The 59,500-nt window shown below is 40.9% G+C and overlaps 1 protein-coding gene and 1 long non-coding RNA gene across 2 annotated transcripts; both read left to right on the top strand.

Moving 5' to 3' along the window:
• The first annotated feature begins 971 nt into the window (after window positions 1–971).
• On the top strand, window positions 972–6,246 carry LOC143136264 (uncharacterized). The gene is made up of 3 exons (XR_012989286.1): window positions 972–1,037; window positions 2,719–2,771; window positions 6,156–6,246. It is a non-coding gene; the product is annotated as an uncharacterized LOC143136264 (long non-coding RNA).
• A 3,037-nt stretch (window positions 6,247–9,283) lies between these two features.
• Window positions 9,284–22,280, top strand: LOC143136470 (scavenger receptor cysteine-rich type 1 protein M130-like). Its single transcript, XM_076297195.1, has 22 exons — window positions 9,284–9,473; window positions 9,562–9,723; window positions 10,298–10,597; window positions 10,690–10,998; window positions 11,328–11,611; window positions 11,692–12,043; window positions 12,170–12,481; window positions 12,659–12,973; window positions 13,160–13,474; window positions 13,571–13,904; window positions 14,165–14,430; window positions 14,551–14,610; window positions 14,742–15,059; window positions 15,329–15,505; window positions 15,744–15,842; window positions 16,407–16,478; window positions 16,562–16,645; window positions 19,940–20,011; window positions 20,259–20,318; window positions 20,801–20,881; window positions 21,017–21,154; window positions 21,450–22,280. The coding sequence occupies exons 1-22, from the start codon at window positions 9,284–9,286 to the stop codon at window positions 21,488–21,490; spliced, it is 4,341 nt and encodes a 1,446-aa protein (XP_076153310.1). The 3' UTR covers window positions 21,491–22,280.
• The last annotated feature ends 37,220 nt before the right edge of the window (window positions 22,281–59,500 follow it).

Raw genomic sequence — 59,500 nt, 5'->3', positions numbered from 1 at the left:
ACCTTTTTTGCTCTGTGACCCAAATTTAAACATAGCCTACCACTTGTGACCCTAAGACAAAGGCTGAAAGCTAATCAGGCCTAAGGTTCAGGTTATTGACTCTTGCAACCATTTCAGAATTTCACGCAACACAAATTTGAGTCCCGACCCAGAGCTTGAGAAACACTGGTCTAAAAAATGCTAATCAAAGAGGTCACATCACAGTTCATGGAACACGCGGCCAACATCAAGACCTCTTACCTGGACCAAGCCCACCCTGTTAAAGGCCTGTCTTCCTACCCTCTGTTCAACATCATCAACTGGAAGTCTCTGTCCTGATACCCAGCTATCATACTCTCAGCGGACCCAACTACCACCTAATCTCCAACCTCCTCTTTCTTGAGTCTAAACCTGGAAAGAGCAGTGGCTGCCTGGGCAACTCCAGCACTACATGTCCAACCATGAGCTCCTTGAACCCGTCTAATCCAGTTTCAGAGCCCACCTGCTGTCATCAATATCACCATCAATGCCCTCATTGCTGATGACAAACACCATCCTCATCCTGTAGGGTTTAACAGTTTCCTATTTCTCTGGAGACAGGGCCTTCCAAAACAACCTATGTCACAACTGCCTCTCCATACCCGCTGTGTCCCCAAAGACCACTTAAACACATAGCCTATTATTATTATTATTAGCCTAAAACTACTACAACTAGCATATCTAAAAATGTAAAGTTGACCACTGATTCCATACTACATGCAGAATGCAGAATGCACAGAGTTCTAGCACATATGCCTACATGTATAGAAAATCTAGGTTTATAGTGTAATTAGCTTTATTTTTTATTTACTTTTCATTGACAAATGTAGGCTGTTCGCCTGTGGAATATCATAGTTATTTTATTCAATCATGTTTCGGGGTGGGCTCTGCTTTGAATGTCGACGTCACCCAACGTATCAGTTGACGTTATCAACGTTATCATAGTGATATGCGCGGGAGATTGACTTGTTCTACCTGGGCTCACTCCTCCTAACGTTCATCGTCGAAAGCTTCCATAGGTAAGTACAGTTGTGATTCATTGATAAGTTGTGTAAAAAGTATTAGCTTATGTAGGCTACAACATTTTCGACTGTGTTCTGATAATTTAAATTACACAATTTAATGCTAGCCTTACTGGGTCTACTTCATGAGCTATTAAGGTAAGTCAATGGACATCACAGCTAGTGCTACTGAACACATTCTTTTTTATTTATTGGTTATTCTACAATAACCTCAAAGCCTGAAAAGTTTGAGTTTAAATGGTAGCATAAGTATTTCGGATCTTGCATGATAATTTCTAACGTGAGGTTTTACAGCTGAGTTAGGGAAGGCAGCTAGCCTAGAAATCTAGATGCACCCTAGCGGCAGCAAATTACATTTAATGTGGGTCTGGCTCGTCAGGCTAGAAGGCAGCACTTTTCATCAGATTAGATAGATGAGCTTCTAGGCTACTTGCTGCAACATTCTTCTTCTAAATACAAATTGTATGTTTGGCAGAATTCACTCAAGAGCCTTCTAAATTGCATTTCGTTTCATGAGCCAGATTTAATTGAACTATGCATGCCCGTGCATGCCTGAAAGTAGGCTAGTGGAAGGCTAGCCAGAGAAATGGAGGTAACGAATGTTGTAGTCTTATCTGGCCCCCTTACGTTTTGATAGAGAGTTGGCGGGTCTAGCAGTAACCTTTAGGCAAGGCAGGCAGAGAAGATGCATTAGTCATGTACATGGAAATATTTGTACACACTTATGCACATTCCCTCACAGCACATTCAAGACTAAACGAAAAGCAAACGAAACTACACGATTTAAGCTTTCCAATGGCGCCTCTTGCTCGTCACTCTGATGAACGGTTCGCGATAAAATTTACTTTGAATTTACATGCAATTCAACCATTCACTATATCAGCCTACATTGCAGTTCTGCATCCATCTGAACACCAACAAATTATGTTGGACTAAACAGCAGACCTTATCAAATGCACATAAAAAAAAACTTGCTCTGTAGGCTGCAATGGTGTTCTTGAATAAAGCTGTAGCCTAACAGGCTACATTCTTCATGCAATGGTCCAGTTCAATTTATGAACTACTCATAATGAATATTAAACATATTTGCTAGGTTAGTTATCCCATCATTTTATAGGCCTATATAATTATGATCCACGACTATAGCCTATTGCCAAATTCCAGATATTGACCATATCAAACTTTATCTCATACTTTAATTTTACTGCACTTGTCTCTTTCGATAATTTTAAACTGTTTTATCATTGGTCTTTGATTATGGCTTTTATTTTTGTTGTTTGACCAAATTCGGGATCAACTGTCCAAACATTTTGTATGCTATTCCTACCATGTCAAACTACTAAATTAAATCTGATCTTTGATAAAAAATGAAAACCCTAACCTAAATGTAATCATGTGAACACCTCTTGTCTGAATTTGGCCCAGACATAAAAAAAATAACTTGTATTGTAGTTGTATTTGAACTTGTATTGTAGTTAAAACTGCTATTTTTATTCAAACCAAAAATCTTAAATACTTTCCCCACTATTGCCCAGTACACAATTATTCATGAAAGTGTACTTCTTAATGAAAAAAAATAATGATTTTCTAGTTGATGATATAGCATGCAGTATTTGTTGAAATAAAATTAATGTGCTGCTGAACTTCCATCTTTTGTTTCTTCTCCCCTTTCCTATAGGCTACTGTTTAATCTCCAGATCATACTGGAAAGTGTTTTTCTGTCCCTCCCAAGTAAGTAAGTGTCAATTTCATTTAAGTAGCTATGTAGGATTGTCAGAGAATGTTCACATTCAAAACATTGGCAAGTGTTCCTTTTAATCGCTAGACAAGCCTCTCGTTGGTTGCCAGATTGAGATTTCAATGTGATAAGTCACCCTCAATACAGTATCTGATCTACATACAGTGCATACGGAAAGTATTCACAGCGCTAAACTTTTTCCACATTTCGTTATGTTTCAGACTCATCTTAAAATTGATTAAATTATTTATTTTTTCTTATCAATCTACACACAATACTCCAACACTCCACCAAAAAGCTAGTGTTTGGAGTGTTTTGCAAATGTATAAAAAAATGAAAGACTGAAATATACCATTTACATAAGTATTCACCCCTTTTGTTATGACACTTTCCATCCTACTATCCTTGCATCCTACTTCTATCAATGGTCCTTGAGATGCTTCTACAACTTGATTCGAGTCCACCTATGCCTAAATTAATTCACTGGACATTATTAGGAGAGGCACACATCTCTTTATATACTGTAAGGTCTCACAGTTGATGGTGTATGTCAGAGTGAAAACCAAGCCACGAGGTCGAGAGAATTGTCTGTAGACCTGCGAGACAGGGTTGTGTAAAGACGCAGAAATTTTCTTGTACTCTTCCCCAGATCTGTGTCTTCATACAACCCTGTCTCACAGGTCTATGGACAATTCTCTCGACCTCGTGGCTTGGTTTATACTCTGACATACACCATCAACTGTGAGACCTTATATAAAGAGATGTGTGCCTCTCCTAATAATGTCCAGTGAATTAATTTAGGCACAGGTAGACTCCAATCAAGTTGTAGAAGCATCTCAAGGACCATTGATAGAAGTAGGATGCACCAGAGCTCAATGGCAAGTGTCATAACAAAAGGTGTGAATACTTATGTAAATGGGATATTTCAGTTTTTTATTTTTTATACATTTAAGAACTGTCAAGAATTTTGCAAACACAGAAGGATTACATAGAGTGGCCAGGAGATGCGAGGGAACATGGATGTGTTTTCCATTTGAGGAACGTAGGCTAATCGATTGCGGACATGTACAGACAGCCACAGACACTGAGCATATAGTAGGCCTACTTTCACTTCTAGAGTTTTCACTTTCTAGAGCAGGGGTGGCCAACCTGCGGCTCGCGAGCCGCATGCTGCTCTTTGCCTCCTCTCGTGCGGCTCGCGGCTGCTCAACTGATGTTCTCATTTCTCCTTGGATTTATAGTTTTTTATTTTTTGAAATAGCCTATATTTCTAGTAAATGAAAATGCTTTTCATAAGTTGATAGTACTGGCAATAGTTAGGCTGCAATGTTTAAATTAAAATAATTTTATTGTCATGTTATGGATAGAAGTCTAGCCCATAAAGAAGCAGAAACGTTTGTTTCTTTAGCCAGGTGTAATGCTACTGTTGCAATCAGGAAAACCCTGATGCTAAGAGTAAAAAACTGTTCAACACGTTAGTTTGGTACTTGGTATGCCAGACTTAACTGATGCATTAAAGCTTCAAACCTGAACATTTCCCAAAGGCACTGACCTTTGCAAGTACAAGGTAAAGGTATGATACATAGACGTCAGTCAGAGAAGCAGACACTCGACGGAACATTTGACGGTTACATTGGCATCTTATCAGTTGTTACATCAGAGCATTTCTCATGCTAATAAGTCAATCAGTGATGGGGAATTTGTGATGTGTGTCAAATGTCTTTGTTGCTTACTACTCATTCCTGAAAACGATAATTTGTAGCATCTGGCAAGTGTTTCATTTTAAATGAAAAAGAAGAAGATTTAAAGTGTAGGCCTAAGTCGCTGTTGTGGTGTGGGCATCCTTTTTTGTTGTGCGGCTCTTTTGAGTTGTGTTGAAATTTTTTTTGGCTCTTCATGCTGGACTGGTTGTCCACCCCTGTTCTAGAGTGTGCATTCAGTACGTGAAAGATGCTTCATACCAAAATAGCGATCAAACATTATCAAATTTATCATGACATGTTGTCACAAACACTTATTCCTATTAGAAAATTAAAACCAAAATCATGTAAGTAAAGACTATGTTAAAGGGATATTCCACCATTTGGAGAATTACACTCATTTTCCACCTCCCCTTGAGTTAAACAATTGATTTTTACCTTTCTCAAGTTCATTCAGCCGTTCTCTGAGTATGTGGATACCACTTTTAGCTCCAGCCTAGCATAGATCATTGAATCGGATTAGACCATTAGCATCTCGCCTGCTAGCATCACGTTTAAAAGTGACTAAGATTTCCGGTAATTTTCCTATTTAAAACGTGTCTCTTCTCAAGTTAGAATGTGTAATAAGACTAATTGAAAATTAAACGTGGCAATTTTCTAGGCTGATTTGACATGGAACTATACTCTCATTCAGGCGTAATAATTCAGTCACTAACCAATTTGTCTGCTGCAGCTCAACCTTGTTGCTAGAAGTTAGCCTACGGGAACTATTTTCAGGTGCTGCATGATATCATTGTGCTGCTGCGCCCATGGTGTTCCTTGATTATTACTCAGTGTAATTCCCTAAATGGTGGAATATCCCTTTAAGTGTTGTTCTCTCATTGATGCCTGTAATAAGGAAAATACGATTTTGGTTTGTAAAATGTATGCCCCCACCCCAAAACTTTAAATAAAAAAATGTTTTTGGACGACATATTTGACCTTTTTCATGCAGAAAAAAAGACCCTGGATTAAATTTTCTGACTGTCAATAGCCCATGGAAAGCTAATTTGTCTCAGTAATACACCTCTTGAGGGGGGCAGGTTCGGCCTAAATGTTACAATGTATGAAGTTAAACATATTGTTCTTAAAACATGTTTATGGCAGACCTATTATCAAAAGAGATGCACAAAATACAAAAAACAGATTAACATTAAATTATAATTATTATATTGTAATTGGGTCAATGATGTGACATGTATATTGTCTTGTCCAAGTATTTCTTTCAATTTCTTTGAAGCTATTTCAATCCACATGTGTAATGCCTCAATTTAATCTACAAAACCTGTGTAATTTAAACATATTTTCAGTACATTAATATAACCCCCAAAATACCAGGTGGTCCAACCAAAAAGTACTGATTACAAACAGTAAAAATATTGACTTTGAAGTGCGGCAACACTACATTGGCCCAACTGGCTCATGAACTAAATCATTTTGCAATTAGTAGTCAGTAGAAAGCATCTGAATTTAATTGATCTAATTCAATTTGATGGGCTTGTTGCTTTTTGAAATGCATCCTCAAAAAAATTAAACATGGAATTATGTGAAATGTCTATTTGAGTATGTTGATTTCCTGTCTGATAATGAGAGACTCATATCCAAGCATTTAATCTTAAATATAATTTTATTTTACAGAGGCCCTCAAGAAGAACCCCCTTACCAGCACTACAAATCAGAGGAGGCTGAACGGTCATTAGGGAAATGGTTTACTGGGGCAAGGGACAGGGGAGGGCTGAGGGCAGCCAGAGTGGAAGTGATTTAATTCAATTCAATTTAGGCATTGCTGTTTGTAACCAGTTGTTGTTGTTGTTCTCTGTGTTGATGTAGATGTTCTCTGTGTTGTAATTTATTACATGATTATTATTAAATGCAGAAAAAGAAAATTAGGCTGCTTTTTCTGCTGTTTGGTGGGACCTTAGAGCCATAGCCCCCTGGAAGTGACTAATATTATTTTCTAGTGAATTACAAATGTTTACAACATACACTATAAATACCAATCCAAAACCAGACGTTTTGGATTGGTATTTATAGTGTATGTTGTAAACATTGGGATTTTAATTATATTTTATTGTAAATGTTGGAGCCATATGACATTGAAGACGGGACCAAGATCTTGTATGCATTGCCTAGCTTTGCCCTACTTAATAACTATAATCTTGCATGCAGCCCATTTGGCCAATGTTTAGAACCTAGACAGAATATTAAGGTGGGGCACGGATGGGTCTGGCATTTATTGCCCAGTTTGGAGCCACATAAAACCCATTGTAATCCTGCCTGAAGCCCATGTGGACAAATGGCATGGTGCCACTATAGAACCTGCGATTCATCCCTCTTATACCCCATTATTTAAATCATGTAGTACCCATGTAGAACCCAGGTAGAACTTAAGGCTGGGGCCCCAGATGGGTCCATTGTTTGTTGCCCATTTGGTACCCACATAAAACCCAGTGTAATCCTGCATGGAACCCATGTGGGTAAATTACATGGGGCCACTTTGAAACCCGTGGACAATCCCACCAAAAACCCATATTTCAACCCATGTGGTACCCATGTAGAACCCAGGTAGAATTTAAGGCTGGGTTCCAGAAGGGTCCAGCATATGTTGCCCAGTTGGGACCCAAATAAAACCCAGTGTAATCCTGCATGGAACCCATGTGGGTAAATTACATAGGGCCACTTTGAAACCTATGGACAATCCCACCAAAAACCCATATTTCAACCCATGTGGTACCCATGTAGAACTCAGGTAGAATTTAAGCCTGGGTTCCAGAAGGGTCCAGCATATGTTGCCCAGTTGGGACCCAAATAAAACCCAGTGTAATCCTGCATGGAGCCCATGTGGGCAAATTACATGGGGCCACTTTGGAAACCGCGGACAATCCCACAAAAAAACCCATATTTCAACCCATGACGTACCCATGTAGGACCCAGGTAGAATTTAAGGCTGGGTTTCAGAAGGGTCCAGCGTATGTTGCCCAGTTGGGACCCAAATAAAGCCCAGTATAATCCTGCATGGAGCCCATGTGGGCAAATGACATGGGGCCATTTTGGAAACCGCGGACAATCCCACAAAAAAACCCATATTTCAACCCATAAGGTACCCATGTAGGACCCAGGTAGAATTTAAGGCTGGGTTCCAGAAGGGTCCAGCGTATGTTGCCCAGTTGGGACCCAAATAAAACCCAGTGTAATCCTGCATGGAGCCCATGTGGGCAAATGACATGGGGCCACTTTGGAAACCGCGGACAATCCCACAAAAACACCCATATTTCAACCCATGAGGTACCCATGTAGGACCCAGGTAGAATTTAAGGCTGGGTTCCAGAAGGGTCCAGCGTATGTTGCCCAGTTGGGACCCAAATAAAGCCCAGTATAATCCTGCATGGAGCCCATGTGGGCAAATGACATGGGGCCACTTTGGAAACCGCGGACAATCCCACAAAAAAACGCATATTTCAACCCATAAGGTACCCATGTAGGACCCAGGTAGAATTTAAGGCTGGGTTCCAGAAGGGTCCAGCGTATGTTGCCCAGTTGGGACCCAAATAAAACCCAGTGTAATCCTGCATGGAGCCCATGTGGGCAAATGACATGGGGCCACTTTGGAAACCGCGGACAATCCCACAAAAAAACCCATATTTCAACCCATGAGGTACCCATGTAGGACCCAGGTAGAATTTAAGGCTGGGTTCCAGAAGGGTCCAGCGTATGTTGCCCAGTTGGGACCCAAATAAAACCCAGTGTAATCCTGCATGGAGCCCATGTGGGCAAATGACATGGGGCCACTATGGAACCCGCGGACAATCCCATATTGGACCCATATTGGCAACACATATGGTACCCACATGGGCCCCATATACAAATGTTGGCTGGGTCCCCAGCTTTGCTTCTATGCCAGCCCCCGCTGAAACCCTTCCCCAATAGTATCTTCCCCTTTCTGACTTGCATGAGCCCAGCCAAGCAGTTCACCGCACAGCAGCCCGCAAGTGGTTCAAAAGCAGCACAATACAGTCTTGTAACAGTCCTCCGCCAGTTGTACTCAGCTCTCCACCTCGATATAATCACTCCACTGAAACAGGACAAAAACTTGGGCAGTGTGTGGAGTATATCAGGATTCTAATGCCACGTTACGTCACCTTAGGCAACGGGGGAAGGATAGGGCTATTCACATCCGAATCTTCCACCTGGAGTAATCTTGTACGCGTTGAAATACCTGAAATCGAGGAGCGGCTGTTCTGCTGTCTAGGCTATCCGGCGTGTACCTCCGGCTCGGCTGCTCATTTTGTCGCAGTTGCTTGGCCTGGCTCGCTGCCCTCTGAGCTCGTTTGTCCTGCAAATAGTCTCAAAACACCTGTTCACATTCATGCAATCAGGCAGTCCCGTTCTGATAGGGTAGACAGTTCAGAGTCCTTCAGTTGGTTGTTGTCAGTTCTTGATTGATTTGGAACACCTGTCAAGGGATTATCAATGTTCACTCGTGAAAGTAAAACAAAATCATAACACAGCACACAAGGCAAGTAACATCACAAAAATCAAATCAGTGTATTAAGACACAACAAATATGAATAGGCTACATGATCTTTTTCACAGTGTGACACATACATGGTGATAAAGTTTGCATTGTTGTCTTTCTTTGAACTTCAGCTCGAGTACCCAGGCTAACTAATGGATCCAACCCCTGCTCCGGGAGGGTAGAGGTGTTTCACAAAAAAAAATGGGCCTCAGTGTGCGATGCTGCCTTTGACTGGCAGGATGCTGAGGTTATGTGTCGAGAACTGGACTGTGGGGCTCCTGTAGAGGTGCTGGGAGCAGCTGCATTTGGAGAGGGAGAGGGCCAGGTGTGGTCAGAGGAGATCCAGTGTGGAGGCAACGAGACTCAGATTCAACTCTGTCCCACATCCCTTATGAACAACAACTGCACACATGAGAACAATATTGGGCTGGTCTGCGGAGGTACAAATAAAATATCATATTATTGGCTTCATGGTAACAAATCTGCCATGTTTTAGCACTCATCATCATCTCTTTATTCCCACTCTAGTTCCTGTGAGGTTGGTGAATGGTAGCAGTCGCTGTTCTGGAAGAGTTGAAGTTCTACACAGAGGACAGTGGGGCACAGTGTGTGATAACGGATGGGACCTGCATGATGCTGCAGTGGTGTGTAGAGAGCTGGGCTGTGGAAAGGCTGTAGAAGCTCTCAAAGGTGCTCAGTTTGGACACGGCTCAGGAGACATTTGGATGAGTGATGTGGAGTGTGTGGGGTCTGAGTCAACAATGAAGGATTGCAAGTCACAAAGATGGGGTGCAAAAAACTGTGGTCATCATCAGGATGCAGGAGTCATCTGTTCAGGTGGGCTAACTGAAAAAAAGTACTAATTTAATTAGTCACAGGGCTTATTGCACGTGTCCATTATCAAAATATGACTACGTTTTTAAAAATATGCCAGCGTGTGAAGTAGTAGAGTCATTTACAGTAAATAAACATTATACACATGAACACATACATATTTAGATATGCATGCTGTTTTCAGCGTCATATTTGTATCATATATGTGCTCATACCAATAAATGGGATGGTGGTAGCGTAATGGCTAAAGAGCCATAGCCAGAAAAGTGTTGGATTCAACTACTGGCTGCCACTGTTGTGCCCTTGAGTAAGGCACTTTATTCCGGGTTGCTCTGAGGAGACTAGCCCCTGTAACAATTGACATGTGTAAGTTGCTTTGGATAAAAGCGTGAGCCAAATGAATAGATAAATAAATAACGGGCAATTGCAGGAGTCCAACTGGTGGGCCATTCTCACTGCTCTGGGAGAGTGGAGCTGCTTCATAAGGAGAGCAGACACACTGTATGCAGTACCACATTTGACCAGCAGGATGCAGAGGTTGTGTGTCGACAGCTGGACTGTGGGGCTCCTGTAGAGGTGCTGGGAGCAGCTGCATTTGGAGAGGGAGAGGGCCAGGTGTGGTCAGAGGAGATCCAGTGTGGAGGCGACGAGACTCAGATTCAACTCTGCCCCACATCCCCTATGAACAACAACTGCTCACATGAGAACGATATTGGACTGATCTGTGGAGGTACAAATAAAATATATTGTTATTAGATTCATGATAGCAGACTGACATATTTAAGCACATTCAATAGATTATCATCTCTATGACCCCTCTAGTTTCTGTGAGGTTGGTGAATGGCAGCAGTCGCTGTTCTGGAAGAGTTGAAGTTCTACACAGAGGACAGTGGGGCACTGTGTGTGATAACGGATGGGACCTGCGTGATGCTGCAGTGGTGTGTAGAGAGCTGGGCTGTGGAGAGGCTGTAGAAGCTCTCAAAGGTGCTCAGTTTGAACAGGGCTCAGGAGACATTTGGATGAGTGAAGTGGAGTGTGTGGGGTCTGAGTCAACAGTGAAGGACTGCAACGCACAAAGATGGGGTGCAGAAAACTGTGGTCATCATCAGGATGCAGGAGTCATCTGCTCAGGTGGGCTAACTGAAAACAATAATTTAGTCCATCACAGGCCTTATTACACTTGTCCATTATCATAATATGACAATTGATACATTTTTTAAAATATGCCAATGTGTGAAGTAATATGGTTATTTAAATACAGCTCTGGGAAAAATGAATAGACCACTGCACATTTTCCTGATGTCATCCTACGGTTGCTGAGTGACATTCGAATGAGATGACAGTCATATTCAAATTTTTTCCAGAGCTGTATATAATATATATATCATTTAAATAGGCATGCTATTCAAAGCTAGACATTATTATTATGAATGTACTCATCAATAAATGCCGAATTGCAGGAGTCCAACTGGTGGGCCGTTCTCACTGCTCTGGGAGAGTGGAGCTGCTTCATAAGGAGACCAGACACACTGTATGCAGTACCACATTTGACCAGCAGGATGCAGAGGTTGTGTGTCGACAGCTGGGCTGTGGGGCTCCTGTAGAGGTGCTGGGAGCAGCTGCATTTGGAGAGGGAGAGGGCCAGGTGTGGTCAGAGGAGATCCAGTGTGGAGGAACCGAGACTCAGATTCAACTCTGCCCAACATCTCCTACACCCTCACACAACTGCTCTCACAAGCACGATGTTGGATTAGTTTGTAGAGGTAGACTAAGATATGTTACTCTGTATTATGTACTCATTAATACAATGGATATTTTAAGAAGCCAGTAAACCATGGGGTGTGTCATTTTTTTCTCAATCCCACAGATCCTGTTAAGTTGGTAGATGGTGGCAGTCGTTGCTCTGGGAGAGTGGAGGTTTATCATGCAGGAGAGTGGGGCACCGTGTGTGGTGTTTCTTGGGACACGGTTGATACCGCAGTGGTTTGCAAGGAGCTGGACTGTGGTGAAGCTGTAGATTTCTCATCGGATGCCCACTTTGGAGAGGGAGCAGGGAGAGTCTTGATGGCTGAGGTTGGCTGTGTGGGATGGGAGACCAGACTGAAGTCCTGTTCTCGTAAGGGATTGGGTGAACATACGTGCCTGCCTAAAGACAGTGTTGGAGTCATCTGCTCAGGTAAGTTAAACACATGGCTGCAATATAATTGTCTAGCTACCCATTCCATTATATAAATGATCAACATTAGGCTTCACACCTGAGGTTTTGATTGCTTAATGCAAAGTTCTAATTATTTCCACACAGAGCACAGAGTTCCCAGGCTAGTGAACGGTTCCCACCAGTGTTCTGGAAGAGTGGAGGTGGAACATGGGATCACCTGGGGAACAGTGTGCAACGCCACATTTGACCGGCAGGATGCAGAGGTTGTGTGTCGACAGCTGGACTGTGGGGCTCCTGTAGAGGTGCTGGGAGCAGCTGCATTTGGAGAGGGAGAGGGCCAGGTGTGGTCAGAGGAGATCCAGTGTGGAGGCAACGAGACTCAGATTCAACTCTGCCCAACATCTCCTATGAACAACAAATGCTCACATGATAAGGATGTAGGGTTAGTTTGTTCTGGTAAGAGATCATGTCCTTGGACATTAGTTTCATTCTTATTACCCTTATTTTAGAATTATGTATGTATTTACCTACAAATATTTTAACTCTTGCAACAGTTTCTTATGTGGTGAGGACAACATGGCTTTTCTGTTCACAAAAATAAAATGATAGGGTTTGTCACTGTGCCCTTTCCAGGATACACTGATGCCAGACTGGCCAATGGCAGTGACTCCTGCTCAGGACGAGTGGAGCTCAAGTACCTCAGAGAGTGGGGCACAGTGTGTGATGCATCCTGGGATATGAGGGCCTCCAGCGTGCTCTGCCACCAGTTGAAGTGTGGGAGTGCTGTGGCTGTTGTCGGGGCAGAGTGGTTTGGTGAGGGGAGTGGAAGCATCTGGCCTGATGTGTTTGTGTGTGAGGGGAATGAAACTGGCCTCTTAAGATGTGGAATCTCCTCATGGCGTCGAGCTGCATGCTCCCATAGACAAGATGCTGCAGTGATCTGCACAGGTGAGCTCATGAAAAGACAATTTGTTTATTTATTATTTAATTGCATATGTATGATTAATGGTTTATTGGCTGACAAAAAAGTTTGGATAAATGTATTTGCATTTGATTACTGATTGCTTTTAAGTATCCATGTATTATGGCTGAGTATGCATATAAACTGTATATTAAACTGAAGAAGTTTTGCAGGTTCCTCCCTCTCCCAGTTCGATGGGACGGTGCGCTTGTCTGGAGAGAGGCGGTGTGAGGGAGCGGTGGAGGTTTACGTCAGTCAGAGGTGGAGGAGAGTTCTGCTGGACTCCTGGAGTCAGTCTGTAGCCTCCGTGGTGTGCAGACAGCTGGCCTGCGGTTCTGCTGTTAGGTTCATTGGTTCTACTGACACAGATGGTGATGGGTGTGTCTCAGGGATCCATTGTTCTGGACGTGAGACTCATCTGGGAAGCTGCAGCTCTCCACAGATACTAAACTGTACTTCTAGCCAGCAGGTGACCATCGTCTGTTCAGGTGATCACATTGCAAAGTCTACCAGAGTTCCTACAGCACGTCTATAGATAAAACTCTTTTTCTAGTGTTTTCATGCATCTCTTTTCCCCATATCAGGCCCTCAGCCAGTCAGGTTGACCGGATCTGGAGGAGACTGTGCTGGCAGGCTGGAGGTTCTCCACAACGGCTCATGGGGGACTGTGTGTGATGACTCCTGGGACATGCAGGATGCCCAGGTAGTGTGCAGACAGCTGCAGTGTGGCACAGCCCTCAGTGCTGAGGTCCCTGCATCCGTTCCCCCAGGAGATCTGCCCATCTGGCTGAGCGAGGTGAACTGCACAGGAGACGAGACGAGCCTGTGGGAGTGTCCCCCAGCAGAGTGGGGGCGGCACGACTGCTCACACAAAGAGGATGTGCGGGTCATGTGCTCAGGTACAAACACCTTCAGGCTGCTCACTGCGCTACACATGTTCACAGTGTACCTTTCGGGTAGCATGCCCATGTGCTGCACACACACTAGCACCCCTCACACATCCAAGAGGCTGCACTTCTCCCATCCCAGGGTGCCCACCACACACTTGCGCCTCACCTATTCTCATTTGACTCTTTCAGTGTGGTGTAAGAATTGTGGTACTGTCATAGACAGAATTACTTTCATATGAGATATCTGTTGTCCACAGGGTTTATTCAGCTGAACCAAACCACAGACAGTCGTGGGCCATGCAAAGGTGTAATAGAGGTCTTTTACAATGGCACCTGGGGAAACATATGTGTCAATGGCATGGACACAAACACAGGCTCTGTGATTTGCCGTCAGTTAGGCTGTGGAGGACTAACGATGACCATTGATGCCACCCCAACTAAAGCCAAGCAACTGAGCCCTCCACAGTGTAGGAAGCACGATACACACCTTGAGCAGTGCAGACCTTTTCAATGGGAAACAGCCTGCAGAACGGTTGCTGATCTAGAGTGTAAAGGTCAGTATTGGTACCCCCTAAAGTTATAATGTAATGATATTATTATTATATTATTATTATTCAAATGGTAAGCAGTTGTGTAGTATGTGGGCACTACTTTTATTTTATTTTTTACTTCAGACGCAGGAACTGAAACAAATGTTCGTATCATACACAAAGAGTCAGTTAAGGAATGTCCAGGTGAGATCAATGCTGTGTGTGTGTACGAGTGTGTGTGTGTGTGTGTGTGTGCGCACATGTGTGTGTACGTGCATGTTTAAGTGTGTGTGTTTGTGCATGTTTGTGTGTTCATAATCTCCCTCCTCTTCCAGTGTCTCCAGAGCTGAGGCTGGTGGGGGGTCCCACTCGCTGCTCAGGTAGGGTGGAGGTGCTCCTGCAGGGAGAGTGGGGGACGGTGTGTGACGACTCCTGGGACAAGAGGGAAGCCCAGGTGGTCTGCAGGCAGGTGGACTGTGGGGAGCCCGTGGATGAAGGGGGGGAGCAGGGCCCATTTGGAAGGGGAGGCGGCCCTATCTGGCTGGACGAGGTGGACTGCACCGGCCATGAGCACCACCTGTGGGAGTGCTGCCGCGCCCCTCTGAATCAGAGTGACTGCATCCATAAGGAGGACGCCTGGGTCACCTGCACAGGTGAGGGAGCACTCAGATGATGTAGCTACCTCAGCAAAGACTAAAGGTACTGTACATGAGGTGCAGGGGAAAACACTGAAGACATCAAAACCAAAACAAGTGAGGGAGCAACAGATGACCTCTGTGAAAACTGTTTTCAGTGATTATACTTTGACATTGTAACTGACTCCTAAAAGACATTAAAAACAGATGATATAAGAGATAACATACTTTATGATATAAATACCTTATGCATTTTAATGCAGATGAGTTCATTTTGCTCTCTCCAGGGCCTCCACCTCCCACCACCCGTCCTCCAGTCACCTCTGGGAGAACCACAGGGCCTCCATGTGAGCCTGCAGGGCTTCCTGTCTCTCCAGCGGCTGCAGCCACTCTGGGGCTCCTGCTGCTGCTGCTGCTGGGCTCACTGGCGGTGCTGGTGGGGCAGAACAGGGCACTCAGGAGAGGTGCTGCAACAACTTCATTGTTTCACCAATAAGGGTTTTTCCAATTGATTTCTGCTTTATTGTGCCGTATATGTGTCTAGAAATCAATTTCAAATTCTGTATCGGTTTAATAATGCATGCATTTGTTAAGCCTTAATGCCATCAAATGTACAACATTAATTTTAATCAATGCTTTAATTCATGACTGTATATTAAATATTATCAGGAGGGTTGGTACTTTACTCTTCTTATCCTGCAGCTCTGTCCAAAAGGCGACATGTGGAACTGAGTGAACCTGTCTATGAGGAGCTGGACCTCAGACTGACCACAGCCGGTTCCTCCAGAGGTCGTCATAGAGGTGAGAGGTCATCAGCCTGGGTGTACGTGCACCTCAGACTGAGTCAGACACACAAGCTATGATGCTCATTCCACCGAGGCTAAGTATGCAGACAAGTATGTAGCTTACTATATAAAAAAAAAAAAAAACATATCACACACTGAGGGAACAAACACACTATTGGCAGAATGCCTGAATTAGTTCTCGGGTCTGTGAAAAAAAATGTTTTGAGTTTTGAGCAGGTGCTGCTGCCCTACTGATAAGAATCATTAGTGAGAGTTGGAGTGAAACTCATTAACGCTTCGTGTCGTAAGATCAGAAGCAGTAAACCACACCGGCTAAACAGCTGCATCAAAACACAGTAAAGGAGCGTATGGGAAAGGGGAGGAGAATCATAACTGCCAAACCACAGTGTGCAGTCGTGGTGTTTGCAAGTAGGCAACATGAGGAAATGTAATCGACTGCACGACTTAATGTGTTGTTGGTCTGTGTTTTATAATGTCCCTACAAATGTGTAAACCAGTACACTGTATGGCTATGTTCGTTTAGGTCAATGAATATAACAAAGCTTTTCCTATCTGACAGCACGCGTCCTATCTGATGCTCAAAATTCCTGGTACGAAGACGTGCAGGAGGATGAAAGTCGACCCATCTCAGGTAGGGGGAGAGAGGGGGGGCTGCTCTCTTTTTGACAGGCTCCTGTCGATGTCGGATACTGATTTCTTTTTACTTCTGTATAGTTGCTTCTCTGAGAGAGCCAACGGAGTACTATGATGATGTCACTGCTGATGACAACGAGACCAACCTCGATGATATGTTGACAGGTTTGTGCTCTGATGGGCTTTAAAAATATACTGTAGTTCTGATCAGTGCTAGTAATAGGGCTATTACTTCTACTACTACTATGTTGTATTTTGATGTATTACCCATAAGTAGTCTAAAGGGGTTGGCAACAGGAGCAGCCAGCAGCCCTCAAGCAATGGCCAATAATTTCGCCCGTCGGATTATTCTGTCCGATTTTTCAAATATGTTTTATTTTATTTCATTTTTATTTACAAATATCCGATTCATACAGCGGGTGCTTAACCAGATAAGAGACAGAACACCTTAGGATTCTGTTGCTCTGTGCAGTCTGCCAGCGCTTCACTTTTGCGCTTCCGTGCGTCTATCTTGAGCGGATAGACCACCTCGAAGGTGCCGCTTCTCGTGGACGGTGCCGTCTGATATTATATTCCTTGCAAATAGCGACAACTTCGTTGCAGATCAGACTCACGGTCTTTGTATTTATGAAACCTGGTAAGATGAACGAAACATTTTCTTTCCTTTCCTCTGTATAGGCTCTATTTTCGCTGTCAACTGTCCTCTTTGAACTTTTTGACAAAGGCATTCTCTCTCAGCTAAATCCAAGCTAATTTTATAGAATTATGTAGTAGGCTAGCTTATGGACAGTTATTCAGATAAGGGACCGTTCGTTATTTATAAACGGGGTCACCGGAGGAAAATAGGGGAGGGTCATGTCTTTTTATTCTTTGTTGAGGGGAGGGTCACCTAACTTTTTTTTGTCTAGGAGGGAGGGTCACCCATGTTTTGTATTAATGAAAACAGCAAAAAATCAAAGTGGCTTGTTTGATTGTTTATTTCTGTCGCCATATAACGTTCTCTTTCGTTTCATAGCTCTGTCAACATTGAACAATGAAAATAAGGGAGATTTCCCGGGTTTCTCACGCAAAATGCGGAATATGTCAACATTCGTCCCCATTAACGTTGGAAGGGTTGGAGCAACAAAGTAGCCTACTTTATTCACGCCTAACAGCCTATATCCATTTGGTCAACTTTATCCAGCCCTAAAAAAGCTAAATTTAACTTTGGTTTACTTGTAGTTTACCGTGTAGCCTAACTTTAAACAGTGTGCATGCTTAACACAAAGCACACTTGTGCTTCATTCATCCACACATCCAGCTCCTAACGTTTTGACAAGCATTTCTACCAATTGACCTTGTTCCTGCCCATCTCTAGCTTTGCCGTCTCCATCCTTTCTGTTTTTGTTGTTTGCAAAAAATATATAGTATTTATTGGTAACCAGCAACAAGTGCAATTTGTTAATCGCTGTCATCCTCTCTCCTGCCAACAAAAATGTGTTAGGCCTACGTTCCAAGTAGCAGTGCGTAATTCTGCTTAATAAAGTTGAACAAATACATTTGGTCATATAAATAGCCAGTTTATGGTCTACAGTGTAGTTGGTAAGTTATGGTAGGCCAACTTGGAGTGAATATACAGGGGGAATTCTTTGTCTAGCTGAGTAGCCTGGCAGGTGCGCACGTAGGCATAGCCTACGGCCGAACACTGCAAGCGCTAATGAATCGTGTTCTTACGACAACCTCATCGTTAACTTAAATAGGCCTAGGTTAACATCACTCTGAGTTCGCATTCAAGCAAGCAAAACGATGATTTGAATACATCTGTTTCACTGGAAGGGCAAGGGGTAACAACAGGACAACACACAGACAGGCCAGAATGGGGGACTAATGTTATGAGTATTAAAGTAATATGGGATATTCTACGGGAAAATATTAAAACGGCAAGACAGCAGGGAAACGTTAAAATGATAAACCCGGAAAAAGTTGGCATGTTAGGTATTTTTTGGTCCCTGTGATTATTTGTGAAATTGTGCAAACGGCCTTTTCAAGTCATTTGAGAAGGAATGAGTGTAGCAAGCTCCCAAATTGACGCTCGTCTGATTAATTGAGTTTTGGATAATGTTCAGCTTCGGCAGCTTTACAATGACTGAGGAAGCCTAGAGACGAGTCCATAGCAACAAGTTCATGTGTTGAATTAGTTATTACCCAGTGTGCTTTGTTGAATGGTCTCAATGCTTTATTGTTTTATTTCATGTGAATACTTATTACTAGAGTAACTTTTCAAGTAGGCTAATGCAGTTGCAGGGAGTGTGCATTTAGTTTCCATGCTTATTGTGTTTCCACAACAATGTTAGGGAGTAAATCTACTGAAATGGCCATCATCTTGGTGAAGTGTGATGTGTAAGATCAGAAAGCAGAGGTTGATTTTAGGACGGTAGCATATGTTGATGTGTTACCATAGCGTGTAGAGCGTGGGTGGAACTCGTCGACAATTGGGCGGGGAGGGTCATGTCATTTTCGAAAATGCGGCTGGAGGGTCGTTGACAATTATTTTGCAGGTAGGGGAGGGTCATGCAACTTTTGATCGAAGCAGTCAAAATCCCTCCGGTGATCCCGTTTATAAATAACGAACGGTCCCTAACCGTATTTATTAATGAACTGTTAAGTTAGGCTACTGTACGTGAACATATGCCAGGGTATCACACTCATCAAGCTGTAGCTTGCCAGGCGTATTGATATCTTATTGAACTCATCTCGAGCCCCTAGCACCCACAATATATCAATGCGTTAAACTTGCCTATAGCGCCATTAAAACACATTCAACTCTGCACGGTAATATTATATGATTTCATTAGGCTATTGATTAAATTGACATTGTTGTTTATTATTGATATTCTCCTTAATGTATTCTGACCTACATTTTAAATTGTTCCCTGTTAAATTTAAGTATTATATTATTTTGTAGGCTATTTGTATGTCGCGTTGGACAAAAGCGTCTGCCAAATCCCATAACCATAACCAACATTTATTGTAGGCAAATAATAAACATTGTATGTCAGGAGGTGGGTCAACCAAGTATTTAAGAATACAAGTAATATATACGCTACTATATCCAAAGTAATAATTAGAATAAGTTCTTTTCCGTGTTGAGCAGTCCATCATTGCCAAAATTAGGCTAGTGTAGGCTACACATTCATAACGCTATTCACAATATTGAAAAGTAAGATAAAACATTATTAAGAGTATTTATTCTCACTCAAGTAGACCATCAATGGACCTATATGCTTTTTCCCGAGTTAGGAAACTTTTTATCCATTCGCCGTGTGCGTGTAGACCATCCACCGAAGCGCGTTTACTAAATAGAATGTGGCCCGCGGCCAAAGTTACTTGCTGACTCCTGATGAAGTTTTGTATTACATATATTGTATTTCATATTATTATATTGCCATACATATGTAAGAGATGTTTTGCTTGGTTCAGGAAAAACGAAGACAGAGGAGTACGATGATGTGGATGACGTCATGAGTGTGGAGAAGTCGTCTGAGGTGACTGGTGAGTGAGATCAAACAGAGACCGAGGCAGTAAGTTTGCTCGTCAGTAAAAGGGGAGCAAATTCACACAAAACGCACAAATATTTATAACAATTATTAACAAATGTCGTTGCATGTTGTTAACATTTTGCACAAGGTAGTTTTTTTTTTTTTTGCAAAGGTAAGCATTTTTTTAAAAATCGGGATAATGCATGTTTGGGCAGCTTTTTTATTGGAGCCTAAACGATTGTCCAACCATCCTTCCACAGACTACATAGAGAACACAGGATATGATGACGTGGGAGACAGTGATGAGGGACTCATATCAGGTAGGCATGTCATGAGAGCCTGGATCAGTGGTAGCCATTCTTATTCCATTATGCCATGTAGAACTTATGTAGAGCTCAAATGAGAGTTATGCAACAATTAGTTCCAGTCAAACTATTTAATAATTCTGATTGGATGAGAGGCATTACACAGTGGGGGTATCCCTGGACATCTCCACTTGGACTTTTCACTGTTTGTAATCACTCGGAATTATTCATTAATTCAAAAAGAGAGAGCAGTGATCTCATAATGCCATATTTGACAGTTATTGAGTTAGAAAATGGAGTAAATGGAGTAGGGTGGCTTCAATTTAGCTGGATCAGTGGGGCTGGCAGTGTTATTCTGCTAGCCTATGCCTTGTATAACATGCAGCTGAAACTAGAGAAGACATAAAGTTGGTGGAGTTGGATGATTTACATTACATTACATTACATTACATTACATTACATGACATTACATTTAATGAGAGGATTTCTGTTAACAGAGTCTTTGAGAGAGGAGGGGCTGGAGGATTATGATGACATCACCACTGATGACAATGCCATGAAAATGACTGAAGATGACCGTCTGTATTAGCATTTTATGAGTTTATTATGCCATACCATATTCACAGATTAAATACACACATGAAAAATGTAATACTTTTGTCCTAGTCTTTCTTAATCAGCATGGCTGTTGGATGTTTGACTAATTTAAGCAGTGGAGGAGACAAAGCATGCCAATGAAAAAGAACAGGAGTATGATGACATCACCAATGAAGACAACCTTCAATTTCCATCAGGTGTTGCAGGGATGATGACAGCAGACCAAGCTCAAGAGTATGATGGTGTCATCACTGGTGAGTCCATTGTCCAGTTAAATGTATTATTTTTGTTGTTGTTGTTGTTGTTGGGTTTACTTTAATACAATACTTTACATTTTAAGATTTCAACTGCTTCATATCTATTGCTTAATTGTCTATCACTCAATTTGTATCTAATGTTATTGGAAAAATATACTTATTAAATGCCTTAGATATTACTGTAAATAAATTAAAATGCCTTCGATATTACTGTAAATAAATTAACAGTATTGATCAGTATACATTTTTGTTTTGATTGGTCAGTGGTATGAGTGACTGTTTTTGTTGCTAGGGATCGATTATGATGATGTCGGGGGGAAGTCTGAGGAGTGACACATGAAGAGGTCAGCAGAGCAGCTCTCATCAGCTGTGGTGGACTGGAGTTCTGAGCTTATCCTTGAGATGCCATATATATTTGATAGCTTATGACAAAGTATGTGCAAAGCTTATTTTTACAATGGACATTTTTTTGCCATTTTTTATTCCAAAAATGTATTTTCATGTTTTTTATTGTGTGATTTTTAGGCCATGTACTTTTGTGTTTTTCTTGCAAATAGCATTTATATTTACAATAAACTTAAGCTGTGAGCAGTAATACTTTCACCATTTCTTTTAGTAACAAAGACTTGTAAGCAAGCAATAGCATGAGGAATACAATTATCAGTGGATATTTTTTTCTGCTTTGTAGATATTTTCTTTGACATTTAACATCAATGCATTTTAAGCATATCTTGTATACTAACAAATTCCTAACTACCATTACACTGTTTTTGTACTGTGAGTCAATTTGGCACCCAGACACACCCCTGAGTAAATCAAGAATATTAACAGAGCAGAAGTAAGCCAATGCCGTCTCCCTTACTAAAACACTGTTGTAACAAGCTCTTATGAGCAAGAAAATATCTAATGCTCACAGCTTCCCTCCATGCTAATATTTGATTGGATGACATTGGATGATATGTTTTCTGTGTGTATCTTTACTGGACAAATTCCTTAGTTGGTTGTATGAACCCCCTACAGGCCAAAATGCAATTGTTGTCAAAAACCTTTGAAAGCCAAAGACATTTAAAATGCTTCTGGACCTGTGATGTAAACCTGATAAATAAACAGTATTCCTCAATAATGCTGCAGTTTACTCACTTACTTATTTCTGGGCCTTTCTATAGTTTGATTACGTCTGGGATTTTTAAAAAAAAAAGTGTGCACAGGGAATGCTTGCCTAGAGTGAGCATCTAGAGATAGATCTTACACCACTAACATTTTCACAATCAAAATAACTTGCTACACATAGACTCTTTCATGCTTATGATGCAACATGTTGACTGAGTGGAATAGTGTATGGCTCAGTCCAAGCACTTTGTTCCTTACCCATCCAGGACTCCAAACACCAAATGTGGATTAGGCTCAAATGAAGGATTACCTTTTCACTATACACAGATTTGAATGTTGTAAAGAAACATCTTTTGTTAAAACTTTCTTCATAGTTAATATTATGGTAATACTACATTTAAATTTAAATCAATTTCAAAACGTTACCATTTCTTTGTTACTGGAGGAACGGACATGTATACTTTATATGTCTTAGTGCCATAATCCATAGAATGAAATATACTCAAATAAAAAGAGAGGTTTTGGACAGGTGGGTGGAGCGTCCTCCACTAATGTACAACCTAGGCCCAGAGGTCATGGTGAATGAGCGCCTGGTGGCATTTAGAGGCTGCTGTCCATTCAAACAAAACACAGAAATTCAAATGTATCACATTTTTGTCAGAATACAACCAACAGGCTCAGACAGTGCACCATGGTGACCCTGGCTACTCACTCCTGTCATGGGCCTGGTGATCTCTGCTGACAGGAGCTCCAAAGCGCCCTCCCTTGCCACATGTAAAACTGTGGTCAGATCATGAACTGCAGCTAACCCTTAAAGAGCTGTTTATATTCCTTGTGTTCGGCAGCTCAGACATCCAAAAGTCCAGAGGTCATGGTGAAAGCACCTGGTGCAATTTAGAGGCTGCTGTCCATTCAAACAAAACACACGCCGGAGTGCAGGATAAAAATAAGCGGATCTGATGGCACTTCTAAAAATTCACCACATCACATGCTGTGACAACTTTTTTGATTATTTTTTCCCCATCATATGTCCTTGGAGATGAGCTAGGAAGAAGAAGTTCATTATGGTCGGGAGGGACAGTGCACGTGTATGTGTGTGTGTGTGAAAGAGAAAATGCTACTTATTTATTTATTTATTTATTCATTTATTTACTTAATTTTACTTATTTCAGCCAATATATAATCGGCCTATGCAATAATTTCGACAACTTCCACGCACTGTCAAATACTTCACCTCCCAGCAGCCATTTGCTTTATACTAACCACAATTGTTACGTTATGTATGGTAGATCCATGAACGAATAAACTGTCAAGTAAAAAAGTAAATGGTCACTCGTGTCATGGGGCTGGTGATCTCTGCTGTCAGGAGCTCCACAGCGCCCCCCTATTGCCACATGTAAAACTGTTGCCAGATCATGAACTGCAGCCAACCCTTAAAAAGCTGTTGGGACTGAAATTTCCAGTGGCTGATAAGTTTAGGAACCACGAGGCTGGCCAAAACAAATGGAGCGCTGGCCCCAAATGAGGCTCCCCTGCTGTAGAGATAGTGGAAGAGTATCTGAGCATAATCATTGTACAACCCAGGCCCAGAGGCCATGGTATATGAGTGCCTGCTGCCATTTAGAGGCTGCTGTCCATTCAAACAAAAAAAAAAGGAATTCAAATGCATCACATTTTTTTCAGCACATCACTCCCTCAGGCAGCGCATCATGGTGACCCCTGCTACTCGCTTGTGTCGTGGGCCTGGTGATCTCTGCTGTCAGGAGCTCTAAAGCGCCCCCCTCATTGCCACATGTAAAACTGTGGTCAGATCATGAACTGCAGCTAACCCTTAAAAAAACACTTTTTATATTTATTTACTGTAATATTCCTTGTGCTAGGCAGCTGGGACTTCCAAAAGTATGGCAGAATGGCAAGAAAATATCTAATGCTCATGGCCTCCCATCTCCATGCCAACATTTGACTGGATAGGCGATATGTTTTTTGTGTGTAACTAGATTGAACACATTCCTTAGTTGGTTGTATAAATCCCCCTACAGGCCAAAATGAGTAATTGTTGTCAAAAACCTAGAAATTTTAAATTCTTCTTCACTTGTAATGTAAGCCTGAATAGACGATAAATAAACAGTGTCCATCAATTAAACTACAGTTTACACACTTACTCTATTTCTGAGTCTTTCTATATTCAATTATGTCTGGAATTTCAGAACACTGAAGAAGGAGGAGGGCTTGTCTAGAGGCAACATCTTTGGATACATTTTACGCCACTAACATTTTCACAATCAAAAATCACTTGCTGCACATGTATAGGCACTGTGTAATCCTCAAGTCTGGCAAAAGATTGAGTTTAGCGGCATTTAGGCCTAGACCCTTCCATGCTCATGATGCAACATTTTGACTGGGTGGAATAGTGTATGGCTCAGTTAAAATTAAATACAATAAGATACATTCACATAAAAAGAGAGGTTTTGGACAGGTGTGTGGAACGTCCTCCACTAATGTACAACTCAAGCCCAGAGGTCATGATTGATGAGCGGCTGGTGCCATTTAGAGGCTGCAGTCCATTCAAACAAACCACACACTGGAGGGCAAGTGACAGGTCTACAAGTTCACAATATCGATGCCCTGGGAGAGGAGCTATGAAGATGAAGTTCACTATGGTGGGGAGGGACAGTGTGTGTGTGTGTGTGTGTGTGTGTGTGTGTGTGTGTTTGTGTGTGTGTGTGTGTGTGTGTGTGTGTGTGTGTGTGTGTGTGTGAAAGAGAGAGAGAGAGAATCATTTCGTAAACATCCAGGAATTGGTTAAATACTCCACCTCCATCTGCTTTGGCTTTGGTGGATGCAAAAACAAATAAACTGTCAAGAAAAAATGTAAACGGTTTTCCATTCATAGCCATTCCATTCACTGTTTCTGAATGACCACCTTAGGACAGGCCAAGGCCAGTGGTTGCTGTCCGTGGTGCTGAAACATGGTGCCTATTGATCAGGGGCAACAAATGAATATTTGGGCCATAAATAAGCAATCATGTTATGTTACTTTACATTAAATTGAAATGCATCATATTTTTGTCAATATATCACTGCCTCAGACAACGCACCATGGTGACCCCGGCTACTCACTCGTGTCATGGGCCTTGTGATCTCTGCTGTCAGGAGCTCCACAGCGCCCCCCTAATGCTACATGTAAAACTGTGGTCAGATCATGAACTGCAGCTAAGCATTAAAAAGCTGTTGGGACAGAAATTCCCAGTGGCTGATATACGTTTATGACTAACAAGGTTAGCCAAAACAAATGGAGTGCAGGCCCCAAATGAGGCTCCCCTGCTGTAGAGATAGTGGAAGAGTATCTGGCCATAATCTTCAATAACTTCCTGAAATTCGCTTCCATTACTGAGGAAATCCTCAGGAAATATCAGCAGCGACAGAACCTCTTAGGGCCTTAGTACCCTTTGGGGTCAGTAGGAACATAGCCTACTTACATGTTTTATTATTCCTTTATTGAGAGCACCATTACATTCTCCTTTACCTGCTCTTTCCATTCTTTCAATATCAGCCTTTCATATCGAAAGTGTTTACACAATGCAGTTAAAGTCAGCTCCATGATCATTGGCCCTCTTAAACCCTTTCTTCCAGTGAGCAGCAGATGATCAGGCTAGCTGGCAGGATTCTACATGACCCCTCACATGTGCTGCTCTCTGTTTTTGAGTGGCCTCCCACTGGACGGCGGCTCTATAGCCCATGCTGCAGAACACAGAGGAGGTAGGCAACCTTTGCTACGGCTGTCCAACTTCGCACCTCTCAACTACCCCTGACCATCTGCCTGCTACTGTTATCTGCACCTTCTCTCACACACTCAGACTCTCCTTTTGGTTCCACCATCTTACCCAGCACCCAGTGACTGTTACTGGCCTCTCTACTGAACTGGTATCATATCCACCTTATCCAGCATACTGGTTTGCCATGGCATCATAATTTTGGTATATTTCACTGATATGGTTTTTGATATTCATGAGTATTCCTTCTGTGTTTTTTGTGTCTCATTTCACTTTTATCATGCTCACTGAATATGTATGTATTTAATACTGCAAGCACGGATGCACTTTACAGCATATTTATATTTTTACAGCATATTTATACATTTACATATAATTATATTTATATTTATTTTTAAATCTGTGTGCCATGTTTATACTACTCTATGGGACTTTGCAAATTGCCCCTCACGGACACATAAAGTGTTATGAATTCAATTGAATGTCCTCCAGCCAAAGTGTCTAATGGCTTCCATCATGCTGACTGGATATGTATGTATTTATTTACATTTACATTATTAGAATAAACAAAATGTGCTTCTGACTTTTATCAACATAGCCTAATCAAGTCCCTCTCCTTCTTCCTTGCTGATTTCATAAGACATCACATTCCAACATGACGTCTTGCCGGGGTTTCAAACACTGGAGGGTGAGAGCCCCTAGTGGTTTGATACGGTACTGATGGGAGAGCACCAAGAGCTGAGAAACCTGAACACGTGACCAAAAATATGAGCACTTGGTATGTTTTATAATATGTTATATAAAATATGATCCCACAATGTATATGTCCACTGAAGAAGAGCTTTCAGCATTCTGACTTTTGGAGCTCAAGACTGCACAAGACACCTGCTTCAAACTTTTTAATGCTCAGTAATGCCAACATTGCATTTATATTATTAGAATGAACAAAATGTGCTTCTGACTGAATATATTAAATCACACAAGCTGTCTGCACAGGGTCAAATGCCTTCTCCTTTATAATGGTGGTTCTAATAGGATTTCACAGCATGATGTCTTGCCGGGCTTTCCAACACGGGAAGGTAAGAGCTCATAGTGGTGAGAGACGGTACTGATGAGAGAGCAGTATCAACACCTAGATTTGGGTCTGGCCTAGTGAGACATGTTATATTCATGATCCTAGTTCATCACCAATCTAGGCTATCAACAAACATTCCATTGCACCTTTGTTTACCCGTAAGGTGACAAGCATCAGAATTGACTGGGCACCATCTGCAGCCAATGAGATTAATTATTTTGCCCCAGTTATTAACAACCCCGATTGTACCATTCACATCTGAATTGACCCTGGTCTGAATCTGACCCTCTTCCGACCCAACCGTTGACCAAAGACAGACAACCCGGGTTAACACCTTCAAATCAAGCATCAACCCAGGCTCCACGCTGTTCAGAGCCCTGATTTGAAACAGATATTAGGCCAGGATATCTGTCACACACATCCAGTTAGTTGTGCTACTTATTGTATTTATTTGGGTATCCAAATCACATTGGGATTAATTTTGTATTCAGTGAAAGATAACAAAGTGCTGGTATATTGAAAAACCAAATCAGTAAGCTTCTATGTCATGAAGTTGCCCAAGCTTTAGCTCAGTCTTAAATTGCAGAACAGATAGTAATTTGCATTTAATTGAATTATAGCAGTAAGCTATTTATTTCATTATTAAGAGATACAGGTTTGGACTGTTTATGTCTGAGGAATGTATACAAACTAGATGGACCACAAAGTGGTACAAAATATGACTGCCGCCCAGTCCTACATAGTCTCTCTGCAAAAAATAAATCAACCTTGTCAATTTGTCAAAGTCAAGTCAAAGTCTGCTTTATTGTCAATTTCTTCACATATCAAGACATACAAAGCGATCGAAATTGCGTTTCCTACTATCCCACGGTGGAGACAAGACATATTTTACCAATTAGGTCCACAGACAAACATAACATTCAAGTAAACAATATAAAAAGTAAAAATAAGAAGGCACATACAATGAAGAAATAAGAGCAGCAAAATTTGGTAGAAATTGTGCAATTGTGCATACAGTAGACAGTCAATATAATAGTGCAAAAGTCAGGCCAATAAATGGCTGAGGTAGTTTTGTTTGACCTAAGTATGCAAGTGGCATAGTGGTGCAAGTTATGCAAGAGCAGCAGAAGTGTGTTCAGAAGTGTTCAGGACAACAGGACAACAACAACAAGTTGCAAGTGTGCAAGTGTACAAGTGGAGTAGTGCAAGTGGAGTAGTGCAAAGCAGCCATTGTGGGTCTAAAAGTCCAGGATGTTATGTAGCTGAGGGTGGAGGGGGGAGAGGGGGAGAGAGTTCAGGATCCTAACAGCTTGGTGTATGAAGCTGTTGGTGAGTCTGGTGGTGCGGGAGCGCAGGCTTCTAAACCTCTTCCCAGAGGGCAGTAGATCAAACAAATTGTGAGCGGGGTGACTTGCATCACTCACAATTGTGGTCACCTTGCGGGTACTGGGATAATGGGAGGTGTAAATGTCCTTCAGGGAGGGGAGTGAAGCACCAATAATAATCCTTCCAGCTGTGTTCACTATGCGCTGCAGGGCTTTCCTGTTGTATTCAGTGCAGCTTCCGCCCCACACAGCGATACAGCTGGAGAGGATGCTCTCAATGGTGCCTCGGTAGAATGTGGTCATGATGGCTGGTGGAGCACTTGCTCGCCTGAGTTTCCGCAGGAAGTACAGGCGGCGCTGAGCTTTCTTCGCCAGTGATGCAGTGTTGGTGGTCCAGGAGAGGTCTTCACTGATGTGCACCCCCAGGAATTTGGTGCTGCTCACTCTCTCCACCACAGCACCGTCGATGGTCAGTGGCAGGTGTTGGGTGTGACCTCTCCGGAAGTCAACAACAATCTCCTTGGTCTTGCTGACGTTCAGCAGGAGGTTGTTGTCCCTGCACCACGTGGTCAGAAGGTCGACCTCCAACCTGTATTGAGTCTCGTCGCCCTTGGTGATGAGACCCACCAGAGTTGTGTCGTCAGCAAATTTCACAATGTGGTTGTTGCTGTAGGTTGCAGTGCAGTCATGCGTCAGCAGGGTGAAGAGCAGCGGACTGAGCACGCTCAGCGTCTCCATCTCCTACTGCATGTATGTGTGTATGTGTGTGTGCATATAGCTGATATGGCTGCCATGAATGGAATTCCACGAAACTTCCACGAAGCATTCAGAGAGTGTCATAATGATCCCACTCTTAAATCTCAAATTTCGTGCAGTTTCGAACATGTCAGCCAAAGAGACCTTCGATCACAACACCTCGTTTTTGCTTTTCAGGTGGCACTATACCTCAAATCAGTGGATAAAAGTTGGTAACCCTAGGCCCTACGGTTCTCGAGATATTCACAGAAAACCGTATCCGGCCTTTACCCTCATTTCGGGGAGCCCGGTGCGGCCGGTGGGTGACGTTTCAAAACAAAAATCAATGGTTCTGTGTTTTTGTGCACCCGGTCTTTCATGTCTTGGAAATCATTTACACAAAATTACTGAAGAAAAAAGAACAAATCTGGAAAAAACAAACTCTGAATAAACCTATATGACCGTCGCTTAGTTATATATACTGCTGAAGTGCTGCACATCATCACTGCTAATACTAACTTGTGTGTTCTGCAAACAAGGTTATCAGTGTTATTAATGTAATACAAAATATGTGATCAAATCACATCTATATATGCGTAAGTAATTATTTATATGTATACAATTTCACATAGTTATAGCTCCATGCATAGATGGTATCTCTAGACTATTTTTAGATCAATTTGCACCCCTCAGTGGATGATACGTGACATTGCAAGGGAAATAACAGGCCTCTGTCCCTCATTCAGTATTGCATAATGTGTAAAAGTCCACACCATCTGAGACATTGAATTTAAAATGGATTAGGCCAGGGGTGGGCAAGTAAATTTGGGCACGGGCCATTTTTTTTAACTTAACCAATAGATGGCGGGCCAGAGGATGGGCTAATATTTAAATGCCGCTCCAGTGGATGAGCTGCTAGTCAACACGCATCTACACAGAGAATGGATAAAAATAACTCTTGAAATACCTAAATAACTATTGAAAAAAATGCTCTTGATTAACTCTGTTTTATCTCCCCTTTCAATATCATGAATAGGAAATGTGTAGCCTAGGCTATAATAATTTTGGCAATGATAGACTGTTTAACACGGAGCCTTGTTTATTTCAGTGTTTCCCATACATTGACTTATTTGTGGCGGCTCACCACAACATCAACATTGACCACCACATAATGATTTTCCAGGTTGTACTAAATTGTACTGAAATCTGGTCAGCATCATAACCACGCTGCGCTAATTTGTTAGAAACTGTTGCATTCAAGTTATCTGCAAACCTACCACTAGAAATAGAATTCAATGATGTGGGAAAAACTGCATTTTAATTAGGCTACTACTTTGGATAGTGTATCTTACTTTTATTCTTAAATACTTGGTTGACCCACCTCCTGACATGACAATGTTACAATGCTTATTATTTTCCTACAATAAACATTAGCGTGTAGAGTGAGGAGCAAACTACAGGTATAAGTTAGCTGGGAGAAAATGTCTTGGTCAAAAAGTCTAAAGAAGGAAGTTTAGGAAAGTAGAGCTTATAAAAAGGATTGGAAAGACTAGTGTGTGTTCATCTTAGCCGGTTTCACAGATGCAAAGCCTGTGTGTCCAATCTGCAACAACGCTGTCGCTTCAAGGTGGCCTGTAGAATATATCCGCTCCAGACAGAGGCATGAAAGCGCAACATGTGCTGGCAGAGGATCAGGGATCAAAGGACCGGATCATAGTGCGTCTGGTGTTCTTCCTCATATTTGTTTAAGCACACGTGGTCTGATTGGTAAATAGGCTATAGGATTTTAAAAAATCGGACAAATAATATTGCTGGTAAGCCGACTTTGGCCCGCGGGCCACCTGTTGCTGACCCATGGATTAGGCCAATTGCAAGAGTGGAGATTTGAAACTCCTTTTTTCACTATTCATTTAGAATTATTTTACGTTACACAAGACTGCACACAACATTAAGCTTTTGGCTTTGGCTCTCAAACTGCACAAAAATGTGACCTCTCCTCAGTAACTACTAGCTGCTATAAGTCTTAAAAAGGGTTTCTTATAATAATAATAATAATAATAATAATAATAATAATAATAATAAAAAATTAAAGTGCCTTTCATGACACCCAAAGTCACTTCACAAACAAAAAGGTTGTTAAAATATTAATCTCATAACACATGAAAAATAAAAAATAAAAGTAAAAGTCAGTCAGTCTGTCCATAAGCCATCTTGAAGAAATAGGTCTAGAAATAAGTCTGTTTTTAATTGAGTCGCCGTGTCTGATGTAGCAGTGAATTCAACAGCTTGGGGGCAATGTAGCTGAAAGCCCTCTCTCTCAGGGTGCTAAGGTTCACACTAGGGACATGCAGTAGGCCTGCTGAGGAGGATCTCAGTGAGCGGGCAGGGGATCAGGAGGTAGGTGGGGGTATAATTGAGTAGGGCCTTGTATGCCAGGAGCAGAACTTTGAAACGTATTCTGTAGGCAACTGGAGGCCAGTGCAGTTGTATAAACAATGAAGTTACATGGCTAGTGGATTTGGAGCCTATTATAATCCTTGTTGCAGAATTCTGAATCAGTTGGAGCCGATGGAGTAGCTTGTTAGGGATTCCAGACAAGATGGAATTACAGTAGTCAAGGTGGGATGTCACATACGCATTTACAAGGACTTTTGCACTCTGCTAGGCGAGCGCTGGGCGAAGCTGTGCAATGTTCCTTAGACCTTATTGCTGTCATTATCACTAAACACACTTTGGAACGAAGATTAGACTGTAAATAAGGATGCACACATTTTTTTACATGCTTTCTCATGCTAAAATATCTATATTCTTTTCAAAACTATTCTGAAGCTTGTGTTGATCATGTTTGAGGTTATTGACTGAGACAGTTTGGCTTTGGCAGGAGCATCAGCTCCTGTTTACACACCGAATGCCACCTGCACCCCCCCCCCCCCCTCCATCAAGCACAAAATTTGGTAGGTGCAGTGACTTCCTGACCACAAGGATGTGTCTGTGTGACTTCAATGATGAGGATTCACAGGGGGTGGGCTGACTGTAGAGAAACTCTCTCTGCTCTCTTTCTCTCTCTCTGCTCACTACCAGTTTGACATATATGGAGCGCAGTCTTAACAGCACTTTCTGATTTGTCACTGAAATGTGATTCCCTATCTCTTTGCTAATATGGTCACATCGAGTGTGTTTGGCGGCTCAGGGATATGCATAGGGTCTAGGCTGTGTCATTGAGTCTGGGAGAGCAGAGGTGAGGGTTGTGCTGTCTGCTGAGCCCCAAACTCAGAGCTTCTGCGGGGGAAGATGAAGATGGAGGGCTGCCTGTGGATCATTCTCTTGGCCTCTGTGGCTCTGACTAACCAACAAGGTAGGATATGATTTATTCCACAAAATCAAATGAATATTTTCAGCAAAATATGATCAGATTTCTTAATTTATGTAGTCATTGTAGTATCTTATTACAGTAATGCCGAAAGGTTTGAAGTCTGATATCTAAACAGCATTCTGTCACAGTGTGGGGCTTACCTATGGTACGTTTGCATACATTTTCAGTATTAAAGGTACTCTAAGCGATGCCATGCTTTTTTTAGGCTAAAATATTTTATGCCAACTGCTAGCTGTCTGTGTCCTGAATACACTATCTCTGTGGACAGCCCAGGCTTCAAAAACAGCAACAAAAACAACCTGGGCAAACCTAGCCCATTAAAACATAACAAACTGTGCAGCAAATCACAGACGAGATGCGCGTTTAGGAGAGTTTCAATTGCATGGGAGCAGCACGGGAGGGAGGGGGAGGAAGTATCGAGCTAGCTCTCTGTTTTGCAACACTGTTTTGTTTGAAAGTCAACAAAAGTGACGTTACCCAGCATCGCTTAGAGCACCTTTAATGTCTATCAGCCCATTCTAGATATTGTAGAGCAACTTGTAGAGCGACTTGTGATAGTGTTGTAGGCTTCAGTAGTTATGCAAATGCTATGGAATACACGGATAACAGTAGTTGTTTATATTGAGAATCGCAGTTCTTTTACCGTATGGAGTCTACAGGGAGCTTTTAAATGATTTTGTAGAATTTTAGGCAAGCATACCATATATTGCTAATTTTTATGAAGAATATTAATTTCTGCTGCTTTATCTGTGGATGTGTATTTGAGTAATTGCATTGCTCCCTATAACATGTGGTGGCTATACAAGTAAAGTGAATTCAGCAGCTATGTGCTGTGTGGTATTAAACCATGAGTGAACTTTTGTGTTGTGTGTAGTACCTTCCATGTTTGCATACACACAACCCGGTCTTTCAATGTCCGGTGAATCATGTCCTTCCGAATTTTATTTATTTATTAGGGGCCTAGCAGCGAAGCTGCAGGACCCCATTATGTTTGTATGTTTTCTTCTTCCTATTATTATTATTATTATTATGACCGCCGCTAGCAAAGCGGTCATATAGGGATTGTCAAAGTTGTTTTTTTTTTTTCGTCATCTACTTCCTGAATTTTTGGTCAACGATACCCAGGACACCGAAACACCGGGGCACATGAAATTTGGTGGGTATGTAGCCCCACTAGACTTTTACGGAAAAATAATTGACTACATAAATTCGTCAAAGTGAAAAATGTGTCAACTCGCCGCAATGTAGATGTATTAACGCACCCGTGATTATCTACATCTAAACTTAAACCAAATATTTTAGAGCGCACTTTGAGAGATGTATCCAGGGCAGGGCTGTACACATAATAATATTATTTGTTGCACGTGCTACAAAAATCATTCTGTGCAATGGATGATTTACCAACGTTACACCGGTCCGATACAGTTTTGCCTATGGCTATACATGCGTGAGACGCCTGTTTATTTGTTTGAAGTGTGTGCAGGGTGTGAGGGGGAATCGATGTGCTTTGATTCCAGCTTGGTAGTTGTAGTCTGTGAGATTAAAAAGCACGTGTGTGTGAGATATCCAAACAATGACACCTTCATTATGGCTTTCATTATTGCAGCTTTAACCACAGACCTTCAGCTACAGTGGGTCCCATTTACAAGTGGCCACTTCATTCGCGCTTTCCGTGATTCACGGAGCTGCGTGAAATGTATTACAACTTTTCGCCACGATGTGGCAGCTTAAGTCCGCTCGATACTGTAAGGCTTAAGCCATTGGTTTCCAAAGGAGATTTTATATGTGTCGCCAGCCTAGCCTATTGACAATTTATGTTGTAAATAGGCCTAGCGTATACGGGTCATTCTTAGCAAATGGTGCCATTTGAGGGTGGTAACCTTGCCTAAACAAAATTCACATTTTCATTGATTTTATCATTTCATCTGATGAAGGACATGTTCAACTATGAGAAACATATATTGGGCCAGTTCAGGGTGTTATGACATCAGAATTTTAATCAGATTTGTTGTACATGTTACTGGACATTTTCATCTCTATTATAAATGTTTTTAATGGACAGTTATTATAATATTTCAATTCTAAGAGCTCAACTGTCCCTCACCTTGCCCCTGTAAATATATTTTAAGAAAGTTTTAATAAACACACACTGTATATAAAATACATGCTCTGATTTAAGACTATGGTAATGTCCACACAATTGTTTTAAAAGAAGATAAGAAATTCTATGGAATTTGGTGAAATGTTTTTTTTTCCAGTTCTTGTTCTGCAAGTAACCACAAAGATATGCAAAATATTTATTGATTTTATTTCATGAATATAACAAAAACACACACTCCCTGGTGTAACAATGTTGGTAACGAGGTGGACAACATTTAAAAGGACAAATGGGTGGTATTTGAAAGGCAACTCACCTCACCCCCACCCCACCTTCAATCATGAAATATATTACACTATAAAGAAATATCATAATTTTTTTTTTTTTAAATTCATATATAGCAAAACTATGAAGCGGACCAGCCAGGTGGTTTTCAATGAAATTCCACACTGTCTTAGTTGCATGGACCTCTTATTCAAAGGTTGCGGCTCTTTCATGAAGCACACAATCTGATCCTCTCGAGGTAGAGTTGGCCAGCGGAACTTATTTGTGCCGTTCTTGTGCATGCATTTTACTTTTACATCTTCCTCAACCTCCATAATAACTCCTGGATAGGCATCGCCATCATAATTCACAATGCACCACTGCCCAACGTGTTCCCTGGTAATGACCTCAGGTCGAGATGGTTCTTCATGGACATGTGGGGTTGTCTCTCCCATGCTCACCTCTTTCAGCCCATAGCATGCACAATCCAGTATCTGTCCTCTGTCTGCCTGACAAAGGCATGTGATGTCCCGGTGTTTAGTTGTCCCTGGAGAGGTACTAAGGACTTGATGCATTTTCATTGTTCCCTTGACCGGAACAAGGGCAGGCTCATCATTCATTTCCTTTACTTTTCCCTCAACCTCTTGTTCTCCCACCAAAAAAAGTTCTACTGATGTGCCCATGTTCTTTAGCTGGTGGAACATGGCCTCTGCATTTGGGATATCTACTCCCTGGCGAACAATCTGGTCAGCTGATCTTTTCAGGCACCCCCCCACTCCATCTGGAGCCCCCTTCCCATGGTTGGCCTCAAAGAAGTTCCAGCTGATATCTTTGAAGCCTTTCATAAAAGGCTCTTTCGACATCAAGTAAAAGTTTCCCTTTTGTCTATACTGTGTAGCTGGACCATCGCTGAATACATGGAGGCGATTGATGAGAGGGTATCGTTCCCTCACCATGTCTAGCACAGGACTGAGATGGTCCCAAATGGCAGGGGGATCATGCCGTCTGGAAGGGGAGATTGAGCAGCAAGTTACTGGAGATTTTTCAGCTGCAGTGTACAGCACTCCAGTATGAAGGGTTGCTTGTTGATGCGACCCTCCAAAATGGACTGACTGTATTTCTTCAGAGTACTACAAGAGTAGTTCTCACTAAAATCGACATGCAGTAGACATTCATTGTTCCCTAAGTTTTCTCTGACCTGTCTGTAGGCTCCATACTGCCACCGGATATTAAAGACTAAATCTGAATAGCCTGTCATGGAATTCACTTACAAGAGCCTCTTCGGTTATCTGCACAGTTTTCTTTACAGTGATCATTGATCTTTTCCAAGTCCCTTCTCCACTGACCTTTGGTATTGTCTTCCAGAGACCATTGAGTAAGGGCTATCTCTGTGTTTGCAGGAGGTCTCAGAATTGTGGGTGTTGTGTAGACACAGTCTTCACACTCACCATATGAACAGAGTTTGGATTTGGGATTGCACATTGTTGAATCTACCATCTCCTCAAGTTTTTTTTCCTGCCAACAGACCATGGCTGTACATGGTATTTGCTATGAACTGTAAGTTCTCGTGAGTTTTGCATTGACAGGTTTCACGATCAGCTTCTCTGGGCACCACAAGCCAAAATGGTCTTAATGGTCTTGCAAAAACTAGCATACAAGATCTGATCTGGGTTTTCTGAAAGGAACTTCTGGTGTAAATTTTTCATTGTGTCGGTTAGCAGGCGTTTTTGTTCTTTCTTCTTGTTTTTAGTTACAGTTTGCTTTATTCCTGTTGTCATTCGACTGACGTCATCTCTTAAATAGAAAGCCTTCACTTTCTGTTTGCATTTAATTGACAATCTATTGGTCTTATTTCTCTCAAAGGTCAGGGGCCCTCCATCTGCTTTTTGCTTCTTTGAAAAGCCCAGGGACGCCTGTGTTGCCCTCTGCAGCCGGTATTTCTTTGTGATCTTTCCCATGACTGTTTTTGCAATCAACTGCCTCTCCCGATCCTTCTTGGAGTTTTTATATTTATGTCTTATCTCTTGAATTATTGACTCATGTAATATCAACCTCCTTCTAATGCTGTTGTTCACTGTCTGCTTGCGCAACAGTGCATCCACTGTAGAATGTGCCGATTCTGTCCCTACTGCTAAGCGCTGCCATCTCTTTTTGAATTTTTCTTTTTTTCTCTTTTCACTCTCCACCAAGGCCTCTAGATTTTTAATCTGTTCCCGAAGCCTCCTTCTCCCTTGCTTGACAGCTCTCCGTCCAGCAACAAATTGTCTATAACACAGGAAGCATAATGTCACATTCTGCTGTCAGTAACAATTTAGAATAAAGGGCCATTAGTTAATCCAAGTGAGATTCTGTATAGACTATTTACAGCATATTTTTCATCTTTTTATTACAGTAGGCACACTCATAAGAGTTTCTAACTTTACTCCCTCTATTTCTCACTCACTCTACCCCTCTCTTGGTCTCTCATTATGTCTTACACACACACACACATGCACACACACACACACTTTCACAGTAAGTAAATCATCTAGCCTATATGTTTATTCAAATCCAGATTCTACCTAATCCACATTGAGTTGAATAATCAACTTTCTTCTAACCTTGAAGGCCCTGGTTCTGGCTCTGGAGGACTGTCTGGACTTCCTGGAGGAGTGAACATTGATTGCAATGTCGCCCTGGCTCTCTGCAATCTCTTCTTTTCTCGTCATTTTTCTCTCTGTGCTTTTTTCTCTCTTTCACTGAGGTCTGACACTTTCTTTTTCCTTCCTTTCTCTCTGTCCTTTCTCCACCTCTCCCTCTCTTTCCTGAGGTGTTCCTGTCTCTTTTCTGGATCAGCATCCCGGCGTGCCCTGTAACGTCTGCTTTTCTTTTGCATCTAATGGTGCCATTTCCTGACAAACACATGCATACTGTTTAAAGTCATCTTTTTTTTAATAATATAATATAAGCAATGATAAAAACATAAAAATACATGTCAGACACTGATCAACACCCTAACCCCTCTAATAAGTAACCCTATTTTATGTACAGCCAAGAGTAACGGGAGGGGACAGTAACGCGGGGGGACAGTAACGTGGGGGGACAAATTATGCTAAAGTCGGTCATTTTTACTCATGTAAAGAACACCAGACTAGTACATGGTGACTACACAAGAAGATTGTGTGTATATTAATTAGCTATATCTTCAAAATCACAAAAAAATATCAGTTTCCGAAATAAATCTGAGTAAGTCATGAGGGCCCTTTTGGACATGTCAGTTATTTGTACCACTGGTTAGATGTAAAACTGCATTTCGTTTCAGACTACTGGTATTTAATTTGTGCATTGACAATAAAGTATCATATGACCTAAAGATGACTAAAATCTTATGTAGAAGAAGAAACATTCACAAAAAATCCATGGCATGACTTTTCTTCTTGATAGCTGTTGAAACCTGCAAGGAACTGACAGAGATGGTTTTGTTTATTAATAAATAAATAAATAAAAATAAAACATTATGCTGATACCTTCTGCTTTTCCCAAATACAATGTAGCCTACAGGTGTAAGTGACCTTTCATCAATCCAGTTGCAATGGATGAACTGTGATGAACTGCCCTTCTTGTGATTGTTGAAGGTTTTATAACAATGCTACAACTTTTTTGGCTAGTGCTACAAATCTATTAACTTTTGCAGCGCCAGTAGGCTACTTTCTGTGCAGCCGCACACACACACACAGGCATGCCAAACAAGCATACACAAAAGTTTCAAGAGTGGGGGGTGGAGTAGAAGATGGAGACAAATTGATTAGTGTGATTTATTTTCGCGGAACGGATGTACAGGACTGAGCGGCGGTCATATTTTGTACCGCTATGCGGTACATCTAGTTATGATGATACTTTCTTCTGCTATGGGAGTCTATGCACAGCAAATTGAACAGTGTAAATGCAGGGTTGCCAACTCTCACGCATCTGGCGTGACACTCACGCTTTCAGCACCAATCTCACGCTCTCACGCACACTCAAGAAATGTCACGCCAAATCCATTCTTTTTTTTTTGCAATCCGTTCATTTTTTGTTGATGACTAGACTAGACCACAGCATTGTTTCTAAATGACAGGATACGAGATTAAGGCATACATATGTCTAGACCAACACAGCAGGTAGTTCTAATATCAGCCTACAACGTTCTCAGCGTAGTTTTCTCTGATTGTTGATTCGCTGACTGTTTAATCGGGTCCGCGACACCTTCACGGAACACGCTGCTATTTAGACATGAGGCAGTGGCCGCCCATTCTTCTCTAGGAACTACTCGCGAAGTAGCCTCACAGACATCACATGAAATAACTTTTTCTCATCTTTTATAAGGTATAGCGGCTATTTGCTGCGATAAACGGTTCGCGAGAAAATTAACTTTCAAGAAATAATCATATTAGGCTACTATAGCTCTGCGCTCATTTCAATTCATATAGGAGGAATATTTCACAAACTTTTCGTTCCACACATGACAAACCGTAAACCAGAATAAACAGCAGACCTTACCGAACGTGTAATGCAATCCCCTGTAGGCCTACAATAAGTCGTTCCAAAGTAATCCGGTTTTGAAATGGTAGCACATTTCTATATGGTCTCCAATTTTGGGCTTAAGTGTCTTAAAACTGAGCTGTGCTTAAATACCTACATATGTGTAAATATTAAAATCAGAGGATATACAGCTCATGGCTAAGAGTCGATGTAGCCATAATGATTTGTTTTCACAAAATGCTAAGCATGCATGTATTTAAGTGTCTTAAAAAAGTGTGCTTATATTGGTCAATGCATAATTTCATAACAGGCCAAATAGAAAATAAATGTTAAATGTTAAATATAGCCTAGACATAATATTAAAATCAGATGATGTAGGATAGTATAGAGTTAGATAAAGTTGGATGGCTCCAGAACTCACACCAGTGGATTGGGTCTTAAAGGAGCCACACCACTTTTATGACACTATAGTCTGTTGACCTTTAGATTTGTTATACTGGGCATGAAGGGCAGGCCAATTATGAGTTCTGTCCAACATTGATGGTAGGTTTAGAAAAAAAGTCAGCACATTTTAATCATATTGCAATAATACCAATAACCGTGATCATTTTGGTCATGATTTTTCATCAAATGTTCATACTGTATCTATAGTGGCTGGTAGACTTTGGAATCCATCAGCCACAATGGTAGGTGGAAAAAAATATTTTAGGCTATTTCCATCCCTGATACATATGTACACTCATACACACATTCATAAGTCTCAATCTGTCCATTTCTTTCCACAAAACTCGCCGTCATCATTTAAGGGGTTATTTTTAAATTTTTTCTACTGAGCTACTACCTTTTTCAGGTGGGTAGGGGGGCCCTTTTCATGTCTGTGCATGCCCAGGGGCCCAGTGGCTCATAATCCTTCCATGCCACGGGGTTAAAACACTGGTCTTGTTTTCAAGTGCAATCAATAATTTAATTGTACATTTTGAAGAAACTTTTCATTTTATTAGGTTTAAAAAAAAAAAAAAAACATAAATCAGGGATTATACTGTACATAGCAAAAAAGTCAGGAGACAGACATTTTTAAAATTAGGTTTAGGGAAAAATTTAACGCACACGCACTATGACTTCACAAAATCTCACTCCAGCCAAACAGCCAAAGTTGGCAACCCTGGTAAATGACACTCTATAGGAGTACATTTTACTCCCTTTTCGGTGTATATATGGGTCCAAGTGTCCAGTGTTCTCCCAACACCGGACACCAGAGTAAAAATATTAATACTATAACAGAGTTAAATTCCAAACCTCCCACCCCACCTCTTGTAACATTCACCTCAGGTGGCTTTAAACACCATGTCTTCTCTACACCTGACAAACTTATGTATTTGTCATGTATACAGACCTTACTGTCCTGTATTTGACCCTAGGCAGATGTGTCAGGCCCTTGAGTCATGGATCTGCTCGAGGTTTCTTCCTATAAGTATAAGTATATATACTCTTTTGATCCCGTGAGGGAAATTTGGTCTCTGCATTTATCCCAATCTGTGAAACACACTCAGCACACAGTGAACACACAGTGAGGTGAAGCACACACTAATCCCGGCACAGTGAGCTGCCTGCAACAACAGCGGCGCTCGGGGAGCAGTGAGGGGTTAGGTGCCTTGCTCAAGGGCACTTCAGCCGTGCCTACTGGTCGGGGTTCGAAACGGCAACCCTCCGGTTACAAGTCCGAAGCGCTAACCAGTAGGCCACGGCTGCCCAATGTGTGTGTGTGTTAATTGTAAATTAATTACATACTCTGTGATCAATTAATCTAAATTAATCACACATATAATTTTTGCTGTGAAAGTATTTTAAATATTTGAATTCAAATGAATCATTCATTAATCAGCATTAGTGACATTAAAGTTCAAAAACTATTTTATTATTATTTTCATTGTTCAAATAATGGCCATAATAATCTATGATATGACCTAATATGCTAAGGAAATAACTTCAGAAGTGCTTCGGGAAGAAGTTTTTTTTTCACATACAAGGCATTTCAGGCAACAGATATAACCTAGGGAACACAATGAAAATAAATTAACACTCGCCTCAATGTCAACACTATTTCACTAGTTCACATTCCTGAATTTGCATAAAGACATAAAAGCATAATACATAAAAGCATAATAGAAAAGCATGTTTGGCGAGGTCTCTGGCCATGGTCCTGAAGGGCTTCGCGGAATCGTGCCGGAGTCGACTGCGCAGGCAGGAGTCGGGCAGGATTCCGCCATACACCCCCTTATTCTTTAACTATGGAAGACGGGAGGTGTAAGGGGAGGTGGTGGGTTGCGAGCGGAGTAACACCGATGCTGCAACTTCGGCAGGTAGACTGCAAATAAATAACCTGACTGATTGAAGGAGGCGTGGCAAATTCCGTCATGCTCCTCCCGAACTTCCGTTTGTAAAACGCCATTTCACTAGTTCACATTCCTGAATTTGCATAAAGACATAAAAGCATAATACATAAAAGCATAATAGAAAAGCATGTTTGGCGAGGTCTCTGGCCATGGTCCTGAAGGGCTTCGCGGAATCGTGCCGGAGTCGACTGCGCAGGCAGGAGTCGGGCAGGATTCCGCCATACACCCCAAAAATTGCATTTGAAGATGAACCACGCTGAGCAAATTCAATGGGAGTGTGCGAGGTGCGCTTCCTCAGATCAGAGATTTGATCTGATATATGAGTGATAGGCGTCGGAGGACCACCGGCCGAGAGTTTTGAGGGCTTGATCGGACAGACCGTTATTTGCCGCAGTGGTGGCTGCACCAATCCTAAAGAATAAGTTGAGTAACGGTCTGCTGGGATTCCGACTTGCGTTAGAACAGCTTTGAGCTGCATTTGAAAACAGAAGCAAGTGACGGAGCGTCCGTCATCTGTATCAAATGGGGGATGCGATAGAGGAACGACTTGAATTAAGACAGCCAGGGGCGCCTGTCGTCTATGGCAGATGGAGGTCTAATGATGATGCAAATGCCAATCTATGAGTTGACACGCAAAACAGCAAACTTGTTTGGCAAGATCCCTAACCAGGGTAAAGGAGTGCTTAGCGGATTGGTCAGACCACCAGCCGCGGTGGTGGCCGTACCAATCCTGAAGTAATGGGAAGCTTGAGAGCTAACTTAACAGGCATGCACTTGCACACATAACATGCACTTAACATGACATGCAAGGCAATGAGCTTGCAGTTGCAGAGCTCGGGGTCAGTGCAGGGGAGTACAGCTTGCAGTTGCAGAGCTCGGGGTCAGTGCAGGGGAGTACAGCTTGCAGTTGCAGAGCTCGGGATCAGTGCAGGGGAGTACAGCTTGCAGTAGCAGAGCTCGGGATCAGTGCAGTGGGAATAGAGGACTGATGTAGTTGCTGATGCTCATGGCATGTGATTCGAAGATTTGTGAGTGATTCATAAAGTTAACATTCCAAATTACAAACTACAATTCTGCTGTTTGGCAAGATCCCTAGCCAGGGTCATGGAGTGCTTTGCAGGGATCTTGCAGGAGTGTACTGCGCTGGCAGGAATCAAGCAGGATCCATGTCATGTGATCACCCCAAAAAAATGCAACCCAATTGAAAAGACCCTGGCTAGGACCGTGTAGGCTATAGATAAGGTGATATGAAAGGTATCTAAGGCGCCTAGAGTATTCTACTACTCTGATAGACCGTTATTTGCCTGAATGAAACCTAAACGGTCTGTGCCAATACCAATATGCGTTGGTAGATATCCGAGTTGCCCTTAAAACCAATGAGGGTTACATGTGCAAAAAATTTCAAATATATGCTATAAGGGGATCTTAGACATTACATAGCATACACCTGGTCTGAATATAAGGATAGTTACTGAAAGGTGATAAATGGGTGTTACAGGTTTCTACTTTGCTGTATTAAGTTTGTAGAGAACACTGAGCTACCTAGCATTATGGTAGCCAATCTAGAGAGTAAATATGAACCTGTAGCAAACACTTTAATAGAGGCAGTTTGCATTCAAGAGCATGAGAAGAAATTTAGAGAATGAGAGCAAGCGGCTAGGCTGGAGTAGGTTAGGCATTGACACATAGATTAGTACAAGTGAAGAGCCTGAAGAGCCATCTTGAAGCTAAAACTGATTAATGGATGTTAAGAAACCCATGCTTGGCAGAGTCTATGGCTCAGCCAAATTGCTCTGGGGGGGATCGTGCAGGAGTCACTGTGCAGGCAGGAGTCAGCAGGATCCGTGTATACAGCCCAAAGATGAGGGCAACTAAGGCACCTTAAAAAGGGTTTGTAAAGAGCAAACATGAAGAGCGGAAAGAGAAGATTGACCTGGGTGTGATCTGGAAAACATTGTTAGAAGGATGCGGTGACCAGTGTTTCCCACAGAATTGAATTCCAATTGTGGTGGTTGGTTTGCAGAATTAACTTGAATGGAACAGTTTATCAAATTAGCACAGCGTGGTTATGATGCTAACCAGATTTAAGCACAATTTAATACAACCTGGAAAATCATTGTGTGGTGGTCAATGTTGATATTGTGGTAGGCCGCTACAAATAAGTCAATGTATGGGAAACACTGGGTGACCCCATGGGTGGTGGCACCAATCCAGGGAAAGAGGGGTGAGGGAGAACCAGGGACACGGTCCCTGGCTGGGGAAGAGACACGGGCACGAACGCGGTTCACGCCGGTGGGAGATGATGGGGAAAGGGAAAAGGTAGCGACGCGGTCGCTACAGGGGAGGGGGAGGAGGTTGCACAGCACCCTGGGTCTGCAAAGAGAAGAGGCTTGATTAGCTGGAATAGAGAAAAGAGACCGCAGTAGTGGAAGGCAAGGTAGAGGGCTGCACGCGGGCACCCATAACTTGCTGGGTTGACAAAGCATGTTGCACAAAGGGAGAGACGCCGGAGGAACGGAGCTCCACACTACGGCGCAGGTGCTTGGCTGATTGGCTAGCAGGAAGGAAAGAAAAAAGGATTGAGCGCAACACTCTGACTGAGGACAAGTTTCAGGAGAAAATCGGGAAAGTGTTGGCCTTGATTTGAAATTGAAACATACATTCTTAAACATTTAGCCAACACCTATCAAGCAATTCAAAATGAGCAAATTACATTTAGCCACAAAGTACAATGGAGACGATAGTAGTCTAGTAGTTGTAGGCTGTTGCTTACAACATGCTTGATGATACAGGCCTAACACCCCAGGATAGTGCATATAATTACATAGAGTTGTGATAATTGAGTTTGAGTAATCCAGGGATAGCAATAGCGCCAATTTAGCAATATGAGGTGCTATGGAAACCAATTAAAATACTGTAGCTAACAGCAAGAAAAGTGGTGAGCAGCACATTATTAGAGAGGATTCCAAGGAACAGCAGAGCTACAAGCTGGTGTAGGTGCTTCCATGGTCAGCTAGGAGTGTAACAGAGCAAAGCTACACGCTGGTGTACCTGTGCTCCCATGGTCAGCTAGGGAAGGCTTTAATATGCTGGCACTCTCAAAACAGAGGAAGGCGAAAAAACTCCCAAACACTTTAAAGGAGAAAAAATTCCTTCCTTGCCCTCTTAGCAATGAGCGACAGAGCAACGGCTCCTGTGTATCAGCTGCCTTACGGTCAAAGCCGGCATTGAGGTGGGGGTAAAAGCGGCAAAACTGACCTCAACTCCGCATCTCACACACACTGGGACTCCATATTTGTGCATGTCTGGATCAGAATGATACCAGATTGTTGCAGCACAGAATCTGGCCGAATGACAGTTCAGCTTGGTGTTCATTAAAGGTTAGCATCATGAACACCGCAGCACAATGCGTTCAATACTAATGCATGTTAAACTGTTCTTATCACAAATCAAATGCAGAGATAAGACTCTTTAAACAGGCAAAGTGGTAGCAGTCAGCAACATGTAGATGTGTTAGCTGTAGAACACAGCTGAGTTTGTTAGCTGTTTGTTATGTAGGTCTACTACTGATCTTTAATGAGATAGAAACTCGTCACAGCAATTGAGACTTTAAAGTTATTATTGAAATAATGTAGCAGGAATTAGCCTACAAGCTAAGCTAGAACCCACTGCATAGCCCACGGTGACACACACTGACTAGCAGGAGTGGGCTAGTCAGTAGCCTACTAAAATCAAAACAGTAGGCTAGGTAATTTTAGCTAACGTTATACAATTACCCTTGGCAAACGGCAGCAGTTTGTAGCCTAGTACCAACTTCATGTGTAGGCTAACCATTAGCCATCTGCAATGAGGGAAGCTAGTTGCTTGCTAAAACAAACAAAGTGGCAAGAGATGTAACGTGTTAGAAGTTACAAGCTGGGACCCATGCAAATCACGGAATACAGGCACATTGGCTACTGAAGCAAATTTGAGTGACAAACAACTTAGGATAGACAACACGTTGGTTAACACAATTCCAAGCAAACTTTACCAAAGAACCACGAAGGACTGGAAGCCTGATTTATCAGAAATGTCACGTCTATATAACATGGCCGCTTGCAATGTTCAAGTGTGATTCACGGGATATTTAGCCTACACTGACTTCAGTTCACCCTATGCCTCTAGACAAGCACTCCGTGAGCCTGTAACTATTAACACAGCCAATGTGACCGAAAAGTTGTTAGCTAAAACAAGTAAGGCAAATAGCTAAACAAGTGCCTTCATCTAGTAGGCTATAGCCTACATGTTTGTGACATGTATCTCAACATTCAGCAGGAACGAGTGGGCTTTACAAACAGCTCTAATACAAAGCAACACGATAAGAACTACCTCCCTGCAGTAGTTTCCCACGCAACCTAGACCATGAAAGTCTGTAACAGATAGTGGGCAGCAAGTTCTGCTTGAGACAACCGGTAGTCACTGCAAGCGGAGTAACACCGATGCTGCAACTTCGGCAGGTAGACTGCGAATAAATAACCTGACTGATTGAAGAAGGAGGCGTGGCAAATTCCGTCACGCTCCTCCCGAACTTCCGTTTGTAAAACGCCATTTCTTTGCATTGATGTGCGACTTTAGAGTTGACGAACTCTGGTGATATGCAAAATCCTTGCTGCAGACATTACAGAGGACTTTATTTTAATCAACACTTTATTTTTATCAACACCATCAGGCCATTTTTTAAAAGTAAATGTTCCAAGCAATGATGTAGGCAGCACATTTTCTTCTCTCTCCTTCATTTTACAGTGTAATGGTTACTGACTAGAATGGCTCGGGGTCAAAGGTCATACGGAATCGATTAATCTGCGCTATTTTTTTTAATCAGTTATTTTTTCTCAAATTAATTAATCGAAATTAATCAGTTATTTTGACAGCCCTAGTGTATATATATATATATATATATATATATATATATATATATATATATATATATATATGTATCTACTTCTAGGGAGTTTTTCCTCGCCCCTGTTACCCATGGGCCTTCTTTTCTTTGATTCTCTTCTCTGATTGTCTAACACTCTGTAAAGCGCCATGAGACATGTGTAATGTTTTGGCGCTCTATAAGTTTAATTGAAATTCAAACACCACAAGTGTTCAAATGCACTCTTTCACAGGAGTTATGACACTACTTTGAGTAACTTCAACACCTGTAATAGTAACTTCTGCAACACTGAAATAATAAACGGAGTGTCTATTTACACCCCTGGTACGAATAGCCTTGGCCACACAGCTGAGCTCTTCACACCCTGTGACATAACAACAAAAAGACGTTGCTCACGTGAACAAAAAACATGGCGGACATTTGTTTTTTCATCAGCAGAAAGTGAAGAATTCTGAAAGGTTTCGGCACTAATATCTGTTCAGATTAAGTTTTACATTGAAAAGTTGTGTTCTGTTTTCATAATCTTGGTTCAGTGAACACATACAACCGTCAGTTTGTTAGTTAACAGAAATTTTGTGAATATGACGCTCAGGTATGGAGTCAAAATAGGGTCTTTAATATTGAGAGCTTGTGAAAAGATGTTCACATGTGTAATAAAGTTTTGCAGCTGTGCAAAAGGAGTTCTGCTTGTGAAAAGAAATTTCGTACCTGTAGAAATATTTTGTACATGTGTGAAAAAATGATGTACCTGTAGAAATATTACGTACTTGTGTGAAAGAAATGTGTATCTGTAGAAATGTTTTATACATATGTGGGGGGGAAATGCAGATCTGTAAAAATATTTTGTACACGTGTGGAAAAAATATGTACCTGCACAAATACTTTGTACGTGTGTGAATCTCCTACGCAATGCTTTCCTGCGCAACACTGAAAGTAGGCGGGTCAATATAGGGTTCAACGTCAAAAAATTTGATACAAAAGGTTTTTTTATGGATTCTGGTACTGTTGGACATGCTAAATAACATACTAAAAATCTAGTAAAATCTGACCTTGGGAAAGGGGTCATTTTCAAAATGGCCGCCAAAATGGCTGTCAACAGGTTAGAATGGCTATATCTCAATTACTATTCAGCCTACAGGGGTGAAATTGATATCAAATGACGGTCAAATTAAACAAGAATAGGATTTTAAATATTAAAATTGAAAATGTTTCAATGCTCTACCTTTTTCAGCCATAAATTAAAATCAATGTGTTTTAATACAGAGCAAATGCAATACAGGATTATTAACCATCTCCATGGCATGGATGAAGATAAGACATGTCTTAACTGGTGTTATATCTCATCTAGAGGTTATATGCTTTTAGAAAATATAAGGTTTGGGGTGTTTAATCTGTTTTGCCTGGACAATATAGGCTAAAATGTATCCCCTTTACACTAGATTCGCCTATACAGAATAGAGGGCAATGCATTGTTCATGGCATGAAGGAAGATGGGACATGTCTTAACTGGTGTTATATCTCATCTGCAGGTTATATGCTTTCAGAAAATATATAGTTTCGTATGTTTAATCTGTTTTCCCTGGACAAAAGAGGCCAACATGTATCTGCTTTACACTAGATTCGCCTATACAGAATAGAGGGCAATGTGTTGTGCATTCATGGAAGAAGGTGGGACATGTTTTAAATGGTGTTATATCTTATCTACAGATTATATGCTTTCAGAAAATATATATTTTAGGGTGTTTAATTTGTTTTCCCTGGACTTAACATGCCAACATATATCCCCTTTACACTAGATTTGCCTTTACAGAATAGAGGGCATTGTATTGTGCATTCATGGAGAAAGATGGGACATGTTTTAAATGGTGTTATATCTTATCTACAGATTATATGCTTTCAGAAAATATATATTTTAGTGTGTTTCATTTCTTTTTCCTGGACTGTACATGCCAACATATATCCCCTTTACACTAGATTTGCCTATACAGAATAGAGGGCATTGTATTGTGCATTCATGGAGGAAGATGGGACATATTTTAAATGGTGTTATATCCTATCTACAGATTATATGCTTTCAGAAAATATATATTTTAGGGTGTTTAATTTGTTTTCCCTGGACTTAACATGCCAACATATATCCCCTTTACACTAGATTCGCCTATACATTATAGAGGGCATTGTATTGTGCATGCATGGAGGAATATAAGACATATCTTAACTGGTGTTATATCTCATCTAGAGGTTATATGCTTTTAGAAAATATATGGTTTTGGGTGTTTAATCTGTTTTGCCTGGACAATATAGGCTAAAATGTATCCCCTTTACACTAGATTCCCCTATACAGAATAGAGGGCAATGCATCGTCCATGGCATGGAGGAAGATGGAACATGTTTTAAATGGTGCTATATCTTATCTACAGATTATATGCTTTCAGAAAATATATATTTTAGGGTGTTTCATTTGTTTTCCCTGGACTGTATATGCCAAAATGTATCGGCTTTACACTATATTTGCCTATACAGAATAGAGTATGTATTATGCTTGGTGTGGAGGAAGATGGAAATGTTATTTTGTTGATTAATGTTATATTTCATGTACAGGGTATATGCTTTTACAATATGTAGAGTAGAGTTTGCGAGTAAGTGGCTGTTTTATGACTTTAATGAACCATGACGCATGTACTATTTAGGCATGCATTGTATATTTGTGTAGATCAATAATTGTTGGCATCTATCATTAGGGGGGAGCTAATTAAACTGAATCTTAAACTATATGCATAAGTAGATCAGAAATAATTATTATATCATTATTCATCATCCTCTGACTACTCTGAAAGGAACTTGTGTGGATTGTCACATTGTTCATTTTGACACGTTCCACAGGCAGCAGTGCAAGGTAATCCATATCTTCTACACGAACAGCGGAGTGTCTTGCAGAAATGCACACAATTAAGAACAGTTGACTGTCTCTGTACTTGGATGTAACATGAAAGAGTATTTGATTGAGGTTGATTCCATTCCATTCGGTAATCAGTATCTGAAAGCTAAACTGAGGGAGCGGTACGGGAATGACATATGTTTCACAGAAGGGAAAGGTTTTGAAGGCATGGTGACACTGAGAGAGAAAACATCATGCATCCTCAGGTCCTACTATAAGAACACTAAAAAAGGTGGAGATGAAGAGTCATCAGTGACCTCTTAATCTGATAAAACATGAAAAACACTTTCCTAGGCTGAATAATGCATCAGATATAGCCAAAATTAGCTTCCGGTGGCCATCTTGAAAATTCTAAGTCTTTGAAAATGATGATCTGATACTTTAGTGTGACATATATGATTCAGTGACCGCTAAATCTGATTAAACACGAAAAACACTTTCCTAGGCTGAAAAATGCGTCAGATATAGCCAAAATTAGCTTCCGTGGCCATCTTGGACGGCATCTTGAAAATTCTAAGTCTTTGAAAATGATGAACTGATACTTTAGTCTGACGTATATGAATCAGTGACCTCTAAATCTGATTAAACACGAAAAACACTTTCCTCGGCTGAATAATGCGTCAGATATAGCCAAAATTAGCTTCTGGTGGCCATCTTGGACGCCATCTTGAAAATTATAAGTCTTTGAAAATTATGAACTGATACTTTAGTGTGACATATATGAATCAGTGACCTCTAAATCTGATTAAACACGAAAAACACTTTACTAGGCTGATTAATGCTTCAGATATCCCAAATTAGCTTCTGGTGGCCATCTTGGACGCCATCTTGAAAATGACCCCTTTAGTGGGGTCAGATTTTACTAGATTTTTAATATGTTATTAAGTACATCTAAAGGTATCATAATCAGTTGAAAAACCTTTTGTATCAATTTTTTTGAACTTAGGTGTTTTTTTTTCATAGTTTTTTTCAAAGTACGAGTGTGAAACTGAGATACAATGCTTACGGACTTTTGACCCTAATTTTACTGCCTTTCTGAAGAGCCAATCAACACATTGCTTACTGCCAACCAATCAGCGTTTCCCACCGACCACCTAGATTTTGGTGCTAAACAGATTGGCTTCATATCGAAGAGTATACTCAGAGCCCGTCTATAATGTCTTATTAGAAATTCTCTGGTATACTCTTTGATTGGGGTTGCAAAATTATAGCTTAATTAAGAGTGACGTGGTAGCTCAATTTATACTGTGATCGCAAAAAGGGTTGAAGCGGAGCCGTAATGTTAACGTTAGCTATCCCATCCGCTTTTTAGACTGTAACGTTATAGGTTAGCTTCTAGCTAGCAGTAATGTTGACGAAATAGTTGAATTATTCATTCCATTTCCAAAAGGGTGATTCAGTGGTGTCATTCATGATTAAAAACAGTAAAACTGTACACACATTTATGTTTATCTGCTATTATTATTTGATATGAGAACACGTTTATTTTATCACCCTTTGCAAGCCTATAATAATAGCCTACTGGACGGCAAAAAGACGAATCAAATGAATGGGTTGTAATGGGACATCCACAGCTAGGAGATTATAGTGAGTGAGATTATAGTAATGCCCTTCCAGGACTGTTGGTTTATTGTTTGGAATACAACATCCCATTTTCTTACATAGTTTTGTTTTCTTTGTGTTTGGGGAGTATTTTAACTCGTCAGTTTATGAAGCACAGCAGCGGTTGCTATAGCAACCATAGACTGAACAGGACGGTAGACTACCAAGCAAGCAAGCGCTTAGGCAAAGTCTATGGCAAGATCTGAATGTAAATGGATAAACCCGTTCAAGCGTTTTCTTTATTTCCTATTTCTTTCAATTCTTTAACTTAAGACATGTAAGAATTAAGCCTACTTATTCGCTGGGCAACGTACAAACTGACGAGTTACATTAGCCCTAGCACTATGAGCTACGATAAACGTCAGCTAGGATAGCTATGGCAGCTATCGATACAGTTATTATTTCATGTTCTGGTATGATACTCTTAACGTTTTGACTATGTTACAACTGATAAAAGCATGACAAATAAAGTAACCAAATCGCTTTGCAATATTTTAGTCTAGAAATACTTATGGGTGTTCATTTACAGTAATGTTACGACCTATCTGCCCTTGCTGTTACCACCAGTTTTAATAACTAATCTAGATCTGTGGGTTAGCGGCAAAATCTGGGTGGTCGGTGGGGAACGCTGATTGGTTGGCAATAAGCAATGTGTTGATTGGCTCTTCAGAAAGGCAGTAAAATTAGGGTCAAAAGTCCGTAAGCATTGTATCTCAGTTTCACACTCGTACTTTCAGTGTTGCGCAGGAAAGCATCGCGTAGGAGATTCACACACGTACAAAGTATTTGTGCAGGTACATATTTTTTCCACACGTTTACAAAATATTTTTACAGATCCGCATTTTCCCCCCACATATGTACAAAACATTTCTACAGATACACATGTCTTTCACACAAGTACAATATTTCTACAGGTACATAATTTTTTTAACACATGTACAAAATATTTCTACAGGTACGAAATGTCTTTGCACATTCAGAACTACTTTTGCACAGCTGCAAAACTTTATTACACATGTGAACATCTTTTCACAAGCTCTCAATATTAAAGACCCTATTTTGACTCCATACTCAGGCCTATAAACTATAAGTTTACCTGCAAACACCCCCTAGTTGTGGAAGTAGATAGTACAGTGGTCACAGACATGGTTTAGCACGTGGGAGACTGTGGTTTGATTCCTGCATGATGCATTTTGGCAGAGTGAGTGCACATGTGTACCAACGTCTCTGGAGAGAAGGCGCACAATTTGAACAAGAATTCGGTTCTCAAACGGAAGTTTTGATTGCAACAATTAGCTAGTTCACGCACCAGGGTGTAAATAGCATACATTACTATATACACCAGGGTACGAATAGCATCCACTTCTAACTATACATTGATGCAAACAGCATAACTTATTCAGAGTGTCTATAACACAGCTGAGCTATTCACACCCTGTTACATAACAACAAAAACATGTTACTTGTTTTTTTTTTATTATATCATTGTGTGATCAATATGCCAGAATAAATGCACAGGGGTGCAAATAGCATACACTGATATTTGTACCAGACGGGGTATTAATAGAACACATTGTTGTGTGCACCGGGGTACAAATAGCATACATTGATATTTGTACCAGACGGGGTACTAATAGAACACATTGCTGTGTGCACCGGGGTACGAATAGAATTCACTTCTAATTGCACCAGGGTACGAATAGCATACACTGCTAATTGTACCAGGGGGGCAAATAGCCTTACCCAATAATAAAATTAAAACTCTGATTCAGTGTCCTTTCAGCACCTGATAAGGTAAAATGTTAGCCTGGGTGCCAGTCTGAACTTAGACCCGCCCACAACATTTGAGGAATGAGAGTACAACTTACTCTTATGCAGAAATGATGCAACACTGTTAGGTTTGTACGCTCACCAAAATAACACTTAACACCTATGACTACAAAACAATATTAGCTCATTTAAAAAATATTTTACACCAATAGATTTAGACAACTCAACATATTTTATTTTAAACCTGTCAAGACAAAAAAGCATTACAATGTTTGGATAAAATCCAAAATCCAATTTGAAACAATACAGCTGACATTCATAAAAAGCAATATACTTAAGGCATTACATTTGTTCCTCATTCTGTAAAATAATTACCATTCATGAATTGTAACAATCATGTCTAAACATCAGGAAGTTCTGGCAAAATATAAAAACATGTATGCGTACTGGATTGGCATAATGGCATAATTATCTTTTTAATTATAATTTTGAATGGCTCTGGGGTAGTGTATCCACATCTCAGCCCCTTCCACAGCCAAAAGACGACATGTGAATACATCGTGCCAATCATGTGATCATCTAGCCGCATGCATATGTTGCCCCTTTTTGTGCTTTGTAGATCAGCTGTGCCACCAAAGAAGAAAAGGAACATTCAAAGCTTTTTCATTATGCAGAGTCTAAGTATGGGCGTAGGTTTAGGGTGGGACGCTAAGGACCTGATCAATATTTTGAGATGACAAAATTGTCCCCACCAAATTGTAGCAAACTCCTTTGTGCTATTTGGACTGTTCCGACGGCCAGGACGAAAGTAAAATAAACATGTAATTTGATTGGCTGAAACTGAAGGGGGTTATCTAACACACACAACAGCGTCAAAGCGTAGCCTAGGCCTACTTCACTTTGTGGTGACACTGGCAGAAAAGCGAGCGAGTGTGTTGGTATAGGCTAAGTTATCAGAGATGTCTACCAATACATAATCCAAAAAAGCCCAGTGTAAAACATTTTAACATTCCCTTTGCCCTTCAGCATGCACATTTTGCCCTGTTTTGTGCTTTGTAGATCAGCTGTGCCACCAAAGAAGAAAAGGAACATTCAAAGCTTTTTCATTATGCAGAATCTAAGTAGGCAAAGTAACTACAAACTGGCAACTGTGACTAGGCTTTCAAATACGGATTTTACTGTGGAAAATAGCATTAACTGTCAGGATACAGGATATTGTCACAGCTAAACCTAGCTTCTGTAATCTTTCAACCAAGGTTAGGAGACTTTGTTGCAGAGGTGGGAGTAAGTCACACATGTGCAAGTCACAAGCAAGTCTCAAGTCTTAACCTTCAAGTCTCAAGAAAGTCCGAGTCATTTTTTGTGACAATCAAGCAAGTCAAGTCAAGTCATAGCTTAGGTCAAGCAAGTCAAGTCAAGTCATAGCTTGCGTCAAGCAAGTCAAGTCAAGTCAAGTCATAGCCAAATCAAACAAATTCATGATGATTTACCCAAGTTTTCATTTTAAAATAAGCTACAATAGGCTAGTTATGAACTGCTGGAGTTGTATTTGTAACAAACAAATAGACATTGCCTTCATTCAAGCCACATACATCTGAACAGTTTATAGAATAAGATGAAATGTATATGAATAAAAATAAATGTATTTCAAGTAGACCTGTTATAAAATAGCCTATTATTGTTTCAATAAGCCTCAAATATTAGGTAAGCTACATCAAATCATGAAAATATATTCAAACAGTTCAAGTTACACCTGTCCTGACCCGTCACATCTCCAGGGACCCAAATGTTGAAAAAGTGAACTACCGGTAATCAATCAATCAAACGCTGCCGCCGACGTCACTGCCAAACTTTGACAAGCGCGATAGCGCAATGGGTTTTAGGAGGGTTTAGGACCGTCAATGCTATATCATATTATACATAAGCCTAACATGTGAAGTAAGCTACTTTTCTATGCTGATTGCTGGCAGTTAGCTAGGCCTACTTACTGTTGTTACTACTAGGCTGTTCAGCGACCGCCGTCATGCTATCCGGCAAAAGATTCTTTGGACGCCGCCATTGGCCGAATACCGGCGCCCATTGACTTACATTGAACGCATGTAAACAAAACGTCAATTATGTGCTCAAACTAACGCCGCTGACTTATGACAACAACCATTCCACTTTGATACGAAACTACATTTTTGTACAACAGTTATCCAGCAAAAATTACAGAATTTGGATCAAGTAATGTGGAGAAATATCGATATTAAGAAAATTGCCGCTGCGTGACGCCGAGTTAATGGCATTTCCCCTTGTCCATGAGTCACGTATAACAGGTCACGTCGGTGGCCGTTATCCCTCACATGTCAGAGTAATGACATTCAAAAACGTACCTGTATATTACATTACAATTTATAAAGGAACGAAATGTCAAAAGAATTAAGCAATATGTTAGCTGGATGACACGAATATTAGTAAGGAAAAACAAGATTTTTACCGTAATGTCCAGTGAAATTACATATGTTGTGGCGCTATTGCGCGGCACGGCCAGCAGATGACATCATTGCACTACAGCAACCAGGAACCAGCAATAAACCTACACGAGATTTTAGGGCCGTTGTCAGCCACAACGCACCATCTGAAAATCTGAATTGTGAAGTAGACCTACTCCATAGTCACGTGTGCCTGTTCATTCATTCCATGTCAATAGAACAAACCAAATTATATGCATGGATATACTGTATGTGTGTGTATATATATACACACACATCACACACACACACACACACACACACACATATATATATATATATATATATATATACATATACATATATACAGAGAGAGAGAGAGCAATACAGAACAGGTTGTCGGTCTGAATTGAAGTTAGTGCTGCATGTAAACACACACTTGTCACGCTACATTTATATGTGTATGTATGTAATGTGTGTGTGTGTGTGTGTATATATATGTATATTATATATATATATATATATATATATATATATATATATATAAATACAGAGAGAGAGAGTGTAATACAGAACAGGTCATCGGTTTTACTGAACTGAAGTCATTGCTTGTAAACAGTTAGTGCTGCATGTAAACACATTTGTCACGCTACATTTATATGTGTATGTATGTAATGTGTGTGTGTATGGGGAGAGAGAGAGAGACCGAGAGACCGAGACCAGGTTGTCGGTCTGAAGTTAGTGCTGCATGTAAACACACACTTGTCACGCTACAATTATATGTGTATGTATGTAATGTGTGTGTGTATGTATATATATATGTACATATATATATATATATAGGTAACACTTTATTTTAATGTGTCGCTGTTACAGTGTACCTACCTTAATAGGTACAGTGGTATAACCTGTGTAACAACATATACTATCAGGTACTATCATTGTACTTGCATTATGTATTTGTGGGTACCTACATATAAGCTTAGTTGTTACATTGTAATACTGAGTGCTTTTACAAAACGTTGCCAATTGGCCTAAATTTTCATCAGAGGCAAAGAGCTGACCTGAGACCTGCTGGATGGGGTAAATCTGGTCATGATAGATTTGATATACAAGCCATTCTTAGCTCCGGTCAAGGCCTCATTGTCTTCAGTGTACATGTTTTTTTGCTCTTGGGTGCTCCTTGTTGGTGCCCCCCCCCCCCCCCCAATCCCAATCCTCCCCCACCTTTGTTATGCAGCCCTTGCCACTTAATCTACTAAACCCCTCTTCTACTGCACTTTTTAACCCCCCCCCCCCCACCATAAATGCACAAATAGGCTGACATCAGACATAATTTCACTGCATTTCTTACTTCTAGTAACTATATGCATGTGACAATAAACTTCCTTGTATCCTTGTAACAGCTGTGCTGCTAACCTTGTTACTCTTTGATACAGTGGAATAAACCTATTAAGTGTACCAGTTAATTACTTACATGTACATATGACATGTATGTTGTGTCTTCGATGTCTTGGAACAGGTCTACTAATTCACTACATCAACTGTGTTGGTACACACTTATTGGTCTTTGATACAGTGGTATAAGTACTAAGTACTTGGGCAATTCCATGGAAAATTATGTTTTTTGTAACATCCATAATGGCAATAAAATGTGATGGTATGGTATGATGTGAATGATTACATGAAATTTGAGCATTTGCTATTTTTGGCTGAAGAATGTACATGAGAAAAAAAGCACATAAAATGAATAGTAACATTCACATCATACAAATGCCAAGGCATTTCACTGGCGTTATGGATGTGACAAAAATTCCGTGGAACTGCCCACTTACAATTACATTACATGTTGTGTCATTGGTGTCTTGGAACATGTCTGCCATTACCCTACATACTGTAGTACATGTATCAACTGTGTTATTTATTACTCTTTTGATACAGTGGAATAAACCCATTCAAATAAAGTGTACCAGTTAAGTACTTACATGTACATATTATATACATCCTGTCAATGATGTCATGCATCCTGTAATTGATGTGTTGAAATGTGTCTGCTGTTACACCACACAGTACATGTGAATTAGTAGACCTGTTCCAAGACATCGAAGACACAACATACATGTCATATGTACATGTAAGTAATTAACTGGTACACTTAATAGGTTTATTCCACTGTATCAAAGAGTAACAAGGTTGTAGCAGCACAGCTGTTACATGTACACTGAAGACAATGAGGCCTTGACTGGAGCTAAGAATGATTTGTATATCAAATCTATCATGACCAGATTTACCCCATCCAGCAGGTCTCAGGTCAGCTCTTTGCCTCTGATGAAAATGTATGCAAATTGGCAAAGTTTTGTAAAAGCACTCAGTATTACAATGTAACAACTATAGCCTATGTAGGTACCCACAAATACATAATGCAAGTACAATGATAGTACAGTACCTGATAGTACATGTTGTTACACAGGTTGTACCACTGTACCTAATTAGGTAGGTACACTGTAACAGCGGCACATTAAAATAAAGTGTTGCCAATGAATTTCCCCAGTAGTGGACAATAAAGACTTCTCTTCTAGCCTACACGTCACATGTAGCCTACTAGAAGTGATGTTTCAGCTAGAAGTGATGGTTCATAAATTAACCCTCCAACTTTGCTGATGCACAGAACAGGTGTGCTGAGCTTTGTTTTTGGCTCTTCAAAGTGTTGTAAGTAAGGTGGTGTAAATAGCCCATAGGCAGGTGGTGAGACAGGTCAAGAAATATGGTGCAGTGAAACAGTACTATAGTTGATTTTCAGAAGGTGGTTTAGAGTAGTATAAATGAAATATAAATATGTGCACTGTATTACCTTATAAGAGCAGAATAAATATGGCTATGCATAACAATGTCAGTTGATATTATTTTAAATGTTGGTGACACTACATTAATAAGGAGAATAGCAATACTAAACAATAATGTGAATGCAATATCAATGAGCAATAAATGGAAATCAACAAATACTATAACATACAAACAATGACTCAGAACAGCCTAAGTGCATGGTGAACTTTACACCCCTGTTGATAGGTGCATGCAAAAACACAGAAAGCAGACAAGGATTTTGTTTTGATAACACATGTAATAAGCAATGAACATTTGAAGATGTATTGTTTTGTTCTTCTAACATCAATAGTAGTTGTGCAGAGGTTGTAACATAATGATAAATACATGCTGCCTGTCACATTATGAATATACCCTGTCTTGTCTTGCACATCAGAAGCAGCAGCACTATGCTATTACAGTACATCGTTCACTGTAGGGACTAGGGAGACTGAGCTGCCAATCTCTCTTAACAGGTCCTGCATCATATCTACAAATATCTGTTCTGCTCTGCACAAACATAAGCAGGGTCTGATTTAGCGTGGCAGAGTGCTGATTGACAATAACATGGTTCCCTGCAGTGTTTGGTGGATTCCCATTGATGTTTGTGCGTTCTGTTTGACTGTACATTTTATGTGTGGCATCTCATTCCTCAGTTGTCTAACATGTTTTCTGACGGCCACTGATTGCATTAGCAGCTGAAAGACCAACTTGTAACAAGGTCCAAATTGTGGATACACCCATTAACAGTCCTTGCGACCAATGACATCCGGATCAACTACAAACTTTTGATTGATTTTCAACAATGAACAGTTAGTTCAGTGTAATATGTTCAGCTCTCTCCCCCATCTTAATAAGTCAACATTATATGATATGACCGTATTTTTACATTATAGCCTACATATGTTATAGCCTAACCCTTATCTATAGGTGACTAATGAGATTCATGTTAGCATACTCATTGGCGACACAATTAATATCGGAGCTATTTCACTGTCGCAGACCCAGACGTGCTTGGTAGCCTAGGCTACGTAGTCATAGGCCAACATGAGACCCGTGTCGTCATGACTTAGGTTAACCTATGTTCTTACTGTTGTTATTATCTGTAGGACATATTGTCTGTGGAACACAATTGTAGGCTAGGCCTATAT

The sequence above is a fragment of the Alosa pseudoharengus genome, unplaced genomic scaffold (assembly GCF_046254945.1).
Source record: "Alosa pseudoharengus isolate Yale_2024_CS ecotype anadromous, Long Island Sound unplaced genomic scaffold, YU_APseudo_1.1 YU_APseudo_1.1_scf_20, whole genome shotgun sequence".
Lineage (NCBI taxonomy): Eukaryota > Metazoa > Chordata > Actinopteri > Clupeiformes > Clupeidae > Alosa > Alosa pseudoharengus.
Note: the sequence above shows the minus strand (reverse complement) of the source record. Positions and strands in the feature narration are given on the sequence as shown.

Excerpts from the sequence above, each read along its gene's own strand:
- LOC143136470 (XM_076297195.1), top strand. The coding sequence starts at position 9,284 with ATGTGTCGAGAACTGGACTGTGGGGCTCCTGTAGAGGTGCTGGGAGCA. Across the intron at positions 10,598-10,689 it reads TATTGGACTGATCTGTGGAG|TTTCTGTGAGGTTGGTGAAT; the intron begins GTACAAATAAAA and ends TGACCCCTCTAG. Across the intron at positions 20,319-20,800 it reads TGATGAGGGACTCATATCAG|AGTCTTTGAGAGAGGAGGGG; the intron begins GTAGGCATGTCA and ends TTCTGTTAACAG.